Here is a 72,089-nt window from a genome sequence, read left to right as displayed (position 1 = left end):
AGAAGCCTTGGTGAGTTCCTGCAGTGCATCTTGTAGATGGTACACACTGCTGCCACTTTGCATCGCTGGTGAAGGGAGTGAATGTTTGTGGATTTGGTGTCAATCAAGCGAGTTGCTTTGTCCTGGATGGTGTCAAGTTTCTTGATTGTTGTTGGAGCTGCACTCATTCAGACAAGTGGAGGGTATTCCATCACACTCCTGACTTGTGCCTTGTAGATGGTGGACAAGCTTTGGAGGGTCAGGAGGTGAGTTATTGCCACAGGATTCCTAGCCCCTGACCTGCTCATGTAGTCACAGTATTTATATGGATAATTCCTTATTCTCACCTTTAAAATAAAATAAAATTTATAACAACAACAACTAAAATTTAGGTAGCTTCGCAGGAGCATAAAACAAAATGACACCAAACCACATAGGGAGATAATAGGTCAGACGTCCAAAAACTTGGTCAAAGAGGTGGGTTTTAAGCAGTGTTTTTAAGGAGGAAAGTGAGGTAGAGAGGCAGAGAGGTGTAGGGAGGATAATCCAGGGTTTAAGGCCGAGGCAACTGAAGTCCGGGTCACGAATGGTGGAGCGATATGTAAAATATATAATATTAAGGCAAAGGACTGATAGGGCATGAAATAGCCATTAGATACAGAGACTCCCAAGAGAATGTGTCACTCGGTATCAAGCATCCTCTTGCAGCTTTTGTATGTGTGATAGTGAAAATTTAAGATATGGGATTCTTTGTGTTCAGGCCTACACCTTCTTCAGTTCTTCCTTTCATATGCTGGATGGCTTGTTCCCAAACTTCTCACTTGTGCAGACAAAGAGCCAGTCTTTACTCTGAGCTCCACCATAATGAGGTAGTAATATGCAGTATACAGGCAGGTTGTGAATGCCAACCTGGGCCCCTCTAGTCTACAGTGCAGTCACACTCCAATGCACTGCATTGCCTCATGGAGGATCAATTTAGAAAATTAATAATATTCTAAACAAAAGTGGAAACTCTAGTCACATGCAGCTACCTTCAGGCTTAAGTGATGCCAGGAGCCTATGTTTTTCAAGGCATCCCCAGAGAATTATTTTTCACCAAAATTTTCCACAGTAATTTTCACAGAAAGTAACAGTCCTAGATTCATAGGAAGCTTTGAATAAACTAGAATATAGCAATCAGGTTCATATCTTTAGGAGTAAAAGCCACTCAACCTTTGAAATCCACTCCAGTACACTGTCTAACGGGAATAGGGAGAGGGGGAGTAAGGTGGGGTTGGGGAATGAAATTAATTTTTGGACAAAAAGTGCTGGAAATGCTCATCAGGTCCGACAGCAGCTGTGGAGAGTGGAATAGTGTTGACATCTCGAGTTGAATAAGAGTCATATTCAACTCGAAACGTTAACTCTGTTTTTCCCTCCACAGATGCTGCCAGGCCCGATGAGAATTTCCAGCATTTTCTGTTTTTATTTCAGATCTCGAGCACCCGCAGTATTTTGCTTCTAATTCTTGTAGAACCTGGCTGCTAGAATCACACAATTTCACCTGCATGTAAGGCACATTAATCTCAGCATTCTAAGAACATAACATTTATAGGACCATAAAAGATTTTTGCGGTCTCTCTGGAAAGACCAAAGATATATATATTTAAAAATCCCCTTCTCTACTCTCTGGCCTTGATCTTGCTTCATTAAAAGAGTAATCCACGTATAAAGCACTTTCCCAGAGATGGCTTTTTGTCCAGGAGAAATATTCCAACTTCCTCAGTCTCTTGTCTCTCAAGTGCCTAAACTCCAGCACTGATTTGGCCGTGTTCTTCAGTACTCTTTGCAATCACTTAATCCTACTTTCAAATTTTGGTTATTTTTGAAGCTGGATCTTTACACAAAGGGTGGTAGAAATCTGGAACGGCCTCCCCCCCAAAGCGCTATGGCTGCTGGCTCAATTGAATCTTTCGCGATGGAGGTGGACAGGTTTTTTTGTTAAGTAATGGTATTAAAGGATCTGGAGTATAGGTGGTTGAATGAGGTTCAGGCAGACCCACCATGATCTAATCGAATGGTGGAATACGCCTAAGGGGCTCAAAGGGCTAATCCTGTTCCTGTCTCCTTCTATTTCTTGAACCTGAGCCCTAGAAATTGCAAACAAACTCTTACCAGCCACAGTTACATTGTTTCGATGATTTTTAAAAATTCATTCATGGGATGTGAGCATCATTGGGAAGGCCAGCATTTGTTGCTTATTCCTAAATGCCCTTGAGAAGGTGGTGGTGAGCCGTCTCCTTGAACCACTGCATTGTATGTGGAGTAGGGGTACACCCACGGTGCTGTCAGGGAGGAATTTGCAGGATTTTGACCCAGTGATGATGAAGAAATGGTGATATAATTTCAGGTCAGGATGGTGTGTAGCTTGGAGGGAAACTTGCAACTGGTGGTGTTCCCATGAGTCTGTTGCCCTTGTCCTTGTAGGTGGCAGAGGTCATGGTGTCGTATCATACAACTCGCTTATTAGTTGTTCCAGGATAACCAATGGGAGGGTTTCATCCTGCAAAATGTGAAAGTTTGGTCCAATGAGGAATAAACCTGTGTGACACTCTGAGGGCAAACATTTTGGGAGGGCCAAAGGCTGTTTGTTATATGATCATTTTCATTGGGACTTACTTCTCTGTATTTGCACATAGATAGAAAAAAGTGAGATACTTTTCCTTTAACGTAACAGTTCAGAGACCCAGAAGAACTGTATATCATCTCTGTCATCCAAATGCTGGAACAGTATGTTAGTGTGTTCGAAGGTGATAAAGGTAGCCCTTTAAGTAAGGTTCTTGCAAAATTAAAACTGTATCTCATTAACCAAATAAAAAAAATACCCCACTAGCATCGAATTAATTTTATTTAAATGTTATGTGGGAGGAAATAATGATTCTATCAGGTTAATTGTAGAAGTTGCATAGTATTTCAGGAAGCATTTAACAGCTGCACTTACACTGTCCCAAGTTTCCCATTTTTGAACATCTGTAAAACGACCTTCTAGTCAATCCTGCCAGTCACATAACAATTGTGATACCTTCATAATTTATACACTCTCCAGTAAAATCCCAAGCAAGTTCGTGGGGAAAAGAATGTCGGGGAAATTTCTCTCTGATGCCTCCAGCCGATCAAAACTGGTCTAGGAGATCAGTCTGGCCATGAATTCTCTCTGGTGTCTACCTCTCGTACATGGTGATTTCTGATCCAGCTCTCGCTTGAAGGAATTCTGTGCACTGCCATCCACCTCGTGAGGCAGCAGCCTGCTCTAAAAACTCTACTATTCTCTGGGAATAGGAACACCTCCACTCAGCAGAAAACTATCACCTGGTGTACCTTTGAGCTGTACAGAGAAAAGAAGCCCCAGATTTAATTCCTGAGTTAGCTGTGGCTGGCCACAGCAGTGTTTGGGATGCTTTGACTTGTCTCAATGCCCTTTGGGCCCAGTGGAGGGCCAGAGGGGTTGTTGGGGGTGGGTGCCGGGGAATAAAATTCCGCCAACAATCCTGCTCATGACCACTATTCAGAGACACCTGCTGGAAAGTGTGGATGAGGACAGGGCATTGGAGATGGACCTTCCTGGCTGAATAGCCTGTGGACTTTCACCCATGAAGACCAGCCGCTTGGGCAACCAATCAGTGGAACCATGCCTCAGCACGTTCAAAAGAGATGGGGAGAAAATTGGCCAAAAGAAAAAAAAAAGATAAAGGCAACTTTACATGTACTGCATCAGGAAGATGAGGCATCAGTGAGTCACTGTTGGATTTTACAAGGTTGAATGAATGATACTGTTTCCTTATTCCCTGTTAAATGCCATCCATTTACCATTAAACTCTTATTTTATGCTTCTGGCAGGAGCTTCGAACAATAAACAAATTGCATAAAAGGCCAGTATTTAAAATGAGGCCAAAACTGAATAAGGAGTCAGTTGAATTTTTCACCTAAAACAGCTGGAAAAACACACAGTACACAGAAGTATTTATTTCGATTCCTGCGATGCCAAGCCTTCACTCCACCAACCTGAGACCCCTCTCCTGCCTCACTACACCGTGTCTCTAATTCAGGGCACCAACGAGCGGAAATTGTGCTGACAGTAGCTCCATCAAATATTTATTTTACAATCAGGACTGCAATGCTCATACTGCTTAGGCTCCATATAGAAGGACTTCTTATGTGGATGTAAGATTCTAAAGGGAGGTGCAAGTTCACTTTAGGTACTTTCTCCTCCTCAACAGTCATAGAGCCTCTCTGTTTTATTCTCTAGTCCATTAGCTACCTATAAAGACTGAAATGAACCTTACCTGTGGGAGGATGAGAGGCTCCTCCTTGGGGCCCTCTAGCCTGCAGACAGGCATTATAGGGGGAAGGAACCTAAGCGTGAATATTTTTCTTTAAAACTCTGATGCCAATGACTCAGATGGGTGATCCACTTCCCACTGATAGGGTGTCAGCCTACTTAGTAGCACTCTTGACTCTGAGGGAAGAATTTTTCGGTCCTGCCGGCAATGGTGAGCTTAGGGTAGGCAAGAGAACTTAATTTTGGCGTGAGGCCAAAAATCAGCTTCCCAATGGCAGGATGAACTTTTACAATAAAGTTCTTGGGACTTTTAAAGGTGGATTAAGGGCAGGTCGAGCTTCCCAGGAAGCCCTTTTGCGCATATTAGCATCTCGTGCATGCTCATTAAACGGCCACCTCGCTGGAATTAAGCTATTATTAGAACGTTCCTGGTGAGGTAGGCTTCTTCCACGATTAACAGTGATTTGCCGCTCCATTGTCCTCCTTAGGGTGGATCTATAAGTGCCAGCCTCTGCTTGAGAGCGGGTGGAGGCAGTGCAAGTTGCATGGAGGGTGACCAAGAAAGGGAGGAAGGGTTAGCGGGGAAGGGTGGAGCATTGGCCGGGCAAAGGTGGAAGGGACAGCGAAGGCTGTTTAGGTGTCCTTTAAATATGGCGCTTGGACCTTCGATCCCACAAGGTACCGGTGGGTCCAGCGACTCCCTGCCTGCTCCTGCCGGATGAATCGGTGAGTTCCTCACGTTTGCATATTTAATGAGCTGAACGGTGCAAGACTGTGTGTGGTCAGCCATTCCCACTTCCACACCAGCCGCTGAACTTGGACTCCAGAACAGAAGATTCCAGTTCAAGTCCCACTCCATGGACTTGAGCAGCACATCAAGGCTGTGCATTACTGAGGAAGTGCTGCATTGTTGGAGGTGCTGTCTTTCAGGCAAGATTGAAACTGAAGCCCATTCTGATGGACATAAAAGATTCCATGCCATTTATTTCAATGAAGAGCAGGGACATTTCCCTGATGCCTTTTCCAATATTTATCTCTCAATCAACATCCCTAAAACTGATTATCTGATCATTACTTCATTCCTGTTTGTGGGAGCTTGCTGTGTGCAAATTGGTTGTCATATTTCCAACATTAGAATAGGGATAACACTTCAAAACTACTTCATTGACTGTAAGGAGTTTGGTCACGAAAGGTGCTATATAAATGCAAGTCTTTTCTTTTCAGTGTGGAACTGAATTGCATGGAACAGAGTAATCTTAGGGTCAATCCTGATTCAGCATTGAGATGCCTGTTTTCAGTCAAAGTGACAGTGGAAATGCTACAATTGGCTCTGATGCTCCAGGATTAGGTAAAAAGGAAGAAAGACTTACATTTGTATAGCTCCTTTCACGATCACTGGAAATCTCAAAGCGCTTTACAGCCAGTGAAGTGTAGTCATTGTTGTAATGAGGAAATGCAGCAGCCAATACCTACATAGCAAACACCCACAAACAGTAATGTGATAATGACCAGATAATCTGTTTTTTGTCATGTTGATTGAGGGATAAAGATTGGATAAGTCCCCTGCTCTTCCTTAAAATAATGCCATGGGATCTTTTACATTCCCCAGAATAGGCAGAAGGAGCCTCAGTTTAATGGCTCATCTGAAAGATGGCACCTCTGATAATGCAACACTCCCTCAGTACTGCACTGGAGTGTCAACTTTGATTTTTGCATTCAAGCCAGGACCAGGGCTTGAACCCAGAACCTTGTGAGTCAGGGGCTTGACTGCTGCCAACTGAGCCACAGGTAGCAAAAAAAATCAGTTTAGGATCTTGCTCCTAATCACAGACCAGCGACTCCTGGCTGACGCCTGCATATGTAGAAATGGTACAGGGTCGAAAAGCCTGCTGAGCCTCATCAGCGAGTGCGAGCAAGTTGTTTTCAGAAGATGTCATCGCTGAAGACAAAGCCGCCCACATCAATACCTGCACAAGTGGCAACTCAAACAGGAATCACAAGATAGCATAGGCTGTGAGAATGTTGGGTTGAACCTCTACTCTCACTAGGTTGGTGGCGCCAGGGCAATTGCACCGCTCTAATTGCCACCTTGGTTAGTGATTAGCTAATTCACGTATGCTTTCCGGCAGGAATCACTGGAAAATGACAGGACTAGGAATGTTGACTGCTTCCCTCCCTTCCAGTGATCCTGGCAGCTGGGATCAGCTAACCCAGCACAAACTGGGATTTGAACCTTGGAGCGCCCATGCCACCCAGTACCAGACCAACTGGTGACATCACCCAGAGAGTACCAATGGTAACTCCATGTCCAATACTTTCAGTTCCGACTGTTGCAGTACACTGAAGCAATGGCCAACGTAAATAGACCTGAGACTAGCAAATTTTAGTAACTCTACAATGTACACACTGCCAGAAATAGGAATTTCAATTTTTTTTTGGAAAATATTGTTTTTTTTAATCAGTTACAGGATGTGGGCTTCGCTGGCTAGGCCAGCATTTATTGCCCATCCCTAATTGCCCCTGAGAAGGTGGTGGTGAGCCACCTTCTTGAACCGCTGCAGTCCATGTGGTGTAGGTACACCCACAGTGCTGTTAGGGAGGGAGTTCCAAGATTTTGACCCAGCGACAGTGAAGGAACAGAAATATATTTCCAGGTCAGGAAGGTGAGTGGCATTGCAAACTGAAGGCAATTTATCATCAGGGATAAAATTCCAAGGGGTTTGGATAGTAATATTTCAAAGTTTGCCATACTATGATATCTAAAAATTGAGACAAATATTTGTCATTATTTTTCTTTTGCTAGGCATGGACATCATAGTAAAACAACAACAACTATTTGCATTTATTTGGGACCTTTAACATCGCAAAACATCCCACGGCACTTCACAGGAATGCTATTCAACAAAATTTGACACTGAGCCACATAAGGAGGCATTAGGACAGATGACCAAATGCGGAGAGGTTTAGAGAGTGAATTTCAGAGTTTGCAGCCTTGGCCGCTGACAGTCGGGCTGCCAATGATGGAGCAATGAAAATAAGGGATGCACAAAGGTCGGAATTGGAGAGATCTCACAGGGTTGGAGGAGGTTGGATAGGGAGGGGCAAGGCGATGGGGGAATTTGAAAACAAGGATGAGGATTTTAAAATTGAGCCATTGCGGGACCAGGAGCCAATGTAAGTCAACAAGCACAGGAGTGATGGGTGAATGGGCTTTGGTGCAAGTTAGGATATGACCAACAGGAAAATATAGTCAACACAACAATTTTAATCTGCAAGAATATTAGCAATTTGCCACAAAATGATAAGAATGAAATTCCATAGTTTTCTGGTTGTCCATTATCGGACCCCAAATAAATATATTTATCAGACCAACTGAGACTCCTACCTGAGTTTCAAACAGTTCGTTCCTTCCTCTCCTGATCTTGCTCCCTCTTGCTGGGGTCTTGGATTTCAAAGGCACATGGAACCACCTGGTGGGCAAGGCTTTCTTTCAAATGAGGCATTAAACTGGGGCCTTGTCTGCTCTCACCAGCAGACATAAAAGATAGAGCAGGGGGGGTTATTCGCAGTGTTCTGGGAAATATTAATCCCTCAATCAACATCACAAGAGCGGATTATCTAGTCAGTATCACGTTGCTGTTTGTGGGAGTTTGCTGTGCGCAAATTGGCTGCTGTGTTTTCTGCATTATAAACATTACAACAATGGCTGCACTTCAAAAAGTGCTTCATTGACTGTAAAGCACTTTGGGATGTCCTGTGGTCACGAAAAGAAATACAAGCTCCTTCTTCTTTCTGAAGGATATCGTAGCCCTGGCTGAATCTGATACCAAACACATCGGCCGGGATTCTCCAGCCCCGTCATGTTGGGACCCACTGAGGGAGATTCGGCAGCCCAGCCAAGAATCCATTGACTTTCGGCGAGACCGGACGATCCCTGCAGCGGGCGGGGACTGAAAACCCCGCCCATAAGGGGTCGTTTCAAATTTTGGCAGTCACATAAAATGGGCAATATCGGATTGACAGCTGATTGGACATCCTGACCAATTTGCCTCTTTATTGAAGCGAACAGATAGGAAAATCGATCGTCATGTTACGATGTGCATTTGATCCGATATCGCCTGTTCTACTGAAAGTTAAAGTTGCACTGGCAGATCTTCTAGCAGGGTAACTGCACATGATCGGAAGCAGGAACTGGGGCAAATCATATTTCTTCCTCCTCCCCGGCCCACAGATGATGAGGCGCACTCTGTAGAATTACTACTGCTTTATCAGTTGAGATCTGCTAACTCAGCACTGAATCATCTGGTCCATGTATATACTTACTGAGCCACGTGGGGGAGCCATTGCACTGCAGTCCTAATTCAGTCAGTAACTATAGCATCCTATCTTCAGATTGCCTGAAAATTGAAACATTTTAGTTTATGAAGACAAAGATTACATCATAATATTTTAAAGCATTATGGAAATTTAAGTAGTTATTTTGAATGGATTATTTATGAACAGGCCTCCTCTCCCTCCAGTTCCCTGGCCCTGACCGCCGCCTCTTCACCATGGACGTCCAATCCCTCTACACCTCCATACCCCACCGAGATGGTCTGATGGCTCTCCGCTTCTTCCTTGAACAAAGGCCCGAACAATCCCCACCCACCACCACTCTCCTCCCATCTGGCTGAACTTGCTCTATCACTGAACAATTTCTCCTTAAACTTGTCTCACTTCCTCCAAGTAAAAGGTGTGGCTATGGGTACCTGCATGGGCCCCAGTTATGCCTGTCTCTTTATGGGGTATGTGGAACACTCCTTGTTCCAGTCCTACTCAGGCGCCCTCCCACAACTCTTCTTTTTGTTACATCGATGACTGTTTCAGTGCCACTTTATGCTCTTGCGTGGACCAGAAAAATTTATCAATTTTGTTTCAAGTTTCCACCCCTCTCTCACCTTCACATGGTCCATCTCCAACACTTCCCTTCCCTTCCTTGACCTCTCAGTCTCAATTTCTGATGATAGACTGTCCACCAATATTCATTACAAGCCCACCGACTCCCACAGCTACCTTGAGTACAGCTCCTCACACCCTCTTTCCTGTAAGGACTCCATCCCATTCTCTCAGTTCCTTCGCCTCCGTCGCACCTGTTCTGATAATGCCACTTTCCAAAACAGTGCTTCTGACATGTCTTCTTCCTTGACCGAGGTTTCCCACCCACGGTGGTTGACAGGGCCCTCAACTGTGTCCGATCCACCTCCCGCACCTCTGCACTCACACCTTCCTCTCCCTCCCAGAACCATGATAGGGTCCCCCTTGTCCTCAATTTTCACCCCACCAGCCTCCACATTCAAAGGATCATCCTCCGCCATTTCCGCCAACTCCAGCATGATGCCACCACAAAACACATCTTCCCTTTACTCCCCCTATTGGCATTCCATAGGGACTGTTCACTCCGGGGCACCCTGGTCCACTCCCCCATCACCCCCAACACCTCAACCCCCTCCCACAGCACCTTCCCATGCAACCGCAGAAGGTGCAACACCTGCCCCTTTACTTCCCCCCTCCTCACCGTTCAAGGGCCCAAACACACCTTTCAAGTGAAGCAGCATTTCACTTGCACTTCCCTCAGTTTGGCCTACTGCATTCGTTGCTCCCAATGCGGTTTCCTCTATATTGGAGAGACCAAACGCAGACTGGGTGACCACTTTGCGGAACACCTTCGGTCTGTCCGCAAGCATGACCCAGACCTCCCTGTCGCTCGCCATTTCAACACTCCACCCTGCTCTCATGCCCACATGTCCATCCTTGGCCTGCTGCATTGTTCCAATGAAGCTCAACACAAACTGGAGGAACAGCACCTCATCTTCCGACTAGGCACTTTACAGCCTTCCAGACTGAATATTGACTTCAACAGCTTCAGGCCATGAACTCTCTCCTCCATCCCCACCTGCTTTTTGATCCCCCCTTTTCTCCATATTCATTTTTATTTTTTAATTTTTAATTTTTAAAATTTATTTAGATATATTTTTCCCACTTATTTTCATTATTTGTTATTTTTTTAATTTATTTCCATTTTTATTCATTATTTTATCCCCAGCTTTTAGCCTTATCGATCTTTTTTCCCACCACCATCCCCTCCCCCCACCCCACCCCCACTAGGGCCATCTGTCACTTTCCAGAGCGCTTACCCTGGTCCGGCCAATATCACATTCTGCTTTCCACTCTTAATGTCACCATTAGCACCTCCTTTAGCCAGCACCACCACTATTAACAACCCATTGACCTTTTGTTTATGACATCTTTCGCAATCTCTCTTTTGCCTCCACCTATCTCTGGCCTTCTATCCAGCTTCACCTGTTCCACCCCCCCCCCCTCCTTAAACAGTATATATTTCAGCACATTTCTACTTCCTTTTAGCTCTGAAGAAGAGTTAATATGGACTCACAATGTTAACTCTGTCTTTTGCCCCACAGATGCTCTCAGGCCTGCTGAGTTTTTCCAGCATTTTTTGTTTTTGTTTCAGATTTCCAGCATCCGCAGTATTTTGCCATAACCTCCTCTCTCTCCCTCTACTTTTAAACACTCCTTAAAACCTACCTCTTTTGGCTACCTGTCCTAATATCTCTTTATGTGGCTTGGTGTCGAATTTTATTTGAGAATCGATCCTATGAAGCGTTTTGGGACGTTTTACACCATAGGCGCTATATAAATGCAAGTTATTGTTTGCATTAGTGCTTTAGTCTGCATTAAGTGAATCCACTGGGGTGATTTGAGTTTGACTGTTGCAAATAAACGGTAGAGATGAAAAGCAAAACTGTAAAGGTTGAAAACCTGAAATCAAAACAGGAAGTAGTGAATTGTGCAGTGGCTCCATTAGCATCTGAAGAGCGAAGAGATTGATTAACGTGTGGGTTTAGAACTTTTGTCAAGGGGATGGGAGCCAAAGCTCTTTCTAAAGGGCTGGTTAAAAACAAAGAGAACGGAGAGCAGCAGGTCAAAAATCAAAGGTCAAATATGCTTACTACTTGCACAAGGAGCAACTGCTTGTGGCTTGGGAATAGAAAATGTAGAGAAGTGAAATGTGCTGGATAATGTAAAGGTCCTTTCAGTCAGGGAGCGAAAAGCAAGAAAAGAGACCAAAAAAAAGCTAGGAGCAAAACAGTCAAATTGAAATGTGAAGTGGAATCTGAGAAATTAACAACTGTACAGCCTTCATTTTTGCTTTGTTTGCCAATGTGCAGCACTTCACACAGAAACACCTGACATTTCAAACGTACGTATGTAGTTACGTGTTTTTTTTTAATTCATTCATGGAATGTGGGCTTCGCTGGCTGGGCCAGCATTTATTGCCCATCCCTAGTTGCCCTTGAGAAGGTGGTGGTGAGCTGCCTTCTTGAACCGCTGCAGTCCATGTGGTGTAGGTACACCCACAGTGCTGTTAGGGAGGGAGCGCCAGGATTTTGATCCAGCGACAGTGAAGGACAATCAGGATGGTGTGTGGCTTGGAGGGGAACTTTCAGATGGTGGTGTTCCCATGAGTCTGCTGCCCTGGTCCTTCTAAAGTGTTAGAGGTTGTGGGTTTGGAAGGTGTTGTCGAAGGAACCTTGGTGAGTTGCTGCAATGCATCTGGGAGGGAGTTCCAGGATTTTGACCCAGTAACAGTGAAGGAACAGCGATATATTTCCAAGTCAGGATAGTGACTGGCTTGGAGGGGAACTTCCAGGTGGTGGAGTTCTTGTGCGTCTGCTGCCCTTATCCTACTAGATAGTGGTGATCATGAGTTTGGAAGGTGCTGTCTAAGGAGGCTTGGTGCATCTTGTAGATGTTACACACAGCTGCCACTGTGTGTCAGTAGTGGAGAGAGTGAATGTTTGTGGATGTGGTGCCAATCAAGCGGGTTGCTTTGTCCTGGATGGTGTCAAACTTCTTGATTGTTGTTGGAGCTGCACTCAGTCAGACAAGTGGAGGGTATTCCATCACACTCCTGACTTGTGCCTTGTGGATGGTGGACAGGCTTTGGGGAGTCAGGAGGTGAGTTACTCGCCGCAGGATTCCTAACCTCTGACCTCCTTTTGTAGCCACAGTATTTATATGGCAGGTCCACTTTAGTTCCTGGTCAATGGTAACCCCCCAGGATGTTGAGAGTGGGGGACTCAGCAATGGTAATGCCAATGAATGTCATAGGACGATGGTTAGATTGTCTCTTGTTGGAGATGGTCATTGACCGGCAGTTGTGTAGCGTAAATGTTACTTGCCACTTGTCAACCCAAGCCTGGGTATTGCCCAGGTCTTGCTGCATTTGGCCATGGAAGTGAAGAATGTCACCCCTCTCTACATACCATGGGCAAATGGAGCTGATTCAGCTAATGGAAAAGGAGTTGCTTACACCATAGAGTATAAATCTACACATCAAACCTACCCCTTAAACTACCCCTACCATTCAGAACACCGACTTCAGTGAACCTATCCTTGGTGAGATTTTAGATCGAGATTGGACCAGCTTCCAGCTGACATTTTGAGGACATATTTGAGGGATGCAGCCCAGATGAATCGAGCACGAGTTCCAGGAATAACAAGGCTCCTTTTCTCCCCATTCTTTGATGAAAATTGCTCCAGACGAGAGACACTTCCCTTGCTGTGAAAGGCGTTATTGAAATTTTTTTGGAAATTATTAGACTTTGCTACGTATTTTGAAGGGAGCCAGACAGACCTTGGAGGAACAAACATCCCCACGGATACTGAAAGAATCTCCTATAAAATACTGCACAAACATACACCAGCAGTTACCCTATTTATCCCAGCACATATCGTTGTTCGGGCTGTTTTCTCTGGAAAGTTACTAATCTCTAAAATGTTCCTTGCACCATTCAGTGGTTTAGTGTTGACGGTGTGATCCAGCGTTCGAATTGATCGATGTGTCATGACTGTGGAAGTGGAGCTCAGAGGCAGCTGATTCAACCAACAAAGGAGTCGAACCCCCATTTTGTACTCATGGCAACTTTTTGTATAAAACTTAACTGGAGAAATTTCACCCACAAAAAAGGCAACAGTGAATTCTGAGAACACCTAATGATTTAATTGAAACCTAACTAATCAATATAATTGATTTCCAATATAACTGATCACCAGCGCTCTGCACTCCATCACGTTAATCAGTTGAGCAGGAAAGGGTTGCCTAATGGCTGCTTAACCTCTCCTCATCAATGTGCCACACAGCCTCCCCTTCCCAGCCTCCCCTTCCCAATGTGGCGTTCAGAACATATGTGCTTTAAATCTTCCTTTCAAATCCCCACTTTGTGAGCAGATTACTTGTGGCTAAAACAGTTAATTTGTTTCACAAGTAAAGAAGTGAAACAAGTAAATGGTTGCATATTTTCCTTACAGCCCTGAAGATATTGCTAGGACCCTTACCTAGACGGTAACTTTTCATGTATACTGTAGTATTCAATTGTTCTGTGTTTGACTATGTGAGTCTGGTAAATGATCTATGTTCACTGTGCTTGATTGATTAAGCCTGGGTGTGGATTCAGAGCAAAGTAAACAGACACCACAGAAGCCACTAGAAGCCGAGCTATAAGCAGGATGCAGACATTTTGTGATTACAGAGATATTTTAAAATTCTTGTAAATAAACATGTTACACAGTTGGATGAGATTTTCCGGTCCCACCCACTGTGAGACCAGAAATTCCCACCTAAAGTCAATGGACCTTTTGCTGGTCCGTTAAATTTTCCATCCCGACTGTGACTATTCCGGGACCGGAAAATTTAGGCCACAGAAATGTAATTTCTGCATTGCTCTGAGATATATAAAATATACAACATATATGCTTGACCAGTAAGCTTCAGCGGGGTATTTTGAGGAAAGAGGGCATCACAGCTGTGCCCCAACCCAAAGTCCATACCCAAGTCCACCTGTGTCATCGCAGTGAGCAAAAGCCCCTTTCTAGCCTAGAGTCTCAGAAGCCAATTGGAGCACCCTATCCCAGCTATGATCAGTTAACTCAATACCAATTTTGTCACTAAGCCCTGGGATTCTCCAAGTCTAGGTGACTTGAATCTAAAGCACGCAATGCTTTAAACAGCTCCGGCAAACCGAGATTACTGCTGACTAACGAGCATGAAAAGTTCTGATTTCTCTTCAAAAGCCATTTCACTTTGTTATTTCTCTCTACCTTCCAGGATCCTCCTTAAAACTCACTTCTACAAAACCTGTAATCTCCTAAATCTCACTTCCTGCTCAGTGTCCACATTTTTCTCCTTGTTAAATGCTTAAAACACTCTATCATGAAAATAAGTTTCTATTTATGTTGAGGTAGGCTTCACAGCTCATGCGTTCAGACACAAGTTGAGGCTCTCTCTCATACTGGCAAACACCCCTGATAATTCCTCAAGCCAACAGGGACCTCCTCCTTTGACATTCATCAGTGTTTTTTCTACAGGAATGGTGCTAACTCACTTTAACTTTTTCCCTTACAGGTAAATTATGACCACTCTGCTTTTAGTGTTTGTATGTTTGCGAGTGATCGCAGCGGCTATTTCTGTCGAAGTTTCTGGTAAGAAATTTTTCAAGATAAATTCATGATTATATATTACTATATCAATTATCAGGTTATTGTCTTGACTCAGTTTGTAACACACACGCCTGTGGCAACAGGTTTTAATAGTCTAGGATGCTCACTGACCACGAGTATGAGATCAGACAAGACCATCAGTGCAATAGGATTGTGGATCTCAAAAGCAATGGATCTCCTGGAGATTCGTCAAACTTCATGCTTGATCATTTAATGTTAGCAAGGAGATTAGTGTCTCATGAGCTTTAAGCTACCATTCAAGTTTAACTGGTGCTTGGATGCCCAACTGTGCATCAGATTCCCACAGCCAGGATTTTACAGCCCCTCTCTCCCGGCAGGATATTACGGTACCTTCGAACTGAATGGAGATTTAAATGGCTCGCCACATCCACCAGGGGGAGCCGCGCGTGGCAGGGCTGTAAAATCCTGGCCCATGTTCCCTGGCTGAAGAGCCAGCAGTATAACTTAGAATGCCATGAAGCATGCAGACCCAAGTAGGAGCTTGCCTCAAACCCGTATCAACAGTATAATGACACCCTGAGTAACTTGTTATTTCTGTTCCCAGTCATTGAAAAGTTTACGATGTACACAAAAATTGGGACATTCAATTATCCTAAGGCATCTGGCCCATTATTGGTGTAAGGATATTTCTTTCTTTTTTCCTGTATAATAGATAACGCTAAGGCACTGAGTGTGAAGATCGCTGTGCAGTCACCAGTAAAGGCTGTTCTTGCGAGCTCTGTGACTATCCCCTGCTACTTCATCGACTCCACACCACTCTCACCGGACACTCCCTTAGCAACTCTGCTGGCCCCAAGAATCAAATGGACCAAAATCACTGAAGGGGGGAAAGAGACGGTCATCGTGGTTGCCACTTCTGGAAAAGTTAAGATTAGCCAAGAGTACCAAGGACGAGCCAAGCTTCCAAGCTACCATGAAATCCCAAGTGACGCTACCTTGGAGTTGGATAAACTACAGTCAAGTGATTCAGGAATGTACCGCTGTGAGGTGACACATGGTATTGAGGACAGCCAGGACATTATAGAATTGGCTGTCAAAGGTAAATATTATGCTTTATTTTATTGCCGTTTTTCTTCTCTGTTTTTGGGAGAGTTATTTTTTAAATAGTAGTCAGGAATAGATTTACTTAGTATGTTTGTTGCTAACAAAAACATTTCCTTTTACCAATGGAGTAACATTGACATATTCCAATACCCACCAAATTGACTCCCAAAGCCCAAAGCCCACCCCCAATAGAGGAGTGTCATGATTGAAAACTAGAATACCCAAAAGTGGTGGTCCTTCCTCTTCCAAAGAGATTGTTGTGGCAATGTAGGGCCTTTGTCTGTAGTTGAAGTCAAATTGGGACTACAAATCCTTCAAGTCCACCCTCATGATGTGGGTGTGCAAAACTAAGGAAAAATTAACAAGTTGACAGCATTTGGTCAGCAGCAACAATGGCAATGTTTTGTGGCATCTATGGCAATTATAATGAGCCATCTAGATTTTCATATCACTCGCAGGGTCTACTCCATAAAAATAGTTATCCAGCCACAGCAGACTGAGCTATCGATGCCATTCTAACAAATGATTTACAACTATAAATTAAAACTATTTACAGCTATAAATGCCATAGGTTAAATCTAGAGGGCGTTTGTTACCTGCATTTTCTTTTCTGATTCCAGGTATTGTCTTCCACTACCGCGCAATTTCCAGCAGATACACCCTCAACTTCTACAAAGCCCAGCAGGCTTGTATTGACAACACTGCCACTATCGCAACCCCAGAACAACTGCAGGCAGCTTATGATGATGGATTTGATCAGTGTGATGCTGGATGGTTGGCCGATCAAACAGTGAGGTCTGGACCAATTCTACTCTTTGCCCGCAAATGTGTGTGGGATACCATTTTGGGATCATGGTGCATCAAGTCCCAAAACTAACAAGATCATAGAGCAAATTTTCCCAGGTCTCACTGAGTCCATTAATTTCTAAACTGCACCAGCTTTAATGAGACTCCACAAGTGGCATAGGGACTTGTATAAGTTATCCTAACATGTATTTGAATTATATTGCAGAAATAATGCTGTGTGGAAATTATTTTGCAGCATACAAGAGATGATCTAAAATATGCCAGGACACAATATGTCCTATTTTCTCCTGTCCCTGAGAGTAATGATTAATAATTAGATTTGGTTTTATAGGCATCAATAATTTTAATAGACCTTACGTAATAGCCTTCCCACTTGTGCCTAGATGGTGAATCTTGGCAGATAATTCAACCATGATGGGTCATTACAGCTGATCCTGATTCCATCCTCTCACACTTCAACATAAGTGGACTTTCCAGCAGGGGTCACTGGATGGTGATCAAGTGCAGCAACAATAGCTGATCCCCTGTTACCCACTCCTACCCCTGTTTCCCACCTATACATTGGTTAACTTGGCACAAGCTGGGTATCAAATGTGGAACCTTCCTGGTCTGTATGCTGGTTGGGGCAATTACCATTGATACATGAGAGCTCTACAAAAGCAGTGATAATATTTGGTGAGAAAATGCCACTTACATTAAAATTTGTACAAATATTTAATGCTAAAATTGAATATGCCCTATGTGTATTTCACTGGGCTTCTCAGCAACAGCAAATACTTCTGTCAGCTGGCATCCAATGTTAATGGGAAGAGCCATTAAAATGGGGTCTGCCTGGTACAATGGACTTAGGGCATCAGCTTTTCATTTCTGCAACCTTGGTTCAAATCCAGCCATGGCTGATGGGATGCCAATTCTATTCGTGTGTTGACTGTATGGCTTCTGTGTGAAATGGGATTGGACAGTCTCTGCTGAAGTAGGAATCCAGGTAATCCCCTTTCATATGCTTCACGGAGCCAATATTTATTATGGTAGGTGATAGCCTATCCCACAGGTTGGCTGTGTGAACTTTGTGCAAGTCCAAAATATAAAACAAGCCAGAAGATTGAGGATGTTGGTCTGGGCCCAGGCAGTTCCTGTTTTGTTCATTTTAGAACTTGTACAGTGAATACCAATATTTATAGTGAACAAATAAGACACTGCTAACACTATTCCTGACAAATATTTCCAAAATTCTATTCTTAGGTACCCAATTCACAAACCACGAGTGGGATGCTATGGTAATTTGGATGAATACCCAGGTGTCAGATCCTATGGTGTTAGAGATACAAATGAAACCTATGATGTTTATTGTTTTGAAAAAGAATTGCAAGGTAAGAAATGTGTTCTTTCCTGGAATATCCTGAGGCCCACAATGTAGGATGCAAAGTTGAAAATAATATGAAAGAACATAAGGTGAAAGTAGCCAAATGATACCCAAGTTCAGTCTCCTCCAGTGATTTCCCAATGTCAACTCCAATATGGACCTGCATCATGTTAATGAAGTTGACCACACAAAGCAAGAGGGGTTAGCATAATTGGAGTGCCAGGTGACAACACATCGTCTGGCATTGCTTTGTTAGAAGTCCATAGGCACACTATGTAGAGTGGGTTTGGAGACAGAGCGTTTCTTCCAGTAACGTTACTGGTATACATGCAGGGAATGTTCAGATTATTATATAGAATATATAATATAAAATAAAAACAAAGTGCTGGAAATACTCAGCAGGTCTAGCAGCACTGTGGAGAGAGAAAGAGAGCCAAATATGGCTCTTCTTCGGAACTCATTATTATAGGTGACAAACAGACAAGTCCTTTCCAAGAGCAATTAGGGATGGACAATAAAGCAAATTAAAAATAACACCATAATTGAAATCTAGGCTCTTGTCCTAAAAGCAGACCTCTTAAATCTTTTAGATCCTCTAATTGGGAAGCAGATAAACTTCTCTGCAGTGTATAGGATACCACATTTAGGATTGGCAAAGCTAAAGGAAATCAAAAATTTAGATTCAGTTCTGGGTCAAAAGAGCTCCACACACACACACACACACAATGAACTAATGTGCAGACAGGAGAACTGGGGCATTTTGAGAAGTTTCAGAAAGGCAATGGATAAGTGCTGGACATCTGAAAGGATTTATGATCATTACATTTTATAAATAAATATTGATAGAAGGAGGTGGATATGGGGGTGGGCATACATTATGGACCAATTATCTTCTCTGAGCTAATATCTTACTCAAGCAGAAGGGAGTACAGTTAGTATCTCCTCAATAGTGAAGAGGAATCCTTTTAGCATTACAGTTCTGTGGAAGAGCAAATGGATGTTATCCTTGTGTGTGGAATATGCATAGAACATTATAACTGTAGCGTGTCTCATCCCCAGTCCTCTCATCTCAAGGGGGAAAAGCAGTATTATGAGCAAGATTGTGTTGTATTTAACATAATAGTGTTGGACACTTTTCAAAATCTAATTACATAGGTGGATTTTAACGGTCAGATTATGCCACTACCAATTATAACCAAACTTGATTGTAATTTTCAAAACTATTGATTACCTCCGTGATTCAGATTCCGAAGCCACTAGTTTAAAATTAGGTATTTAAGAATAGGGCAGTCAGTGAAACATTTTCACCCAATGGATAATAGAAGTAGCCATTGGATGTCATCCTAGGGAGGGAAAAGATTGAAAACAAGTTAGCTGGGTTAATCCATGTGAAACGGTCGGTGCTTTGGACCTAATGGATTTCCCTGTTCTGTTATGATTTTTCAAATGTAACATTTTAGTGGAAATAATTTGCTAGAATTTGAGATAGACTTAATTCATCAACTTCATTCCCCTTGTCTGTAGGTAATGTCTTCTACATAACTACCATTGGAAGATATGCGTTTAAGGAAGCGATGGAAGCTTGTCTTGACCAAGGTGCCCAGTTAGCCACCACAGGACAATTATACATGGCATGGAAAGATGGCATGGATCAGTGCAATACTGGCTGGCTTGCTGATGCCAGTGTTAGATATCCAATTTCGAAGCGAAGACCCAACTGTGGTGGCAACCTACTAGGTGTAAGAACTGTGTACCGGTACCACAACCAAACTGGTTACCCTGATCCTAGCAGTCGACATGATGCCTACTGCTTCAGTGGTAAGCGATTAAGAATTTCCGGTTTGCTTGGACTTATAAACGCTGGTTATTACTATTGTAACGAAGGGGTTCCGAAGCTGATACAAATAAATTGTTAATTCTGGTGAAGAGTTCAAATACTACAGGATACAAGTTTAATAAAACATAGACAGCTAGGAGCAAGAAAGGAAGCCAAGAGAAAGTGTTCAACTCAATGAGTGTTAAGGTGCAGAGAAGGTAATTGAAACAGACGGTACAAAGCGATTGATGAATCTGAAGACAGAAGAGATTGAGAAGTATGGTGCATATGACAGGCTTATAAAGCTTAACAGTATTATCTGGTGACTAAAGCTTACTTTAATTTTTTTTAAAAGTTTCTTTAGCTCTGATTATTTGCCCAAGCCACAATATAGAGAAGGGTTTCCAATCACCTTCACAAAATAGTAATTTCAACAAAGGAATGATAAAGAGAAGCAGGTTCTTCTGGAAGAGTCTTGAAATTACTTTTGCTGCCAATTTCACTTCAGGAATCTGGGTTTGAATCCGGCCTAAGCAAAGGCAGTCCCTTGTGCGTGCATGTGTGTGTTGCACCCTATCAGCACCAGAGCTAAATAATAGTATAGGCAGCTGCCTCAGCACCTATGATGCTCATCCTTTTACGTAGTCCCCCAGTTTTCATATGTAAGGGATCCAATGCCTGCTTCATAGCCTGTGCACTAAATGAGCGATGACTGGGGTTCTATACTGAGTGCTGCAGCCATCTGTAAGAAAGATTAAACACATTCCAGTGGAGCCAGAAGGAACAGGGCTGCTTTGCTCATCTCCAGAGCACTGCCAAGGGCAAATTTCAGCCCTCCCAGTTAGCTCCATGCACACCATCTGTTATGTACCCAAAAACAAGCAAACCCCATTTCTATGCATAGTGGTGCTAACAAACCCTGACTGATAAGCCCGAATGGATTGTGATACTTATACTAACATGCTTTATTTAGCGTAGGCCTCTTAGCCTAAAAGGTTGCATGAGTGTAAAAAGTAGAGGCTGAGAGGACTCTTCCACACATAATTCAATGGTGTTACTCTATGCAAAGTGAAATACAATAGGGGTCCTCCCTAAAGTGTTCCCTTCACTGGTAATCTTTTCAACATGTTTCTTTTCCGACAGCAGGGGCTGATATAGAAGCATTCACAGAGACCCCGTTAACCTACCCAGCCACGGAGCCAGAAGAGTTCTTTACTGATGAAGGAAGTGCCTTTACTGTTCAAACTATTACTGAAAGAGTAGAGCAATTCTTCACAAAAGCCACCCCAGAGAGAGAAGCAATAGGAGACATTGTTACACTTAGTCCTTTTACTCCAGTAACTCTTTCATTCACTGAGGAAGCTCGTGAGGTGACCAGGTTTCCAGAGGTTCTCACCCCAGAGATTGGCAGCGCTCCAACTTCTGAGGAACCTGTTCCATCCATTAGTGAGGAAATTATTGTTCCTAAATTTACAGAACTACCTGAAAACATTACAGCTAGTGAAGAATTAACCACCCCTGGAATCATCTTGGCAGTTACTGCGGCGACCTCTCAAGCAGAAGTCGTGGTCTCTGAAGTAACAACTGTTGAGGTGTCTGTACCTGTCGAAGAACTAACAGCTACTGCAAGACTTGAAGAAATCACAGTGACTCCACGTGAGGCTCTAGCCACCATTGACAAGGTTGTTATTGCGGCAACAGCAGCTCCAGATATACATGCAACAATGCCTGAGGAGCTAACAACAGCTCCACGAGAGACAGGCACGCCTGTCACAGAGGCCAGCACCCAAATATTGATTGAAGAGGAGGGAAGTGCAACATTAGAACCAATAATTCCTGTCAGCCCAATCACTCCAACTGGTAAGTTAATATAGTTATCACAGTAAGTGTACAACAGTAGATTTGCCATCAGATGGTGCTATTAAACAGGGAACAGTAGGGTCCAGAAGAGGGTATGGGAACCTAATGGCTATGGTAATGGAGTAGCAGCTTGGAGGGTGAGCTCTAGCCCTGCTGGGGCAAGTTATGAAATTTAATTCAATAAATCTGGTTATTTGTAGTTTGCATCAGGTGGAACTTAATGGATTCATTAAGGTCATTCAGAGGAAGGGACCGTCCACCTCTACCTGACCGACATACATGTGACTCCAGTCCCACATGAGGTAGTTTGTTCTTAATGCCCCTAGAGCAGCTAGGAATTGGTAATAATTATTGGCTTGCCATTGCCACCCTCAGGTCAAGAACATTTAAGCTTCCTGATCATGTATAAAGGGAAAGTCTACTGAGTTACTCCCTGGAACATAATATTTTTCAGATATTTAAGAAAAAAATCTATATATTTTTGAATTTTCTGTTAGAATATAAAAAAGGCAACCAAGACTATTCTTGATGGAACTACTTAATTGGGGAACGAGAGGTCATTATGTCTGTAAACTGACATTCAATATTTTTGATGATAAAGCCTATTAAGAATGTATAAGAGGAAATTGCAATGACTCAAAAACATAACAATCTCCAGGAGGTTGTTCTAGTGGGTTGATGCCTTTTGGTGTATTTTAATACAGTTGTAGGGATTGGGGAAAGTCAGCAAGGCAGATGCAGACCTGATACTCCCTATGTCTACGTGTCCAAAAGTCTCTAATGCTATTAAGTTCCACAGGTTGAGTGAAATACGATCCAACAAAGAGGCCTCTATGTATCAACTGGTATCTCTTCAATTGCAGGATGTTCTATATCATGGTCTTTTGTAATTGAAGCAGGTATTGCAAAATTCAGCTGGGATATTCAATGTCCTGAGATAATTGACAGATCTTGTTTTTACTCCCTCCGTTTCCTTCTATTTATTTCCTCTGCAATTATAGTCACCCTTTTGGTGTTTACATCTCTTTTTTCATCTCTTACATCTCTTTCAGAATTTCCTCTTATTCCCCTTCAGTTCATTTATCCTCTGGCCTTTATCATTACTATGCTGAAATTAAGACTCAGGTAGTCCTCTGCTCTCACTCATTCTTTCCCAGGGACTTGAACAAGGACTTTGAACCCTTGATCATCACTTGCTCCTGCCATCTATATCCTTCTAAACTGAACTTTAGGCCACATCAACATGCTTTAAATACACCTCAGCTTCCCTCCTGCTGTTTTACTTGGTGAGGTGCTCCCCTATGTACCTTTCCCCTTCGCTTAACTTCTCAATAAAAACAATAATATACATCAGGACATTTCCTAATTTCATTGATTAGAAAAGGTACATCATAACCTCATTGAGCTTTCCGTATGGAAGGTGACCATTCAGCCCATGGGTCAATGCTAGCTCTACGTTGGAAGTATCTACTCTAATTCCACTTCTCAGCTTTTCCTTGCACTCTATACTTTCTTTTTCGAGTGTTTATCTAATTTCCTCTTAAATATCGTGATTGACCACGCTTCAACAATTGCTTGTTATAACACAGCCAATAATCTAATAAACTTGTATATGATCAATTTTTTGAGCGTAAAAGGGGGAAAAAATCATAGTATTAACCCTGAATTTATGCTCCCAATTCTTGTTACCAATTCATCGACCAGTGATCTTTGCTGAAAAGCTCTTTCAAAACTTTGAGTAGTCTGTTGGATCGTTCTCTAACCTTCTCATCTCCAATCAGTATAGCCCTAGTTCAAAGCTCAGTCCTGCTTTGGCCCTTGTATCTCTGTCAGTGATTAGCAAAGCAAACCTCATAAGACTAAAAAATCTTGACACTATAATGGAGCCAATGTTCATAGTGCCAAGCCAGCTACAGGTACAGAGGGCTGGATAATTAAAGGACTAACCTTCAAACTTGCTAATCAATGACTTAAATACTGCTAAAAATGTTTAAGCCTGAATCCAACCATGTCCCTGTGCCTATTCAGACAGGTCAGAGTGATAATAAACTGATTCCACTATTTGATCTCATTTATTCAAAAAGAATAAATTTAATCCTGGAGATCCCAGGCAGAATTAGATCCTGGAAGAATCCAGTTCATGCTCTTACTCATTGTCACATCTCGGAATGTGCATGAATTTCTTTTCACTGAGTACATTCTTGGTTGCTTCGTATGATGCTCACTTCTCCTGTATAACTGACAGATTTATGAGAGCCCAAAAAGATCAGAGTGGAATACCAAAGCTATTTTATACTCTTCCTATACAAAGTGCAGCAAAGCTTTCTTATAGCTGTGTCCCTGGGAGTCAAGTATCATGGTAAAGAATGCATGGTGAGGGGGTCCCTTTTGCTGGGAACCATAGTTCATCTGCTCTCTATACTACTAAAAAACCAGTGTGCATTATATGGTAGGGGTAATGGTTTAACAGTGAGGTTGCACCCATTGTATGTAGCATGTTTTATTTGACTCGACTCAGTTACCTGCATATGTGTTCCTCAACAGGGATCGTTTTCCATTACCGTGCTATTTCGAGCAGGTACACTCTTAACTTCACCGAGGCCCAAATTGCCTGTTTAGAAAATAGTGCCGTCATCGCCACCCCTGAGCAACTCCAAGCAGCTTATGAGCATGGATACAACCAGTGCGATGCAGGCTGGCTCTCTGACCAGACTGTCAGGTAAACCATGCACTAAATCCCTTTGCTCCAAACGATATGTTGTATACCAAGTATTTACAGCACAGAAAACGAGCCACCAGGTCCATGCTGGACATTAGCCTCCTCCATCTAACCCAATCAGAATCTCCTTCTATTCCTTGTCTCTCATACGCTTATTAACCTACCCTTTGGAAGCACCTATAGTAGTCACGTCAGCGACTCTCTGTGGAAGTGGGTTCCACCTTCTAACCACTCTCTGGGTAAGGAAGTTACTCCTGAATTACCTAATGGATTTATCAGTGATTATCTTATATTTATGCCTGTTGTTCTGGCCTCACCTGTAAATAAAAATATCTGAAAATTATAATCTACATAGTGAACACAATTGTAGACATTCCCTTATCTATTAGTTTAATGGTGAAATTAATCCATGTGTTAGTGCTGCCATTAAACAGTGCACAAATCGTATAAAATAATTGCAATGAATAATATTGTAACATTTTGAACAGGAAGAGGTCATTCAGCCCCTAGAATTGGTTCTTCTATTTAATTGAATGATGGCTGATTTGCACCTCAGCACCATTTTCCCACCATTGCTCTATATCCCTTGTTACCCTTGACTTACTTAACAAAAATCTATCGATCTCAGTTTTGGAAGCTTCCACTGTGGCAACATCTGCAGCCTTTTGTGGGAGAGCTTTCCAAATTTCTGCTTCCCTTTGTGTGAAGATGTGTTTAAGGGATTCCACTCCTGAATTGCTACTGTAAAAAGGAAACAATGAATCAAAAATCTTTAACATCCCTATGACAGTCTGTCCTGTGACATCGTCTTTCAGATGAGATGCTAACTCGAGGCCTTGTTTGCCCTCTCAGGTGGACATAAAAGATCCCATGGCATAATTTTGCTAAAAAGCAGGGGAGCTCCCCTTGGTGTCCTGTCCAATATTTATCCTTCAACCAACATTACTGAAAAGATTTGATTATCTGTTCATTATCAGATTTCTGGGAGCTGGCTATGTGCAAATTGGCTGCCACATTTGTAAATTTAACAGTGATCATACCAAAATAAAGTATATAATTGGCTGTAAAATACTTTGGGACATCCTGAGGTTGTGAAAGGCATTGTATCTTTCTTTCTTTCCTTCTGAGAATGCTGATCCTAAGTTAAAATTTGTCTTTCCGCAAGTCCCTGAAATTATCCACAGTTCCCACAGTTAAAACAATAGCACAGATTCTTCACTGTGAACAGTGGTTGTACAGTGCACAGGGCTTCATGCAGCCCCCAGCTACCCACCTCCCCAAAGTTCCTGCCAGCAACTCATTTATACTGCGTCAGTCAATTGATTTGCCAGCGGTATGTTAGGTTGCAGATGGGGGATCTAATTCTACACGTTTCACTCTGAAATATCGTTGCAGGGTTTTCAGCTCTGAAAATGATCTATTGAAACATGTCGACAGCCCTGATAGTAAAGGGCAGCAAAAGAAAATAGCATTTTTGATTTTGGTTAAAAAGCAACAAATTTTGAGAAATAGACATAAAGCACATTTTTATTTTTTAGCATCTCTCCAGTTGTCTTGCTTCCCCAAAGATATTGACTTCTTTTGTGGATTAATGTTCAAGGGAGCAAGATGTCCTGAGGTGAATCACCAAGTGGCCACTCTTAATGAAGAGGCTCTTCTTAGGCAGTCCCTAGGGATCGAGGATGACTTGCTTCTATTCCAGTTTGATAAGTTCCGAAAATGCTGATAAGTCCAATGCTCGATCTGCAGACTCTGCCCCGTGCGGGGCAGTTGGTGCTTGGAGAGTGAGGTAGATGGGTTATTTGGAGCTTGTGCTTTTCCCTCTGAAGCCTGGGCTTTGCCTCTGCACGTTCCCGTTGATGTGTTGGGTGTCTTCCAGAATGAGCCTTTGGCGATTTTGGTCGCTCACAAGTCCGGGTCTCCCATGAGTCGGGAGGTGGGGGAGGGAAATGTTGACCTCTTCAGGGATGCTTTGATGCCTAATGCAGGGATGCCTAAAGTATTCCCACTCTCTCATCCACAATAAGAGTTTTGCCCCTCGGTTGGAGGCAAAATTTGAAGGAGTACAAAAATGTAATTTTGTAGCTATTTTACATCCGAAACTTCTTTTTGATTAGGTATCCAATGGTGAACCCTAGAGAACGTTGTTTTGGTGACAAAGATGGCTTCCCTGGTGTAAGAAGTTATGGTGTCCGCAAACCCGAGGAAACCTATGATGTTTACTGCTACATTGACTGTCTCAATGGTAGAGTACCTAAATATGGCCAGGAACCATAGTTTTGTCCCTAAGTCTCTTTACCTCTCTAATCTCTCTCTTCCTTTTTAGCCATTCTAAAATCTACCACTTCATGTCCTTACAAGACTTGGGGTGGGATTTTCCAGTCCCGCTGAAAGTCAATGGACTTCTCGCTGGGCCGAATCTCCTGCAGCGGGTCCCACCATGACAGAGCCGCAAAATCCCGGCCTCGGTCTCAAATTGATTAATGCTCCTGTGAAATGCCTTGGGACTCTTTAACCACATTAATGACATTATGTGAATGCAAGTTGCTCGGGAACTAAATTGTGCAGCGATATTTGACAAACTGCAATCCAGGTCTTAAAAGAACACATCTATTCTATCAGCTTCATTGTATTCGAGTCATTATCTTGTGGTAGATGCACTCAGCTTGAAATTCAAAAGGGGAATGAGCCGGGTGTCCTTGTTTGCTGAAGGTGGAGCGAGGGGCAGCAGTGTGTACATTAGAGTCATTCTGATCGGAAGTGTGTCTGGTGTCCTTTGTTTGCATATGTGGGAGAAGCCTATGGCTGAGGAAATCACCTATGGGCTGCAGCTGTGTTGGGCCAAATGGCCATTCTCCTTCCAAGCTTTACATTTCCCTCCCTTTGAGTACCAAGAAATCAAACGCAGGCCAACAGTGCTGGAAATCACTAAGGTTGAAAAAAGAATAGACAAGATGAAGTATATCTCAACTAAGGTTCAGGTAACACCAAGGTTATATTTGAAAAAGGCCATAGATTGTAAGAGCTAAGGAAGATGAGGAGATAGAGCTTCACAGTTTTGAGGTCTGTGGAAGAAGAGTTAGAGTGGAAGACAGTTAATGAGTCTTGATTTCAACTCAGTGAGGATATAAAGAGAAGAATATTATAGGATGGCAGATTTAGAATTTAGGATGTATGAAAGAGGAAAGTTAAAGAGGTAATGCTCATATTTTTATCATTACACTAGAGACAAGAAATGTTGTAACATCATAGGGTAGCGGCTAATGATGAGAAGCTGGCAGGATGTAATGTTATATCTTCAATGGCTGCTTTCCCTCAGCAAGCAGAGTCAATAAAAACAGAAAGTGCGGGAAAAACTTGGCAGGTCTGGCAGCATATGTGGAGAGAGAAACAGAGCTAATATTTCAAGCCCAGTATGACTCTTCTTCAGAATTGAGGAGAGGTAGAGATGTGATGGGTTTTGTGCTGTTGAGGAAAGGGGGAGGGGGTCAGGTGGAGCAAAAAGAAAGGCCAGGGATAGGTTAGAGAATGGGGGAGATTAAATGTCAAAGATGCCATGTAACAAAAGACAAAGAGAGTATTAGTAAAGGAACAAAGCTTTGGTTCAGAGTAGGTGTTAATAGCAGAATAAAGGTCAGTGTTGTCTGAAAGCAAAACATGAGAACAAGATACAGACTGGCAGTGGTGAGGAGAGAAAAATACAAAATGGAGGACAGAGCTCATGATCTGAAATTGTTGAACTCGATGTTAAGTCCGGAAGGCTGTTAAGTGTCTAATCGGAAGATGAGGTGCTGTTCTGCCAGCTTGTGTTGGGCTTCACTGGACCATTGCAGCAGACTGAGGACAGAAATGTGAGCATGAGAGCAAGGTGATGAATTGAAATGACAAAGGGTTAAGTTGTGTTTCTCACAACTGAGGGAACTGATAATTGTAATCTTGTCTTGGAGGGCAGAATGTTGGAGCTGTGCAATGGTTGGCAGAGAATTGGAACCTGGATATTTAAAATGTACAACGGGGTCATTTAACAATAGATAGGCAGGATAAGTTGCCTACCATACTATTACAAAGCACCAAAATTTAAAATATTCTCTATGAAGATATGAATGAAATAAATTGTAAATAAGTTGGTAGGAAACCATAGTTAATGATATTAAAAAGGGACGATATCATAATTTTCCACAATTCTACATTGAAAAATGGCACTGAAATCTTTATGCCTGCTATCCATAAATGTGTAACAATTTTCAAAGACTAGAAGAAGTGTCCATGCATTCCTTGTAAAATATGATATTACTAAGCTGGCTTCATTGTGCTTATTTCTGTACTCTTACAGGGAAGGTATTCCATGCAACTGTGGCAGATAAGTTTACCTATGATGAAGCAGTTGACTATTGCCTAAGCCACAACGCTAAGATAGCCACAACTGGCCAACTGCATGCAGCCTGGAAACAGGGCATGGACAAGTGTCGAGCAGGCTGGCTATCAGATGGCAGCGTTAGATACCCAATCCAAAATCCCAGACCATACTGTGGCAGTGGGCGAGCTGGAGTGAGAACAGTGTACCTGAACTCAGATCAGACTGGATACCCTAATCCTGAGTCACGCCATGACGTCTATTGCTTTAGAGGTGAGCAAGAAATAATATCTTTTCCTTTTATTTTTTGAGATTCCCCCAATACAAAACTGGTGAGGCAATGCAAAGGGTTTGTACATTTGGATCTCTCCCGGACTAATTGAAAGTTTCCCCTCACTGCTCTCCTTAATGGTCCAACATAAAATTACTTCCAATAGTTTGAACCCATTTCCTCATGAATATGATTCCACAAAATAAAGCAGCCCTTGGATATAAAAGTGGCAGTATGATCCAGAGGACTTGATTTTCAATCCTGGTCAGGGACCCAACACACAGATCATTTTCAAGCCCAACACTGTGCCACTGACGCAACGCTATTTTCAAATGGAAAACCATTACTTGGACAGGAGTCAAGGTCGATGCCCAATTAGTGGCACTGGGCATGGCATGGAGGTGGGAATTGGTTCTAGATTGCAATGCTCCAAGGCAGATGGTAGACATGACAGGGCTTGCAGAATAGAGTAAGTAGGAGATCAGAGGGCCGTCAGCCTTGAGGTGCAAACAAGTGGCCAAACAGTCAATCAGAAGGTACTTGATGCCCTCTGTTTGAATCACCTTATTTTTTCATTGCTTTTATTCCTACGCCACATAATGACTCCCCCACATTGCTCCCAACAGCTGAACACTTAACATGACCGGACTGTTCACTTTTCCTGGCTTCCATGCCCTCCCCAGCCTGTTAGCCAGCTCTTCCAGGAGCTTATCAGGCCGTTAATTGGAGGCGAGGGGTTGGCAGCTCTTCTACCCCTCTTTGCACCCCCCCCCACCACAAACCACCACACTCACTTTGATATAGTGCATTCCAGAGATTTCACAAGATTGGCACACCATCCAGGAGTGCTATTTCAAAGTGCACCCGCACCCAACCTTGCCACCTCACTCTCCCTCCCGCTCCTCCATGCGCAATTGAAAATCAAGCCCAAAGAATCTATAAGGGTGATTACTGTGGAAAATGAAGAATTGCAGCAATGGTGTGGCGGGGGCAGAACTTTAATCATAGCATGCTGTTCCAGGCAGCGGAACAGGAATTGAGTGCTACTTCCTCTCTCTTGCCTTTTGCTGGTTCCCATGCGATTACAATTAAAATTGAAAGTCCCGGTGGCGTGCACAGGAGACACTATGATCACACGGTGGGAGAAGTGGTGAAACACGCCATTAGCCAACAATGCAACAGGTACGGGCGAGCTAAAAAAGAGCCTCCTGGAGAAACAGGGAGGTTCTTCATCATGCCCACAACTTTCCTGCCCAACTCTATTACCGTTAGCATAAAAATTATTGAGAGGACAAAGATGGCACGGGTGTTTTCCCATTTTAAATTTCACTTGTAAATGTTTTCATCACATTGGCTTCCCTTTATTGGTGATTGTCATTATTTGTTGAGGCTAGCCAGAGACCAACTGTGCTGGCATGCCTGATGGTTGGCACACATTGATGGTTACAGGGAAGTTAAGGGACATTTCTTCATTGTGGAAGAAACAATGTTGTGTTTTTGCATTCACTCTTTATTGAATGTTCATGTTAGTGTCCAGTGTTGTACTCGCCACTCTATAGGACATGGCTGAACTTACAGGCTCAGATGGCCCCCCTCCCATTGTAAAGGACATTGTCCGAGATCACTCTCAGCGGGGATAATTGAAATGTTGTAGGTGAACTCAAAGCCCTTAAGACTCTGCTAACCAGCACCCTGAGATGGACCCACATGTGGACAGCAATAACACCACCTTTTAGGCTCCTCATTTTCTTACCTTGACTGACTGTTGCCACCACCCCAAAGATGCCAGATTCTCCCCACTTCACTCCTCCATGACCCCAACCCCACCCTCTGTCCACATTTGAATCCCTCTTCCACTCCTCCAGGCCCCTGACCTCACTCCCCACCCTCCCCCTCACCACTGACTCACCCTTGCCAGCCCCTATGCAAGCCGTCATTCTCCTGCTGCCCTCCCTCGTGTTGCAGAGTTCAACAAGTAAAGCCACTAACCTCAGACATAACTGCACAAAGCTGACTGTTGCACACTCCCTACAAATGAACGTGAACCAGGTGTCATGAGATTCTCCTACACGGCTGAATTTATCTTGAAGGTCGGACATAATTACAAAAAGTTTTATTATAATGAGTATTCATGGCAAGCAAATGTATTACAAGTAGGAACCTGCCACAGGACAGCATGAGGCGTGACCTACCACAATCACGCCACTGAGTTCATCTCTCACTTTGAACCCGCCGTCAGGAAACCCCAAAATTTCCTCTCCCGTCTAATTAAATCACCCTGCCTGCCATGTTTCCCGCTCTTCCAGGCCCCGTTAAATCCCTCCACAATGACTGTGGTCTTCCCAGTTGAAGGAGATTTCTGCTTGTCCAGTATTGAATATCAGACAAGCAACCTGACAATTGAGAGATGGTGGATGTTTGGAGAGAGGTGGCCATGAGGTAAAACTGGGTGTCATCAGCGTCCGTGTGAAAACTGATGCTGTGTTATTAGAAGATGCTGCCAAGAAGCAGCATGTAAATGAGAAATAAGAGAGGGCCAAGAATAGATCCTCACTCTAACGCCATTAAATAGGTGCAGTAATAATAAAATGTAGCTTTTGGTATTTTTCTTTAAATGAGAAAGTTGAGGGGGGCATCATGTAAGCCAGTTTTATTCTAAATTATAAAGCCCAAGTGAAAGGTCAAGACCTATTGTGTAGGACACCTTAGGGTTGAAAAAAGCACGCCAGAGGGAAGTAAATTAGGGAGTAGTATTCAGCTAAAGTTTGTGATTTTAAATAAATGCACCAGGAATTTCTGTTAGGTTTCTCCCAATCTCCACATATAATTTTGGTGGAAAAATGCTTTAAGCAGCCTTTTCCACAATTTCACTGCAGTTGCAGTATGGGATTGGGAAAAACCCATTGAATTTCTCCACCATGATATCAAACGTTTTCTTGGAAAGTGATAGGGACATGGTGCTAACTGACAAACTCCCAGGGGGTACTTTTCACAGTAACATTAAATGCACTTTGTGATGGAACACTCTCCACTTGCCTGGATGAGTGCAGCTCCAACAACACTCAAGAAGCTCGACACCATCCAGGACAGAGTATCCCGCTTGACTGGCACCACATCCACTGCCTTAAACAATCACTCCCTCCACCACTGATGCACAGTGGAAGCAGTGTGTACCATATACAAGATGCACTGCACCAAATCACTGAGACTCCTTCGACAGCACTTTCCAAACCCACAACCTCTAACACTTAGAAGGGCCAGGGCAGCAGCCACATGGGAACACCACCGCCTCAAAGTTCCCCTCCAAGCCAAACACCATCCTGACTGTCCTTCACTGACGCTGGATCAAAATCCTGGAGCTCCCTCCCTAACAGCACTGTGGGTGTACCTACACCACATGGACTGGAGCAGTTCAAGAAGGCAGCTCACCACCACCTTGAGGGCAATTAGGGATGGGAAATAAACGCTATCCTTGCAAGTGATGCCCACCACAGTGAAAGAATAAAAAGTATTCTTAGTATTAATTATCTTTTTTTTACCTTTTTTTTAGAAGCCATTGTTCCTGTGGTCACTGGAGAGCCAGAGGTTGAGAAACTGACAGTACCTGTGATCCTAGTGGACAGAGTCTCACCAACTGCTGATGTTGAGCTTCATGTAGGAAAGACAGTGAGCCCAGAGGAAGCTGAACAGGGCAGGACTGAGACCTTTGTTGTGGAGACCACAGGGCAGCCCACTATTACATTTGGTTTGATTGATGAAACTATTGCAACCCACGTGGCACCAAAGGTAGACCTATTGCCACCTGAATGGACTACAGTATCCCTGGTTTCTGAGCCTACCATTGAAGCCATCCCAGATAAATCTCTCACAACTGAAGAGGCTGAGAAATTGTTTGTGACAGTAACACCCACAACAGAGCCTGGTGAGCACTAGATTTAATTATTTGGAAGTAATAAGCAAGAAGCTACTATTGATTGAGTATTACAAACTAATGCTGTATATTAGAGGAACCGACCCTTGTCTCAATGGTCTCTTTGATTTATATATTTCCAATCCTATCCCTGAAGTGGCTGATTTCTACTACATTAAGATAGAGAGCCTTCTGTTCTCTTGTCTAAGAGACAATTCTTCATTAATGAGCTTACGGAATGATAAGAGGGGTAGGGTAGGTAATGAAATCGGCCTTCAACTTTTTTCGTATCATTCAGCACAATAGACTGTCCGCTTTATAGAATGCCAATATCTTCAATTGACTCCAAAAGTCAATGCCTTCACTGTCTATCATGGGGGTGGATTCACTCTCAGCCATTTCCCACTTAGCTTCTAAGACCCGGGCATTAGATGATTATTTGAATAGAAACAACATGCAGGGGTATGAGGAAAAGGCAGGGCAATGGCACTAAGCCATAATGCTCATTAGGGGAGCCGGTGCAGACGTGATGGGCTGAATGGCAGTCTCCTGTGCCGTTAGGATTCTGTGATTCTGTATTGGCAGGTCTGTCAGGGAGGGGAGCATCACAATTTTGCGAAATCCTGTCAGTGGTTTTATGTTGTAAATACCCACTCAGACATATCTTTGGTTTGATGATTCAGAACAATTAGACACACTCTATTCCATGTTTTCTTTTAACAAATGCAATCAGCTGAATGGTTGATGCGCATGAATATCCATTGAGAGTGCAAAGTTGAAGTCCATGTCCAGGGAAAGTGGTGGAATGGACAGCATGCGCAGTAGCTTCAAGAAGATTTTATTTTGAAAAAATTACTTTGTCAAAGAAATTAAGAACGAGGATGCACAGTTTCAGAGGTGAACAATCTGGTGTATTTTGAAATGTAGGAGACTCCGGTGTTCTATGTGTAGTGTAAGCTTCATGTAATTTTCCCTGAATTAATTAAAAAAGTTGTTTGCATTTTCTCCCAGGGTTTGCTGATGTAACATCTCTGCCAGAAATTGATAGAAGTGGAGAACCTTCTGGAGAACCCGTTGTTAGTGGAGAACCTTCTGGAGAACCCGTTGTTAGTGGAGAACCTTCTGGAGAACCCGTTGTTAGTGGAGAACCTTCTGGAGAACCCGTTGTTAGTGGAGAACCTTCTGGAGAACCCGTTGTTAGTGGAGAACCTTCTGGAGAACCCGTTGTTAGTGGAGAACCTTCTGGAGAACCCGTTGTTAGTGGAGAACCTTCTGGAGAACCTGTTGTTAGTGGAGAACCTTCTGGAGAACCTGTTGTTAGTGGAGAACCTTCAGGAGAAGATTTTATCAGTGGAGAACCTTCTGGAGAACCTGTTGTTAGTGGAGAACCTTCAGGAGAAGATTTTATCAGTGGAGAACCTTCTGGAGAACCTGTTGTTAGTGGAGAACCTTCAGGAGAAGATTTTATCAGTGGAGAACCTTCTGGAGAACCTGTTGTTAGTGGAGAACCTTCTGGAGAACCTATTATCAGTGGAGAACCTTCTGGAGAACCTATTATCAGTGGAGAACCTTCAGGAGAGCCTGTTATTAGTGGAGAACCTTCTGGAGAACCCCTTGTTAGTGGAGAACCTTCTGGAGAACCTATTATTAGTGGAGAACCTTTTGTTATTGGAGAACCTTCTGGAGAACCTGTTATTAGTGGAGAACCTTCTGGAGAACCCCTTGTTAGTGGAGAACCTTCTGGAGAACCCCTTGTTAGCGGAGAACCTTCTGGAGAACTTATTATTAGTGGAGAACCTTTTGTTAGTGGAGAACCTTCTGGAGAACCTGTTATTAGTGGAGAACCTTCTGGAGAACCTTTTGTTAGTGGAGAACCTTCTGGAGAACCTGTTATTAGTGGAGAACCTTCTGGAGAGCCCCTTGTTAGTGGAGAACCTTCTGGAGAACCTTTTGTAATTGGAGAACCTTCTAGAGAGCCTCTTGGTAGTGGAGAATCTTCTGGAGAACCTTTTGTTAGTGGAGAACCTTCTGGAGAACCTGTTGTGAGTGGAGAACCTTCTGGAGAACCCCTTGTTAGTGGAGAACCTTCTGGAGAACCTTTTGTTATTGGAGAAGCTTCTGGAGAACCTCATGTTAGTGGAGAACCTTCTGGAGAACCTGTTATTAGTGGAGAACCTTCTGGAGAACCTGTTATTAGTGGAGAACCTTCTGGAGAGTACCTTGTTAGTGGAGAACCTTCTGGAGAACCTTTTGTTATTGGAGAACCTTCTGGAGAACCTCTTGTTAGTGGAGAACCTTCTGGAGAACCCCTTGTTAGTGGAGAACCTTCAGGAGAACCTTTTCCTAGTGGAGAACCTTCTGGAGAGCCTGTTATTAGTGGAGAACCTTCTGGAGAACCTTTTGTTATTGCAGAACATTCTGGAGAACCTCTTGTTAGTGGAGAACCTTCTGAAGAACCTCTTGTTAGTGGAGAACCTTCGGGAGAACCTCTTGTTAGTGGAGAACTTTCTGGAGAACCTCTTGTTATTGGAGAACCTTCTGGAGAACCTCTTGTTAGTGGAGAACCTTCTGGAGAACCTCTTGTTATTGGGGAACCTTCTGGAGAACCTGTTGTTAGCGGAGAACCTTCTGGAGAACCTCTTGTTAGCGGAGAACCTTCTGGAGAACCTCTTGTTAGTGGAGAGCCTGGCATACCAAAAATCAGTGCAGAACCAACTAAAATACAGGTAATCCTGATTACTCCCGAAGATAAAGAATATCCATCAATTCCGTCTATTTTTGTAGAAGCAGGTGAAGGACCCATTGAAGAACAAATTTCAGGGATTCCAATTTCTAGTGGGGATTTGGAAGCCATTGGAAAACCATATGACAGTAGTGGAGAACCTTCTGGAGTTCCCCAAATTGTTAGTGTGACTTCCAGAATTATTGACATAAGTAAGGAAACTTCTGGCATTCCTGAAGGTAGTGGAGAACCTTCGGGTGTTGCAGAAGTTACTGAAGAACCTTCAGGAGTTCATGAAGTTAGCGGAGATCTTTCAGGAGTGCATCAAATTAGTAAAGTACTGTCTGGTGCTCCTGAAGTTAGTGGCGAACTTCCTGTGACACTTTTACCTCTAACTCTGAATGTTTCTGGAGATGTTCCATTACCTGATGTGGTAGTAAGCACTGGACCAACAGATCTTGAGATAACCTGGGTGGAAACCAAAATACCTGAGGAAGCTGAACGTGAAGGTGATGAGGTTTCTTCAGTGTCCATAGACAGTGCAACATCCAGCAGAACAGAAATGTCAATTGTGCCCAAGAGAGTAGGGGTGCTAAAGGTTACTCCTGCTGCCCCAATAGCACTTACAACTGTTCCACCTCAAATCTCGCCAGAAGTTGTGACAATTGTGGCTGAACCGGTGATGGCAGAAGGTACTAAATGTTTTGATTCAAATTATCTTCCTCACTTGGAGTAGGTTCTGTATTAAGTGGTGTTCCAGCAGCATAATGGAAAACTGGGCCAAAAGCCACTGGGATTGTATAATTTATCACTTACTAGCGGACCACCCGTGGCAGTGCTCATGGTAAGTCAGATGAAATGTTGTTTTACAATGACCGGAGCCTTATACCTTGTAATGTGCTATTCTGTACTCAAATGGACAAATGTTTAAAGTAGCTTGAGCTTTTGAAGCCACAAAACCTGATTGCTGTAAACAAATCCACCTCCAGGTCAGTCGGCGAGTCAGAGTTTAATTGTTATTCTCTAATATCTGTTAAAATACAGCGTATGTTTTCAGTTATCCTCACTTTGCCTATTGCTCAACCCAAGGGCGGGGGGAGAGAGAGATGTGTTTATTATTAAGTGTGGTTACCTTTCTCGTCTGACAAGGGGGCATCCTGTCATTACCTAACAATCTGTCTGATTAGTGCCCCAGCAAAAGTACTGACATTCAGAAAGAAAGCTTATTCAGATTGGGCCAAGTAAGGTCTCCTGGTAGGCATTCATTGGAATTAGATGCTAAATTTTCGCCATAGAATTGGGAAACAGAAGCAGCGTCTGTATTTTGGGTCAGAAACCCACCTCCAGTGGGAAACTGACTGACGTTCAGATTTTCATGAGGTTGAGCCCTTAGTTGATAGGGAGACTGTTTTCCCTCTCTACTGCCCCCGTCTTGTCAGTGGCTGCTGTGCCTGTTCAAAGCTTGGGCACTGAGTGCTCACTCTCCATGCCAACTCTGCAGCATCAAGGACACTCCCCCTTACTCCTCTGCTGCACTGGCCCTCTTATGGAGCCAGGGTGATGCCCAGGGACAGCTAAGACAGGCTCACAATTCTGCTCCTGCTTCCTTTCAGATCAATTGCTTTTGAAGGTGCTGATGACCTGACCACCCCTTTAAAAACCAGAAGTCCAACTCTTTTAAAGCTCTTATTGAACTTTTTAACTATCTGAATTGGAGGGAGAGCAGGATCCCTGTCCCACCCTCCCCCACACTGCTCATTATTGCCAACTGACATGCTGCCCAGCGCCATTATTTTCAGCTCCCCCACCCGACCCCCACCCACACACTCACTTCCGCTCCTGTCTTCAGGGGCCTCGAAAATTCAGCCCAAGTTATTGTAATAAGGAATCAGATGTTTAGTCACCAAAAATATTTATGGTGCGTCTTTATTCTGGGCTACTTAATGAGATTACATGACCTCGATGCCCTATATCCTCTAATACGATGTAAAGCAGCTGCAGGAAGATTTGGACAGACTTAGTGAGTGGGCAAGAACATGGCAGATGGAATATAATGTGGAAAAATGTGAGGTTATCCACTTTTGTAGAAGGAACAGATGTGCAGAGTATTTGCTAAATGATAAGAGATTAGAAAGTGTAGACGTACAAAGGGACCTGGGTTTCCTTGTCTATAAGTCACTGAAGGCTAACATGCAGGTGCAGCAAGCAATTAGGAAGGCTAATGTAATGTTAGCCTGTATCGCAAGAGGATTTGAGTACAGGAGTAATGAAGTCTTGCTTCAATATTATGGAAGATTGATTAGACTGCACCTGAAGCACTGTGTGCAGTTTTGGTCACCTTACCTCAGAAAGGATATTATTACATAGAGGGAGTGCAATGAAGGTTCACCAGACTTGTTCCCAGGATGGCAGGACTGTCTTGTGAAGAGAGATTGGGCAAACTGGGCCTTTATTCTCTAGAGTTTCGAAGAATGAGAAGTAATCTCATTGAAACCTACAAAATACTCAAAGAAATAGACAGGGTAGATGCAGGTAAGATGTTTCTGCTGGTTGGGGTGTCTAGAACCAGGGGACACAATTTCAAAATAAGGGAGAAGCCACTTAGGACCGAGATTAGGAGAAATTTCTTTACTCAGAGGGTTGTGAACCTTTGGAATTCTCTACCCCAGAGGGCTTGGGAAGCTCAGTCATTAAGTATGTTTAAGGTAGAGAGTGATAGATTTCTAATTAATAATAACATAAAGGGTTATGGGGATGGTGTGGGTAAAAGGTATTGTAGTGTTCGATCAGCCATGATCACATTGAATGGCGGAGCAGGCTCAATGGGCTGAATGGCCTTCTCCTGTTCCAATGTTCCTAATATGCATTTATGGTCCAGGGTGACTGAAGGGAAAACAAAGAACAAAAAGGAAAATGCACTCCTTTCTGCTCCTTGAAATTTTTCTCCTTGTTGACCCCTTGCAACTAGGCAAAAAAACAGACCTTCATCGCATCAGAGTCAGACCCGACAGGTGAAAGGGACAGTATCTTAACCCACCCAGGTCTGCCCTGACATATATTGAAACTTTTTTTTATTCTTTCACGGGATGTGGGCGTCGCTGGCTAGGCCAGCATTTATTGCCCATCCCTTACTGCCCTTGAGAGGTTAATTAACTAGAGATCGAGCACTACATTTTTGGGGGTAAGGGGGGCACGGAGGAATCCCTTAAACACTGAAATATCTTTAGGAATATGTGAAAAGGTGAAGTGTTCAAAATTGTGCCAATGTTTACCCGAAATCGTTACACTATCGTGCAGTGATGAAATCTAAGCCTATATCACTAAAGATAATTCAGTGTCTAATGTCATTCCTCCACACACCCACTTTACCCCCAAGGAGTCTAATTATCTGTTTTTTTTCACTAAATTTAGTGTGAATCAGGCAATAATGATTTGGTTACTGGACTAAAGAGAGAGTGAGGTGAAATCCCACAAATTTTAACATTTTAATTCAGTTTTTTTTAAAATGTGGAAATAAAAAAGTGGTGTCAGTAAAAGTGACATTGTCAGAATGCTGTTAAAAACGTAACTGGTTCACTAATGTCCGTTAGGCCCAGCCACCCTTACCCAACCTAGTTTATGGGCTAGATTCATGGAATTGGTGCCCATTCTGTTCTCTGGTTGGAGACCCATTGAGAAACCCATATCGCTTCTGAGGGGGAGGCCTGACCAGAGGAAGTGTCTGTCAGGACCCCGGAAGTGGAAATCCCACCCGCTGAGTGCTGACTGCCAAGCAGGGGCCAGCAGCTCTCCATTACAGGTAACAGCACCAGGAGCAATGGCTGCTGCCTGTACTGCATCCAGGGAGAGGCCTAAGGTCACTGCGGGACCCAGACCACAGGTGAATGAGAGCCAGATGTGGGTCGGATGTCAGGTGCTGATCGGGCACTACATGCAGTTGGATTTGCCTGGTGGCCCTCTGGAGGAACGGGAAAGCTGTGCCAATCATATGTAATCCCTGAGCCACCACTAAGTTTCAGGGATAATCAGTGTCAATTGGCCCAATAATGAGCCTAATTGACAACCCACCATGAGTGGACGAGTTACCCCCACCCCCACCCCCACCCCCCCGGGCTCCTTCCCACCTCCATTTAATCACGAGAGGTTTTCCTGCTACAGAGAGACTGACGTGGGGCCTCTCCCATGATTAACTGAGCCTGGCGGCCATGTCTCCTGCCACAACGGCAGCATTAAATCCAGCGCTAAATGTGAATTCAGTCACACGCCAATGTGGTTGATCCTGAGCTGCTTCCTGAAGTGGTGGAGCAAGCCTTTCAGTTGTACCATCACTTCCTCAGGGCAACTGCATGGGCAACAAATCTTGCCAGAGATGCCAACATCCTGAGCATGAATTTTAAGAATTGACATGGTGTATATTTTCTAACCAGCTTCCTTGCCAACGCCCAAGCCAGTTGTGCTAAATTTCTCCATTTGGCTTTGTTTAATATTAAAAAAAAACTGGCAATAAAAAGCAGGAAAAGGGATTTAATGTGAGCTTTTGCAAAATCAGTGAGGGAGTACATCTCAGTGTGTATTTGTGAGTCAATCCTGTCATTGGTCCAATACCTGGACCTTGGTTAAACCAGCCAGAGTATTGTGTGCAGTGCTGCCCAGTGTATTCTAAAAGGGATAGAGGCACTGAAGAGGGTGCAGACAAGATTTGCAAGGATAGTACCAGGAATGGGTGAGTATACATATCAGGAAAGGAGGTACAGGCTGGGGTCTTTTCTGTTGAGAAAAGAAGGCTGAGGGGTGAGCTAACAAAGGTCTTTAAAATTATGAAAGGTTTTGATCAAGTGGATACAGAAGAATGTTCTGACTTGTGGGGAAGAGCACAACTGGAGGCCACTGATATAAGGTACAAGATAGTCAACAAGAAATCCAATAGGGAATTCAGAAGAAACTTCTTTGAGTGATGAGAATGGGGAACTCGCTTTCACAGGTAATGGTTGAAGCAAATAGTATAGATGCATTTAAGGGGAAGCTAGACACACATATGAGGGAGTGTAGAATAGAAAGTTACAATGGTGAGAAGTTGGGAGGAAGGTTAAGTGGAGCATAAACTCTGGCATGGACTGTTTGGGCTGGTTGTTTCTGTGCCGTATATCCTATGTAATCCTATGTAATCTATATTCCAGAGGGAACAAGCTGTAGATCCAACCCTACAACTCGAACATGCAAGGTGGATTTGAAGCAAAGTGCACAGATGTTTTGTAATGACTGCAAATGATAAATATTCAAATGAAGAATTTTCTAAAATGTGCATGAATTTAAAAGGATTTTTTTTTCTAATGCTTCAGGAGTCATTGATCTTACCAATTTGGGCCAAGGGAATAATTAAGTCATCTTCATTAGATTACTATGGATGACCTGTTTAAATCATACACAACAAAGGAATTAGTCATGGGTGTGTTTTAATTGGACTAATTCCTAGTACTTTAGGTGCCTCGTTGCTACCTGCATCAAACATTGAATAACTGCATCACTCTGTGATTTTACTGGTTTTTCCACAGTTGTTCCTGGTCCATGTCAAGACAATATCTGTGGTAGTGGAACATGTACACTGAGAGATGGCAGTTTTGTTTGTGAATGCCCAGCTGGATTCACAGGAGAACGTTGTGAAATAGGTACGTGAGTCAATTACTATTTTATACAGCCAACCTAGCAATCTTTCTAATCCAATGAAAGATGGCTCTTCAGTGATTGGGCCATCACTATCTTTGGATTTAACCTGCATTCTTCCCAAACGTAGGCCAGGATTTTCTGTGCCCGCCGGAATCGGGCATGCTCGGTGGCATGAGCGGACAATACGGAGAGAAGGCCAAAAGTCAGTTTCACGACACCATGAAACCAGTTTGCGATCGTCCACTCTACCAGTTGATGGAGGGCCTCATTTCCCACCATCGGACATGGGGAACCTCATTGTAATACATCAGCATAAGCCTAACCCACTGGACTCATTCCCCCTGTGCTGGATCACCCACCCATGTCAGCGGGAAAACACGGCAATGTGTTTCACAACTGGACATAAGCGACGTGCACCTGGTGAGCTGCACCTCGCTTGGGACTTCAAGGCTTGTTTGCCTACCTTGCTTCGCACAACACTCGCAGTTATCAGCGCCAGGCTTCACAGGCAGCACCACGTCACTTTTACCAGGGCTCATGGGTAGGTCTCTACCTACCAGATCAGCCATACGTAGGTGGCTTTTCAATGGCTGCAGGGAGAAGGCTGTACTGGGGAAGGGGGATATCCCAGGGTGTGTGTGGGGACACATGTTGATCTGTGCAAGTAGCCTCAAGATGGTGAGGGCTGAGGAGGCAGTCTCCAGAGGAGATGAGGTGAGATGGAGATGTGAGGGTGCGTGTGAGAGAGTAGGTGGTGATGTCCCTTGAGCTGGCAGTGAGTGAGATGCCAGTGAATGTGTGATGGCCTCGTGAGTGTGTGAGTTTAGAGCGATGAGATGGTTGCCTTACCCTGCCGGCAAGGATTAGATCATTCATCCTCTATCTGCATTGGATGGCCAACCTCTTCTGTGCAGCATTGGCACTGATCACCACTGCCACCGCCGCTCATGCTGCATTGGTGATGCCGCTGCCCAGCCTGTGGCCAGAGCAAGTGTAGAGGACATCGTGGTGGGCCTCCATGGTGACCAGATGGCATTCCAGTGATGCGTCATTAAACCTGGGGGCTGCAGGCTTTTTGCCTCACGTGGACATCCCTGCAGTAGTCGTAGGCTGGCAGCGCTGAGATGTGTGTGCGCAGTTGGACTTTAAATATGGCGCCTGGCGTGATGAGATGACGAGGTGATTGCGGGCGGGCGAATGAGGGCCCGCCTGCCATGGAAACCGCGTGTTTCCCGGGAGTGCATAAGTAATGTGGCAGGTTTGGGACAATATGGCGTGAAAACCCGCCATTGTGGCCAGTGGGTAAAACACTTTGTGCAAATATGGGATGATTCTGCCCGTAGTGTCGTGTTCAGTATTGTAAATGCAGCTGCAGCACAATGATCGCCTTCAATTATAATGATTGCTTCAGCTTCAGGATAGAGTGCAGTTAATGCAGTATATCTTCAACACATCAGCAACATGGGTAGGCCACACTTAGTATCTAGTTCCAGTCACCAAGACACAAGGAGACATTCCAACCATGGAGCCAGTGCATAGAGGGTTGATAGTTTCAGAGGACTGAGTTTGGAGAAACTTGGGCTTTTAAACTGTGAAAGGAAGCAATTTGGAGGTGATCTTACTGAGAGATATGCAACAGCAAATGGTGTTAGAAACAGTAAACCCAGAACATAATTTCAAACTAAACCATGACAGAGATAAACGGTTTCAAACGAGTGAACAGGCATCAGTCCTTCTACACAGGGTGAGCAGAGTAATGGGGCAAGAGCCTAGAGATATTGTTTAAGAAACAGTTCGATGTTGTGTTCTTCCTGGAGCTGGGAGGGGCTGAATGGCCTCCCATCTGTTATTTATCTTGCAAATGGGTTGACATTCAAACGTTCCAGCCTCAATTTCTGTGAAAAATTGTCAGTTCCTCTCTTGGCCACAAGATGGTGGCGCAGTACAATCAACTATCATTCAACATCAAGGCACTGCAGTTTGTTGCTGTGCTGTCCAACACTTGGCAGTTAGTTAAAAGCAAAAAACTGCAGATGCTGGAAATCCAAAACAAAAACAAAAATACCTGGAAAAACTCAGCAGGTCTGACAGCACCTGCAGAGAGGAACACAGTTAACGTTTCGAGTCTGTGTGAGTCTGTTGAAGATTCATACGGACTCAAAACGTTAGCTGCGTTCCTCTCCGCAGATGCTGTCAGACCTGCTGAATTTTTCCAGGTATTTTTGTTTTTGACTTGGCAGTTAGTGTCTTCCAGAGGGATTGGGGGCCCCATTGAAAGTATTGACAAGTATATTCCTGGGGAATCCTGGGTTTCAAATACTAGCATACTCGTAGGGACCCCATAAAATTTCTGACATAACTCTGGATACCCTCTGCAACTATCACAAAATTGTAAGAAAAGCATGCAAAGACTGACATTCTCTTGTCCTTTTTTTAAAAAACAAGACTCAGCTTCCACTACCCAAAGCAAAACTGTGTTGCCATTGAAGAGCAGGCTTTTCTTTTCAAAGTTCGTAGCAACAAGATTTATGGGTTAATAAATCGACAAACACTGAAAATATACATAGAACAGAGAATTCTTGAGGCACGGCGTTTGCATTATGTGCTGTACATAGGCCCAGATGACCACAAGCGAGATGACCCTGACCCCAATTTCTAAACTCCTGGTTTAGTTCTCAACACTTCCCGTGTTACAAATATAGAGTGGGAGATTGAGCAAGACAGGAGGAAGTAAAGTGATCGTTAGCAAATAAAAATGAAAATTAAGTAAATACGCCGATCATTATTTTGTGTTTGTGTATTTCTGTTTAAAGAGGGGACCGTTTTGACTGGTGAGTCTAAGAATACATCATGTTTGATTCAATAGGCTGATCTGTGGATGGATTTAAAGGGGCAGTCTTTTCATGAGAAATATTTACTGAAGTTTTACCATTGTACTCTTCTCATGGCTTAACGTGTAAGTGAGAGATGAGTTAATTGTGCATTCCAAGCAATTTGTGCCCTATTCATATCATCAATCCAACTTTAAGAGGCATTACTGCCCCAGGATCCTATTACTATAGAAAGGCCCCATTCACATCACAAGGCCAACTCTGCAGCATTGGCGAATGCTCTGGTGCTGCTCTTTCTCCCCCTTCCCCCAGCACCCCCTCCCCCCAACCCCAATATCTCCTCATTGGCTGCAGAAGATACCAGAAAGAGCAATAAATGAAAACAACTTGGGCTGGCCTGTAGTGAGGGGAAGAAAACAGCTCAGTCTGTCAGCAGACAAATGACATGGCAAATGCTGTTTCTGCTTTACCAGTCACAGTACAGTATTAGTGGTCATCTCATTTATGGCGTCACTTCTGTACAAGTTGATGAAGGTGCAGCAAGATAATGAGGACAGTACATCTGGAGTAAATTGTAGCCAGTCAGGTACGTGAGCTGATTGTCCTATTTTGATGGCAGAAGCATTCCATCACAGCAGGAGTCAGTGGCTTCCACGTGGGACAAACTGGATGGACTGGAGAATCTTTTTGTATCAAGAGCTGCACAGTTAAGGCACAATTTACTCCAGTGGATTTTGCAGAAGCATTGGCTACCCAAGAATTAATTTTCTCATGCTAAATGGCGGGGGAGTTATCTCACGAATTGTTCCGGTTAAAGGCAATTACAAATGATAAGTAATTTTATTCCCACGAAGAATTGGAAGGTCCATTACAACATGTCTTCGCCATCCTGTAACTGAGTGTGGGCCATTGGGAACTGGATAGCTCAGGGTGACAAAGCACCAAAGATGTGATTTGAGGTTCCAAAGGTTCAAATCCCAGTTGGATTTTACAAATAAGTTCCACGTATGCAAGGAGCTGATCCAACAGGACCTTGTCATCCTCGCCAATACGTTTAAAGATACAGCAGCATTCAGCTGCATACAACAGGTCCAAAATGATGGAAGCACATCCTGCAATGAGGTTAGGGATGCAGTAGAATGGCTATCCCAGCACTGGTTAAACAACAGATCAAATCTTGATTGGAAAAACCTAACGTCGGCAATTTATCTCCATTGTATTCGCAAGTTGTTTGTGGTTACAGAATCTAAGATGGAAGTAAATCAAATGGAAACTAGTTTAGAAATGGATGCAAGATATTTTATCCTATTCCAGCAATAATATTTTAAATAGACTGAAATATTCCAGTTTTTGTGGTATCGATGTTCACTGGTAGCCTGTGCGTAGTGCTTCAGTTCCCGTTTCAGTTGAATTATTCTGGATAGATCCATCCAAAGCTCAGCAATGAAATTTGAATATGAATTTTGCAGCCTTCAATTTCTTTACAAAACAAATGCTGCAAATTGAGATCCCAACTCACCTGTCCATAGATGCATTGATAGAATTATTTGCATCAAAGACCTTAATGTCAGCTGACCTTTACCATGGCATGGATACTAAGAGTTTAAGTAACTTTTGGAATGTCTTCAGATTTTCTGAAGGGTGCACATGAGCAACAAGATTGATTCATGAGCTATTACCTTCGTGATGCTGCATTTGGCAATTTCTTGTTTGACATGATGGGCTGAATAGCCTCCTTCTGTGCTGTAACCATTCTATAAGTTAGAGAACGTGGGAACAAAAAAAATGCCATCATCATTCCCCAACTTGATGCACACGAGCAATGCAATGATGTGATGTGTGCAAATTGGTTGCAGTGTTTCTCACATTACAATAGTGCCTGCATTTCAAAAATAATAGTCGTTTGGTAGCACAGAACCTGAGTATTGCTGAAAAAAAGAGACATACTGTCAAATCTTTTCATCTTGCACTTGTCAGGACTGTTTGCAAGAATACCAATAGTAAAGGGAACAACAATTTATACTGCATGAAAAGAGAGTGCTGATTGGTTGGCAAGTGGTCTCTTATTGATAGATGTATTTATTATTTATTAAATATGTATTAAATATTTATTAGCATGTCTCTTTCTTTCAGCTATATTTCGAAAGTACTTATTGGCTGTAAAGGGCTTTGGGACATCCTGAGTCTGGAAAGGTGCTATACAAATGCAAGCCTTTCTTTCTTTTGCCAAACCCTTTGTTTCATGAAGGTGAAGACCCTTTAACACATGCCAGCTTGGAAAAGGGCAGTCAAATGCATTCATTCCCGAGGCTGGGTTGGAGATTGGAGCTGTATCCCCTGCCTGGCTGTTTTCAGATAAAATTAGGGTCGCTCACTTTGCTAAATGTTTCTTGCGTTTCATTATGAAAATGTTTTTTGCTCCTCAACAGTCGGTTTACAGGATGAGAAACAAAGGTTTTGACAAAGAACGCAGGTTCAGACTGCGACTGTGCACAATACCTTTTGGCTTAGGCTTCCATGATGCCATCACCATAGTGTAACATGATGAACAGAACTCCACTATTACATGGCCAAAAGTGTATTGCAAGTAGAGCAATTTGACTCTTCACCTAGTTCCATTAATGAAGAAGAACATACTGTTGTGATATTTATGAAAATAACTGTTTTACTAGTCACTATATGTTGCCTAACCAGATGACTTTGTTTCATTGCATCTTTCCAAAACCTTTGTATCCAACCTTGAAAGTTGACCTATAGTCTGTTGGTGAAATGAATTTGTTTCAAAAAAATGTTGCTATGCTACGGGCTAAAGTCAGCTGCTGCCTCACCCCCAGTGCCATCAGTCTTAAAGTCTGAGCACTGCAGTTGCCATTTTGATTGCTAAATTTGCTCTTAGTCCAATTCTTCTCCATTTCTAAACTCTCTTGCAAACAGTAACAGTCTGCTCTTAGTAGATACTAATGAAAGGGGAACACTCATACACTTTTCTGCTGGCCTCCATCTTGAACCATGTGTTATGGTGCTGCTAAAGAGATGCATGTTGTGTATATAGCTTCAAAGGATTTAGGCAAAGCAACAGCTAAAAGTTATTTAGTTCCCAGGTGAGGTTTTGCAATGGGAAATATATATTCATAGGCAGGTGTTCACACAACTAATCCCAATTAATTTCAACAATTTTCCTCCAGTGAAATGCCTTTTGCCTTTGCTCCTGCCAGTCTGGATTTGGGGAAGGGGTCAATTCTATAAATGGCAGCTGATACCTTTTCCCAATGAATTTGGGCAGTTATAGCGAGCGTGTTATTCTGGAGTTGTTTGAAGAGACTCATCAGGCCTTATTCTAAAGATCAGGCCTTTCAAAAAGACTTTATTGTGAAATGGGTTTTCCATTAAACTGTGGATGTTGATACCCTCAATGAGGATGCCTCAGCATAGACCTAAAACGTTGAATTACCACATAAATTGAAACCAGGAGGAATGATAATTGCTTGAATTGTTCATGGAAATTTAATCTGCATAGTGAAACTGTAAACATTGTCTTGTTTGCATTATCACCACCTAAGGTGGTCAGAATAGGTTTTTGCCCAAGGTTAGTCAGCTAACCACAATAATGGCCAGAAATTGAGCACAGCCCCATCATATGTTATTAATCAGTAACTGGTGTCCAACAGTTTATCCAATTCACTGTTTATATAAACAAAAAATTCAAAGCCTTATATAGAAAAACATTTTTATGAGTCTGTTTTCCTGAAGCTAAGACTCCCTCCTTAACCTCGCTTCACACAAGATCCAACAGACGTTCTGGGTCTGTGTTCAGACTGATGGAGTGAAAGTTTCCCTTCTGTACTGGCCCCTAGTACTAATTGACAGTCCCATTCAGAGAGGCCGCTGTTTGGCTCAGGTGAGAAATGGAAAATGTCAAACTGGTGCCGCCGGGGATATTCCTCTGCGACTGGTGATGAGGCACATTTTTGAGGCATGGTTGAGGGGTTTTACTCTGCATCTACCAAAGTTATAGCTGATAAAGGAGCGCTTAATGCTGACAATGTGTGACCAAAACAGAGATTCATACAGTAAGGAAGGAGGCCATTTGGCCCATTGTGCCTATGCTGGCTTTCTGTGAGAGCTAACAATCAGTCCCATACCCACATATTCCATTCCCCCGTCACAATCTTTCATCTTGATCGGCTCAAAAGCTGAAGAAATCTGAGAAATGCAAATGCATTGAGTTAAAATTTCAAAGGTCCTGGCACTAGCTATTCCAGTAAAACCCAGTTAGAAACTAGTTTGAACAGATTGTTCTAAAGTGATCGCTGTCCAAGCTGACTGAATTAGCTATCGTATTAGCAGTTAGTTGTCACATTAGCAGAAGGGAGTCTAAGCAGAAGACTAGTCAAGCCAGCTGAATAACTTGCCAGTTAGAATTAATTCAAGGTGGAAAATATCGATGAGAAAGACTGGAGCCTTGTTCTCAGTTGGGTTTGTAGGCAAAACTTTCCATCTCTGACCACTTGGCATCGGAAATCATGTGCCTGTTTCACATACCCATTTGCCAAGAAAAAGAAAGCCAGGTGAAAGAACATAGACATGGCAGGGAGACAGAGGGCGAGACGAGAAAGATTTTGAGGATCCATTAAATATAGCAAAGGAAGATCTATGGAAGAAATGAATTATAGCTGAAAGCGATGGCCGACCTGTGCAGAGGTTCCCTCAAAGCAACTAGCAGGTATTAGCTTCCAATTGCTCAGCATGTTTCTCAAAGGTAATTGCAGCGATATAATTAAACATCACAGCAAATGGATGTCTTCAGAATAAGTGCAGAGGGGAACCCTCTTTCTCTCCCTCCCCACCCTGTAAAACAATTCCCTGCTTGAAATCCTAATGGCAGAACTTGATTTCTTGCAGACATTGACGAGTGCCACTCGAGCCCTTGTCTGAATGGAGCTACCTGTATCGATGGCATCGACTCTTTCAAATGCTTGTGCCTACCCAGCTATGGAGGGGACCTCTGTGAAGTTGGTACGAGAATGTGGCTTCAGCTAATTTTACTAACAGCTTACAAAGACTAGCCCAATTTCAGGGTGGGCAACTTGTTCTGGGTTTCACTTACATTGTATTCTTTTCTTCTAACTAATCTTCTCCTTTATTCTTAGGGATTCAATGGTGATTTTCTTTTTCTGATAGTTTGTGCACAACAGTGGTAATATTTACTGCTCTGGGAGGATCAGGTGGCACTGTTTATTGTGTAGAAGCAATCCACTCCGTACCACGAAGATCCAGCCCGGGCAAAAAGATAGTCCAATAATTGAGTCATTTCGCAGCAAAACTTTATTCTATCCAAACAAGAAACATCACTCTAATTATTGTCACTCAAGGCGCAAATTTGTAAAATGCGGGACTCCACACAGTGAGAAATATGGACAAAGCAAGGATTGCTCAATTCTTCAGTAGTCACCCAACTTCAAGGTTAAACCCGACGAATTAGTGAAGATGTTTTGTTTGACCCCCTTCCCGATTCATGTATGAGCTAAATTGTGGCAATCTTATCAGTAAATTTGTCCCAACAGGTGACTTTTTTTTAACTGGAATGGCCTCTAAGGAAATCAGTTATTCTACTTTATGACTTGAATCTCCCCTCTACTTGGTTCTGTACTTCATTTGCCCCCTTCTCTTCTGAAGATGCTGAATCATGGGGCGGAGTTTTACGGCCCCGTTGAGGCAGGGGTGGGTCTGTAAAATGCGGCAAGCCGTTCAAAAGTTCATTTACTTTGACAGGACCGTAAAATCCCACTGGCATAAAATTCCTGCCATGCTGAGGTAGAGCCCTATTGGTCCTTCCACCCCTCAGTTGTCACAAGTGGCCATTTTTCATGCTTGATTTTCTTCTTGTCTATTCTGCCCAGGTGCACTTAGGCCAATTTTAACACCCACCATCCCCATTGGGGTCCTAGATTAGATCAACATAGACAGCATAAAGCAGCAAATCAACCCTGCAACCTTCCCATTCTTTGTGGCTGCACCTCAGACTTCATGTGCATTCACCCATTAAGGCATAGGGAAGCTATGTGCATTTCTGATCTACCTAAATCAAAAGTTTCTTTATCCTCTTTGTAGAACAAAGCCATAGATGGCCCAAATATATATCCACAAAAACATTGGGTTATATATTAGACACCCATAAAATCATCTTTCAATAGGTCCAACAACTCTATAACAATCTACCTTAAGGAAGGCTAAGATTGCTTATAGGCTACTAATGAAACATGACATATTGTCCAGTGTTCCATTGGTCATCATCAGTTCAACTTCTGAGCCAGATTCCTCCACCTCTTCAAATAAAGTAAAAACCTTAAACGTTCATTGTGCTCAATGATTTATTATGTTATTCAGATATTCCTGCAGTAAAGCTGCATGGAATACAGGGTGTGTGGGTATGAGGTAACAACTGTTTGATAGGTATGATCCCATGACTGTTTGTTTTATTTATTTGAAAGGAAAGGTTTCTACAACCTTTCCTTCATTTAACTCATCAGTGCTTACTCTGGATCAGGAAAGGGTGATCCCATGATTCGTGACAGTCACACTTGGTGGTGGTTCAGGTTTGATAAATAGAAGTTGTGCTTCTCTGAAAGCTGACCAGCCATTGGCTGGTCAATTGCCCTTTAAGATGGCACTTTCAGTTCATGGGCATGAGCACATTGAACATCTCATCTAAAAACCAATAAAACTTTGAGGAAACTTCAACACTGGTTGAAGATAGGGTTAAAGTTTATGAAGGCCTTGCCGGGATTTAGTGGCTCCAGCAATGAACATTTGTAGGTTACCACAAAGACAAGTTGGGCCTCATCTAGGGCAGCATTTGGATCTGACATTTGGTCTCTAGAACCTTGTGTGAGAGGGAGAAGATTTTCCCACAAAAGCTACTTACATATGAGCATACAAAATAGAAGCAAATGTAGGCCATTCGGCCCCGTGAGCCTGCCCGCCGTTCAATAAAATCATGGCTGATCTGTTTGTGTTTTGAATCCCATATTCCCATCTACCCCTGATAACCTTTGATTCCCTTGCCTAACAAGAATCTATCTACCTCTGCCTTAAAATATTCAGTGACCCCGCCTCCACCACCTCCTGAGGGAGAGAGTTCCAAAGTCGCACAACCCACTGAGAGAAAAAATGTTCTCCTCATCTCTGTCCTAAAAGGGCAACGCTTAATTTTCAAACAGTGTCCCCTAGTTCTCACCCGCAAGAGGAAACATCCTTTCCACGTCCACCTTGTCAAAACCATTCAGAATTTTATATACTTCAATCAAGTCATCCCTCATTTTTCTAAACTCCAGTGGAAGTGAGCCCAGTCTGTCCAACCTTTCCTCATAATGCAACCCACTCATTCCAGATATCAATCTAGTAAACATCCTCCAACACATTTACATCCTTCCTTAAATAGGGAAAGCTAAACTGCACACACTATTCCAGATGTGGTCTCACCAGTGCCCTGAATAACTGAAGCATAACACCCTCACTTTTATGTTCAATTTCTCTCATAGTAAAGGATAGCACTCTATTCGCTTTCTTAATTACTTGCTGTACCTGCATACTAACTTTTTGTGACCCATGCACTAGAACACCTAGATCCCTTTGCACTTCAGAATTTTGCAGTCATTCTCCATTTATGTAATACTCTGCTTCTTTATTCTTCCTGCCAAAATGAATAACTTTACACTTTCCCACATAATACTCCATCTGCCAGATTTTTCCCCACTCACTCAACCTATCTATATCTGTCTGCAACCTCCTTATGTCCTCTTCACAACATACTTTCCTACCTATCTTTATGTCATCTGAAAAATTAGCTACCATGCCTTCGCTCCCTTTATCTAAGTCATTGATATAATTTATGAAATGTTGAGGCCCCAGCACACCCCTACAGGACTCCACTCGTCACATCCTGCCCATCAGAAGAAGACCCATTTATGCAGACTCTCTGTTTTTTGCCAGCCAGCCAATCTTCTATCCACGCTAATATGTTACCCCCTACACCTTGAGTTTTTATTTTGCAGTAACCTTTGATGTGGCGACTTATCAAATGCCTTCAGAAAATCCAAGTACTGTACATCTACAGACTCCCTTTTATTTGCAGCCCGTGTTACTTCTTCAAATAACTCCAATAAATTCCCTTTCAGAAAACCATGTTGACTCTTCCCAATTACCTTGAGTTTTTCTAAGTGCCTCAATGATCAATTCTAACACCTTCCTCACGACAGACATCAAGCTAACTGGCCTTACTTACTGGCCTGCTTACTACTATCCAGTGGTCCTATATTGGACAATGTTTTATCTGAAAGCTGTGATGACCCCTCATCAAATAATGCTCACATAATGAACAATAGCCACCTGAGTGTCATGGATCAGTGACTATGGAAGAGTAGGGAAAGATAAGACAGTAGAAATGATTCAATAAATGTTAGTGTAATAATTGTACCCAACTGCATGTTCATTGTCACCTTTGATGTTCCAAAGTCCCCATTCATTCTACATAAGATATAGTGGCTTGTATGATGGGGTTTCTTCCTAGTAATGCTCCTTTAATTCAACTCTGAGTTTATGCATGCATAATGCAAGATAGGATCCTTATTGTTCCCTTAATTCAACAATCTGAGCCCATAATGAATGCTATAGTGACCAGGAACCCCCACACAGGCCAAGAAGCTCTGAGGTTAGATATGTGAATAATATAAAGGCCAATTTTACAGTCAACAACCATAAACCCTACACTGAGTAATGTTGGTATGAGGTGTTAACTTAAAATCTCCTTCCTCATTCAACACCAACCATTCAAATTGGTCCCTTCTTCAATTTGGTAAAAGCTGTGTGTGAGCAAACTATTGTAGATCACCTAAATCTTTACAAAACTACTCAAAAGTCAAATCTTTGTAACAGTTTTCTCATTTCCCTTCTCATATTCTTTGTAAAACTTGTTGGCAAAATTTTCATCATGATTCAATGGCACTAACACAGTTTCACCATTGTTAACGTCATCTTAAGCCGTGTATTGGTGCCTTCTCCTCCAGCACAGTCCATGGCAAAGAGATCCTGGGTACTCTTGCTATGCAGGTAGGAGCAAGGTTGTCAGATTTGTGATTTAGTCACTTCTTGTGTACAGCCTCCCTCACTTTTACACCAACAAGCCAAATTGCTTTTTGTGAATAATCCCAGCTGTGAATTGGTGCTGGACTATTGTGAAGGTAGAAAGTTATCATTGTTTCCGAACACATTAATGGACACCTATTCCATTTATGACAAGAATCTTGATGAGCAGGGGTTTATCTTCCAATGCCCATTTTGCCGACAGTAGTACTATGTTTATAAGCATTAGGCTTCAACAACTTAGTCTCTGTGCAACAGTCTAATTCCTACTGACAGCAACTCCAACTTACCTAGCCAGTCATAATCAGATTCATAACAAAAATAAAAATACCTGGAAAAACTCAGCAGGTCTGACAGCATCTGTGGAGAGGAACACAGTTAACATTTCGAGTCCGTATGACTCTTCAACAGAACTAAGGAACTTAGTTGCTTTTATAATCAGATTCATATTTGGCCCTTCAAGATCCCATTCGTCCTTGCCAGCCTTGATGCTATCCACCTATTGACACTTTTCTGTTCAGGACATCCAATATACCATCCCACCAGCTCACTATTAGTCTCTCACGTGGTCTAAATAGCAAGTACGACCCAACAAAGCATTAGTGCAACCATTATGTTAAAATATGCCAGTTAACGGCAACTAGTGCTGGAGGACTGAAGAAGCAAAGATCAATTCCTCTCTTCCCCCTTTTAATGTTTCAACCAGGGCCATGTCAAGGTGAAAATTCTGCCTCTAATCTTTGTAGATTTGCCTGAAGTTTGTAACTGGCAATTTGCAGTAAGTTAACTGAGTATTTGTACCTTCTGTAGGTTTGATTTTTCCTCACAGTTTTGCAATGGGTTCCATCGTTGATATTTTCTTTTGGTAATTTGTTGAATATGTTCTGGGTTAATTGGGTGCTGGCTTGTATACTGACTATAACACTTATGCATAATTGTCTGGGCAATATAAAGACAGCATTGTAAAGCATTAAAAGCCTGTTTGCTTCTGCAGGTTTTTCCAGTGTGAGTTGCGATTACAATGGCGGGAAAGAACTCAATTTTACACAGTTCAAGGGAGCGAATGAAAATTCACCAAACCTCAGATTAGCGTGACCTGAATCATGGCCTCCAGTTAGGAAATGGAATTGCCCTGTGACTAAACTTCATGCAGTCACGGTGTAGTCGACACTACCAGAAGCAAGGCATTGTAGAAAAAGATGTCCGTTAATGTTCACAGTGGTTTATAAATTTTTCAGTGGTTGTGGGATTTGAGGTGATTTCTTTTGGAGATCGTATGTGCCTTATTAAACAAATTGCAATCATGTTTATGATTATGAGGTACAAAACCAAATTCCTATACAGCGATGTTCCAGAGAGGTGCTGAGCTCCAGAAATGAGCTATTGTAATGCAATCTCTAACAATTCAAATTTCTTTTCTGTAGATGTGGAAAAGTGCGAAGATGGTTGGGCTAAGTTTCAGGGTCACTGCTACAAGCACTTTGTTGACCGACAGACATGGGAAGCTGCAGAGCACCAGTGCAGGGAACACAAAGCTCACTTGGCCAGCATTGTCACTCCAGAGGAACAAGAGTTTGTTAACAGTGAGTGTTTGAGGCAATAATAAGGACCATTTGTTACTTCATATTCCATTTATGTCACTTTGATGACTGCAATCTTGATCCAACTTCATCCATTGCCATTTTTGGCCTTACCTCTCTGACCTCAATGGAATGCTCACATTTCCCTTATTGAGAAACATGCTTCCAAGAAGCCCAGGATCCTCTTTTCATACAAATCACTCAATTACATCAACAATTCCCTATGTGGGATTGTAAAAGAGTTGAAATCTTCTCCCATTATATGTACAGGCTGTTCAAATGCAATCATATTCCTGGACTGGACACAAGGAAAAAAATTCATTCACCTCTTTTGTCTTCAATCCTCTTCTCTGTCTTTGCCAAGCCTTTTTGTCTCCAATTTTATCAATGTTATGATGGTCAGTGTTCCTCCTGGTGAGTGCAGCCTGCTTGAAAGGAGCAGGTGTCTTGGATGTATACCCCTCACAAAGCCTTCGACCTCATGTCCTTGGGTCCATTGTACATTAATCAATAGAGATTGACTGGTATGATTTGTCAACAAATTCATTATCATTGCATCATGTGGCTACCAGGATGGTAGAAGGCCAACAGTTCAGTTCAAGGACAATTAGGGATGCGCAACAAATGCTGGTCACAATGCCCACAATCCCACAAAAGAGTAAAGAAAAAGAAACTAGATGAACCATTGCGTTTTCTCATCTAACTATCCCTATATTCCTCCTCTCCCATTATCATTTCCAATTCCTACTGTGCAAATACACCATACAACAAATTCTTCCTCCTTCCTGCATTGAATTAAAGGCTCATTGCACTTATTCCTCTTTTCACTGATTTTTCTCAATCCCTCAAATGTTGGAACTCTTCATATTCCCCCAGGCTTCCCTTTGCGTTACAATCTACAGGCTTTTAAAATTTAGCATCACCTAACCACTGTTGCTTAATATTTTCGCTTCTTCCCTCCTGCTCTTATGAACTTTTGTGATGTCCTGTTCAACGGCCCTGACCCTTCCCCAGATTTTTTTCAATCCAAAAATATCTCGAGCGATTGGACTCTCCAGCTATGGCTGTGTAAGGGTTAAAATTCTGCCTCTAAAACTGACATGAGATATCAGTGCATGGCTTGTTTCATTTGACAATGAAAGTAAACTCTGAAATTGATATTGTTGCCATCTTTGTGTGCCCAGATCATGCCCAGGATTATCAATGGATTGGACTGAACGACAAGACAATAGAGGGTGATTTCCATTGGTCTGATGAAAGCCCATTGGTGAGTTTTGACCCGAGGCTTCCTGTTCTCTTTGCAGCGGTTACCATTTTTTTCAAAAGCAAATGAATTTATCTGAAAATAGTGCAGGAGAATACAAATCCCTGTCAATGGGGAATGAAAAGCAAGACTTGGCACTGGATGATTAAAAATCAGTTATTCGTTTAGTGACCAAACTCCATGTAAGATCAGAGAGGAGAAAGGCCAGAAGGAAAGAATATTTTAACCATTGTCTTTTCCCCATTCTCTCGCACTCCGTTTCAGAGCAACATTGGGACATTGCTTGCAGAGTAGATTACCAACCAATCTTCCCCACGGAATACAGTTTTGCTTATATATTTTGAATGCACACTGAGGTTCTAAGGGAGTAGTTTTTCTTCCAAGTACTTGCACTTTTTAAAATATGAGCAAATTGCCACATCATCTGATGTAAAAGGAAAATACTGCGGATGCTGGAAATCTGAAACAATCCATATCATCTGATATTTCTTTGTATTATTGTTGTCACTGGACCATTGAATACAGTCTTGTCTGTGCTTTTCCTCTCCAATCGTGTAAATGGTGAACGTTCTAAGGAAGATCTACAGAAGGCATTGGAACTCCAAACCAGTCTGTAGTTCCATTTCCCCATCTGCGCTGGAGTGACTTTCAAGTCGGTTTGAAATCATTCTCCCCCATTTGTAAAGGAGATGCCCCAGGATGCACAGAGGTTGCTTGCCATAATTGAACATCACCAGAGCAGTGTGATGGAGAGACTCTACACAAGGGTGTCTAGGCTGACAATCAAATTGAAGCATTTGAAATGTTAATTCATTTTTTTCAGGTGTTGAAAGACCAGGCTGTATTTCCAGCATGTTATCTTTCCATTTTGGGTTTCCAACATTTGTAGTTTCTTTTTTATTTCGACGCCATAGTGCAGACAAAAGGTGGTTTTGGGTTAGTGGTTTTCAAGATGGGATGTATCCTTTTATTTCTCCCTTCAAATAGTTGTACGAGAATTGGCGACCCAATCAACCCGACAGTTTCTTCAATACTGGCGAAGATTGCATTGTCATGATATGGCATGAAAACGGTCAATGGAATGATGTCCCATGTAATTACCATCTGCCTTTCACCTGCAAGAAGGGGACAGGTAAGCTTGGATATTCCTGTGCAGTGACACCTCTATCCCAGAGCCCTCTAATAAAACAAACAGTTGCCGCACCCCATCACCAGACATAAAGCAGAACTGTGTAAAGCAGGCTAACAGATTTCGAATTCATTTATTCATACAAGGGAAGCCAATTGGTCATCTAGCTCATCTCGCCATAGGAATGATCAGCAAGAACACAAGAATTAGGAGCAGGAGTAGGCTATTCGGCCCCTCAAGCCTGCTTCATTATTCGGTAAAATCAGGCTGATTGTGGCCTCAACTCCACTACTCCACTTTCTGTGTGCCTCCATAATCTTTGACTCCCCTGTCGATCAGTAATCTATCTAACTCAGCCTTGAATATATTCAATGACACAACCACCCCTGGCTCTCTGGGGAAGAGGATTCCACAGGCTGACGGCCCTCTGAGAGAAAAGAAATTATCCTCACCTCAGTCTTAAATGGGAGACCCCTAATTTTTAAACTGTGTCCCCTAGTTCTAGACTCCCCCATTAGGGGAAACATCCTCTCAGCATCCACCCTGTCAAGTCTCCTCAGGATCTTATATGTTTCATTAAGATCACCTCTCATTTTTCTAACCTCCAGTGGGGGGAGGTCCAACCTGTTCAACCTTTCCACATACATTAACCCCTTTATCCCAAGAATGAGTCAAATCAGGAATCCTTCTCCACAGTGTCTATCTGCCTCCTATCTACAAGTCCATGCCAGGTTGATTCTGGTGTGTGATAGCTCAACCCTTAGTGCTGCAGAGTTGGACTAATAAGTTAGAGAGAGGATTGCACTCTATGAAGACTAACTAACAAACAAAGAGCCATGGCAAATCTATACAGTGGTTTGAAAGTTGGGCATCGTGACCTTTACTCTTGGCTACCAGGTCATTACCATTGCGTGGGGGATACCTGTACAGACCTGAGAGGGATAAAATAACATTGGGTTATCATGAACATTATCCAACCTGTGACTCTAGGGCAAAAGGAGCCTGGGGTCCATTATAATCTCAAAGGTTCATGAACTGTAATGGAACCTGTTCAATTTGGAGCAGGAGAAAAGATGGGGATGGCCACATTTAATAACGCAGGGCGCAGTGGGATGGACCTGATCCCCCTTTATCACTCCTCACATTATTTTTGAGATTATTGGGAAGAAGTAAAGTATAGAAGGAATTTAGATGCTTTTCAGAAACTCCACACTTGACACAGAGGGTGGAATTTAATGCCATCCCCAAGGAGTGTCTGATGGTGGGACGGTAACAGCTGGGGATCTCGCCATCTTCCTACCTCTGCCCCAATTAAGTCTGGAGTGGGAAGGTTTGTGGACGGCAGTTAATGCTAACTTAATGGCCTCATCCCACCGACGCTGGTATTCAGCCAGCGGTGGGCGGAGGGCCCACCGTGCAGGAATCCCAAATATCCCACCAGAACCCCCATCCCACAATCACTTACCTGTGGCCTGGGCCTCAGATGGGTGAATTGCCAGCAGCTGCCACCCCTCCCCCGATGGCAATGCCAAGCAATGCGCAGCTGCTGGCCAGCAGTTTTCGGGAGGAGGTGGGGGGGTGCGAGATTTCTGCCTCTGGCGTCCTTGATCCTGGGGAAGGCCCACCCAATCCCAGTTAATTGTCTGATTGACGCTCAATTCAGCAGGCCTTCCTGAAAGTAGGCGATGCGAGGCTCTCCCCAGCTCTCCAGCCAATGGGCAAGACCCCTGATGCCTCCATTAAATACCACCCAGAGTCTCACTCAACAGGGTCATGAATCAAAGACTTAATTGCAACTGATACACAGCACTCTCACTTTTCTAGTCAGCTTCTGAGGGCAAATGGAAGACACAGAACGATATCCTTTCACAAAGACAAAGCCTTGAGTTGGAAGGGATTCTTTCAAGTGAATAGGAATTAACTAAATGTATGGGTCTCTATTCATGAAGTAGATCAGGCAATTTCTTGTTAAAAGGTGCCAAAATTCTCTTATTGAAAAATTTATTTTTATATAACACTTCATCCCACATCAGGAGCACGTCACATATTTTGAATTATTTCAAAAATCAAAAATCGTTGTCAGCCAGGTTGATACAAGAGCCATTTTGCAGTCAGCAAGACTCTGCAATCAGCAGTGAGGTGATTGACCAATTGATCAATGCTCTTTTTGTGGTGTTAATTGAGGGAGGAATGTTTGACGAGACACCAGAGCATCTCCTTGTCCTTCTTTAAATAGAGGTGTGGGACCTTTAACATCCAACTGGTTCAATTTCTCTACCAAAGGATGATACTTTGACAATGCAGCACCCTCTCAGTAATGCACGAAGAGTGCTCGCAGAGGCAAGATTGATACCAACTAAGTCTAGTTGGATTCAGTTAACCCAAATTCCAGTAAAGTATCAACCACTTGTGATATTCTAACTGACAGATTACTTTTGTTTTTTTTTCTTCAGTTGCTTGTGGTCAACCCCCGGTAGTAGAACATGCCAAAGCTTTTGGGAAAAAGAGGGAACGTTTTGAAATTAATTCCTTGGTGCGTTATCAGTGTAAAGATGGCTACTTACAGCGCCATTTTCCCAACATCAAATGTAAGCCAGATGGGCAGTGGGAGCAGCCAAGGATAATGTGCATAGACAGTAAGTAGAAATTCATGCTGGTCTTGTATTTTTAAATGGAATTTTTTCTTCCCTTCCCACATGCCTGCAATTATTTTTGATCTCACCATCACAATAAATCTGGCAAATTCAGTGTGAACCAGCTCACTGCTGGAATGCAAGACTTGTAGGGTTCATGTCTGTGAAGGATGAGATCAAACAGCCTGAAGGGCCTTCTTCATCGGACCTGATCTAACGATCTTGCCGGCCTCCTTAATCTAGGAGAGTGGAAAATGCTGGCTGAATTCTACTTCTTTGTATCATTAAGTGATGGAGGCGTGCATGTTTCTGGGGTCATATAACATCACTCAGGAACACCAATCTGACCTGATGTACCTGTCCTTTCCAATATATTGGATATACACTTGTAGTGCTGTGGACCATCCAAGCTGCTCAAGATTCTGAATGAGATGGGTAATCACAGGAGAATATCTGAAAAACCTCACTTTTCTAAAAATATGCAGGCAACAATGCCCAGCAGCACCGTTTTATCACAGCCACTTCAGTGAAGTGGGAGGGGCAGCTAGCACTTGTGGAATCACGCTGTGCCATGGATTAAAGTCTCAGGTGAAGCAGAGAGAAACTGAGGAATGTTATCTTAAAAATAATTAAAATTATAAAAATCATCTATTTATAACCGGCTGGTTCTCCTTTTGAAAATGGTTGCCTTTTCCTGAAATTAAGGTAACATCTGTAACATAAGTTGAACGGTGTTGTCAAAGATTTAGCTTGAATTGGCCTCTTTAATTCTGTCACAGCATTTAAGAGGTTAAAAACAAAAATCAACCTCAGGAATCACAGTCCAGTTTAACCCAAATCATTGTTACAACACTTATTCAGTTGGTTTCGCCTGGTTTCCCTGAGGAAGGAGCATGTCAATCAATTCAAATACAAACATGCTTATCTGCTTTACAGCTGTTTGAATTTAACAGATGGCTGAGTCCTGGAAACTGTTATGGAATTAAAGAGCCACTATGTAAAAAAAATTACAACATAGTTTTAGCACACAGTTGAAAACAATTACTTCCTGCTATCTGAGAAATAAACAAAGTTTGACAATTGCTTTAAAAGAAAAGCTTCACTATTAATTGGCTGTCCTACCCAAAATAATATATTTTTTAACGTTACTCTGCCAGTTTCCACATTGTGGTGGAGGCATGGAATAAAACCAGTAGCTGAAACAACCTGAAAATTAATACTTCATTATTCCAGGTGCATTATGATACTTCTCCATTTGCACTGATATCCAGATAATAATTCCAAGGGTGTCAGCAGCTAAGGCTGAAACACAGAGGCCAAAAAATATTTATGTCTAGGTAAATAAACCGAACCAAACCAAACAGCCAAGAGTTTCTGATTTGGATGCAAACAGCAATCTACATGTAAATTACCCCTAAGCTAATTTGCATATTGCCAACGTAAAATTTGCCGCAAATCAGCACAATTGGGCATTGCTTTGGAACATGATTTTTAAAAATCTTTTGCGTTAAAATATTACCTTGGTATATTTAAGATTGGCAACTTGGTGCATCTTTATTAATACCAGCTGAACATGGGATTAGCACAAAAAATAAGCATTTTTAATCTGAGCACCTAGTTCCCCCCCCCCACCCCCACCACCTTTGAGGAACTCAATTTTAAATAACTGAAAATGATCTTAAAACTGTTACTGTACCAGTTACACTAAGCCATTTCTGAAGAGCCAGATCACCTACACACTGCTATGCCTGCTTCAGATGGGCAAGCATTGGTCCTTCCCTCTATGTGAGATGATGGACATGCAACAAATCTATTGGCAATGGGGTAACTTCATATGGTGCTCTTTGCTGATGGCTGAAGAGACTGTCAGAGGCAGGTTCCACCACAATGCCACATGTGAGGTAGTTATCAGGTGTCATTTAAATGTTGTTTAGACGTTGACGCCTCTTGTCAAGCAGCCACTGACCTCTTATGATAAGTATTTGGAACCAAAACACCAGCCCAAGGTTCCACTTCAAGGATGCTTGCAAGCGAGATATGAAGGCCTTGAATATCCATTTTCAACCGTGGGAGACATTAACAACAGGGGGAAATGGCTGTATTACTTGTGGGCCAGTGTGCGCCACAATGGAGATCAGTTTCTTAGTAAATTCAAAAGATGAAAGCTTTAAAAATATAGCTATTAGTGGCCCTGTGTCTCAAAAAAAAAACGTATAATTTTAAAGACCTCCTTGAAGGCCTGAAAATGGCCACAATTAGCGGAAGTTAGCAACGGTGATTAATCCGATCTGGCAGAGTGACCAGTTTTGTAGGCAGGGCCAGTTTGTACCGTGATGTTTTTAAACTAGTTAAAGGATCGTACAAAATCCATTTGCTTCAAGCATAATTGTGCTTGAAATTCCTTGATTCTTTTGGCACCGATTTGGCTGATTTTAGGCAAACTGCACTCAAGCGGAAATTCCTGCCCAATATCAAATTTGCAATTCCGGAGATAAAGCTCACAAGACAAATCTTCGGTGGAAGCTGTACTTGTGTGGCATAAAGGAAGCCCTTACAAAAATACTTAACTGACTTTCTATTTCCTTTTACAGCTGCCACATATAACCAAAGGCCTCAGAAGAGGGTTGATACAAGTAGGCCGCATCCTCAATCTGAATCGAATGCTTCATACAACTCTGACCCTTAAGAGAAAATAAAAGGATATAATTCTATTCCAGAACATTTATAATAAGATAATTTTATCAGCTAAGAGAGTTGTTTTCCCAGCCAATATATAAAACACCAAAGCAGCCCTAGATCCAATGTCTTTTTTTTTTCTCGATTTCAAATCAAGCATTATCACTGAGGTTGAACTCTTTGGGAGGAGATCCCGAGGATTTTATTTTTCAGACAACTATACTGCATAAGAAAAATTAGATCAACTTAACAGCTAGACAGTACCGGGAAAGATGCAGCAACGTGGTTTAAAACAATGTTGCAATCTCAAACGCCAACAAAATCATTCACAAATGCAACGCACTCACAGATTATTTTTAAGTTTTAAAAAAAAATGGTTTCTTTTCTGTGAACTCAAAAGCAATAGAACAACAGTCCTGATGCTAATCAACTGGGACCATGCAGTGCATGGTGTACTGGGTGTCTTTTATATGTTGAGGTGCATAGTAGAAATTGGAGTGCTAACCCATTATCAAATGCAGCAGCCACGTCCTCCAAATAGGGAGAGCATGTTGCACAATAATCCTGAGTTGCATAACTGTTGATCTCGAAAACGAGCAAAGAAAAAAATAGTGGATTTGATTATTTCGACAAAGAAATGTGTGGGGGGGGGGCAATTGCTTTGACAAATACCTCCTTGAACATGTAAAATAAAATATGAACCGTTATGTTTTATCCTGAGTAAAAGAAAAACAGTAACAGCTTTAAGAATATTTCAGACAATTGTGAGTGTGTGTGTGTGTGTGTGTGCGTGTGTGTGTGTGTGTGAGCGAGTGTGCTCGTTTTAATTAAACTGTGAATGTTTGAGAGATAAACTGTGTGGACAGGTAACAGAAAGGAAGCTTTGCTTTTGTTAAATTTTAGTTAAACATAAATCAAGGACTGGAACGTGTAAACATATTTTAAAACTTGTGGAAACCGATTATAAAATTGACATTCCTTTCCTGCATCATAGCGTATAATTTACTTCTGAATCTTAAACTCGCAGAGAATTTCTTTCCTTTTTAAAGGGAAATAACCTCCAATAGCAGCTGTGGAACTGTGGGTTTCCCCTGTCCTTTTTGTTTTGGAAAGGAAGCTATAACCTTTCCATAAAGCTACAGAACATTTATTGTGTTTGTTGTTTGGTTAGACGCTGCCTTTCTGTTTCTTGCATCTGGTTTTTTAAAAATCCCAACCCAGGCTAATGGGATGAATGTCTCGATTCCCCGCCAGTCTCAGAAGCCTTGAACAAAATGAGTTTGGGACGTGGCAGTCCAGTTCCCTGTCACCATGAGCCCCATAACACCAAAATTAGCCCTAATTTTGCAATCCGAGAGAGGTCATGAGATAGCTGATGTGCGAAACAGACTAATGCAGTCAGGGGCACAGCTCTGAACCGAGGTGACAATTCTGGGGCAAGGTAGAAGTAACAGGCTGTGCTACACCTGATGTGCGAGTGCTTGACACAGGCACAGAATGCCTGAAATAGGAAAGACAAGATTCTGAATCACAGCACTGATGTCACCTTTCTTAATAAACACCCAAAAATACAAAATAAATGGACCATAATATGTATGTAAGGCTCACCGTGAAGATATAGCTTCCTTCTCAGAATGTTAGTTTTGAATGTAACCTCTGTACCACTCTGAATATCAGCTTCGCCCTAACTGATTGCTTACAAGATTTCATTGATGCTACAACTGCAGGATCAGTGCAAAGTGGTTTAGCTTCAAACCAGTGCTAAATGCAGAGTCAGCGTGTGATTCCCCAACCCAGAGAAGTTCACTCCAGTTTGTTGCAGAGTGACGTTGGGCTCTCACTCCAGATTCGTACTACAATTTCTTGGTGTTGGTGTGGATTCCAAGCCCTTTGTGCTGACACCCAACTTGTACAGTAAGTGCAGCCTTAGAAGTCAGTGGTGAAATTTAATCCCCATTCAAATTATAGTCAGACCACAGCTGACTTCTTATCTGGAAGGCCTGTGGTGCTGTGATCAGTTGCTGGATCAACCTGGCATACAGCAGAAAAGTCTCTCTTCACCAGTACAGACAAACCCAGATTAAAATTAGAAAATAAGGAACAAGTAAGGGACCATAGGCTAGTCAGTGCTCGTTCCTGATTCAGTTAACACCTTAAGGAGGGGAGAACAAGAAGTAAGGTGAAGAAGATTTAAAAATAATATAATGAATTACCACAATCATAGGGGGATGGCTATTTTTTGCCCTGCAGTTTTGCTTGCTAGGCTATTTTGCAAAGTAAAGCATCTACATTAACCCTTCATTCTGAAAAAATTTACATTCTCCAACTCTGTTCCCATCCCCGATTTTGCCTACAGTTTTTTGAATAGACTTTATTTTCCCCAAGTCTGAGCGTAACACTCCTCTTCAATCTCAGCTCAGCCCCATCTTGTGACGTCTCTGACATCACCTCAAACACTGAACAAAAACCCAGATGGACATCATAGAGATGTAGTTAGAGTCTTCTGCTGACTACGGAGGCCAATACCACCTTACCGAAGCCTCACCAGCAATGCTAATCTGCATTATATATGACCCATTGTTTAAGCTGTCACCAGGTGCAGTAAGGTGTACTCATGGATAGCGCTCCAAACACAGAGAAACTTCCTTTTGGCAGTTATTTCATCCTTATAAGGACAACCCACTTAAAGGAGCATTCCATGTCAATCGTTGTTCTCTGAACTTGAATGTTTTTACAGAGGAATAATTCAAGTTACCAACTACCCAGCCCCTGCTCAACCACCAGTAGTCTGGGGTAGGTAGATGTATCAAGTTTGTTTACATATAATAAAACCCTAATGTAATATTGTGCTATGGATTCCATCAGTCCGTTTAGCACCTGTAACTTTGTGGTAGGGAGGGAGCCGTATTCAAACAATCTTATGAATATTAATTAAAGATTTATTACACCAATTACAAATTCATAAAAGTTGCTTTCAAGATGAATTAGATCTTTCCTTTGACAAATGCTGTGAGAAAAATGGGTAAGTGCAGATTATTATAAATCGTTTTTGTAAACTCTGAGCAAGCCAGAATTGAGCGCTTTTAAATCTTTGTAGTTGGAGCATTGTATTTGCTGGTAAGAGGAATTGGTTGTACACCCTGCATGTGAGGATTTGTACCAAACTATGTATGTGTTTTGCCATTTTGTAATGTTTGTTTTTTTAAAAAAACATAAGCCCAGAAATGTAGGTGTTAATTTAAGCACGGCTATGTATTAATTATGAGGAAACCAATCTATTTCTGCATACATTGAATTGTGTACAATAAACTGTATCCCATGTTACTCCTGCTCTCAACTAACCCAGTGACTTTACAAAATTCTTAGAGCTTGGCTGGAGACAGAAAGAGAGAATGTGTGTATTGTGTCCGTGTGTGTTATGTGAGTGTCTCAAAACAATGGCTTCAATAACCATTCATTTTGTCCTTGCATTTCAAAACAGTGAAAAAATGTTTCTATTGAGCCATGTGTGTGTGTGTGTATGTGTGTGTGTGTGTGTGTGTGTAAATAAATTCACTCTGCCACAGAGATGAAAGCTCTGACAGCATAGCCATACATGTTCTGATTTTTGTTTACCTGCACCATGTGTTAATTTAAGCCTTGTGACACTGCTGACCCCTCTTCTAATTGTATGACTGTGTTCGACCTGAGCCATAGAACAGGGGCAAAAAGAAGTAACTATGTGCCTATGAATCTCTTTGAATTATTTCACTTTTTTATATCCTCATTAAATTTCAGATTTTGTGCATATGAACATGAATTTAAAGTTAATAAATCTCACAGGTTGTTGGTCATTTGGCTTTTTTAACCAGCGATTGTGCTACAAAAACTAAATACTTTTCAATAACTAAATATTTACCAGCAAGACTTGGAGAAGTCTTTTTAGAAACATAAGACCATAAGAAGTAAGAGCAGAAATGCCCCTCTGCCCTCCTATAGGTTCATGGATCTCTACCTCAACTCCATTTTCTCGCCATAATGTCCTTCTACTATTGCGATTAGTTAAGTTTTCAATGAAGCTACATGGAAACTTAAGGATATTAATCAGATGTCAATTGCAGAGTTTTTTTTTAAAAGCTTAAGTTAAGGTTGTCTGGGAACTGCACTCAACAGCAAACTATTGCGATGAAATTCTCTTCTATCTGGTAGTTTTACAAAAATCATTTTGGAAAATCACAATACAGTTCCTTTGGGGAACAAGCTCACGCCACATTATTGGCTAATCTCATTCAGAGTAAGCGCAAGGGAATGAACGTGGTAAGTGTTCTTAAGAGATTGAGATTGGCACTTACTGGGCCAGCAAGAGATTTTAGTCTTATCTCTGGCTACAACTAATATGGACATGCTTGATGTTGATACTAACATCCATTACCTTATTGAGTGGAAAAATGGCATAGGCTTATTAGGTTCCTAAATATCATTTGAAAAAGTGTTCATCCAAATATGGACAAAAACACCTCGAAGTAGCTTTGCAAATCAAGTAGATGGAGCTCCAGCTTCATCTATTCCAACACAAAATCTGATAGTTCAGTGTTGCTTTGTACTGCCATTATCTTTGTTCCACAGGCAATCAGGAAACTACAGAAAATTATAGATCAGGTTACTTTCTACGGTGCATCAGGAGTGACTGTGTTAACAGCATAGATTATCTGAACCACCCCCTTGCATTAGAATCATTGCTGATACTTAGCGTTGCCAATGGGTGCAGCTCCATTGCAATATTGGACCAAAATGGTGAAAAGTAATTGGTTCAAAAGCAGTGTGCTCCAAAACAATTCCCCCATGTTCAGTTTTCTTTTTTAAGATTGACTGGAGCAAGGCCAAACAACATTGGGTGGAATTTTCTGTGCCTGCTGGCGTCAGGTGTGCTCAGCGGCATGAGTGGACAATATGTCGAGTAGGCCAAAAATTGGTTTCACGTTGTGAAACCAGTTTGCAATTGTCTGCTCAACCCGTCGATGGCGGGTCGCGTTTCCCGCCATCGGACATCGGGAACCTCATTGTAATACATCAGCGTATCATTATAAGGCCAGCCCACCAGACTTATCCCCCCACCAACACTGAATCGTCCGCCCACATCAGTGTGATTGCACGCCGATGTGTTTCACAACTGCACATAAGTGACATGCACCTGGTGATCTGCACTTCACTCAGGACTTCAAGGTTTGTTTGCCCACCTTGCTTCGGGCAGCACTCGCAGTCATCAGCGCCAGGCTTCACAGGCAGCACCACAGCACTTTTAGTGGGGGGGTCTCATGGGCAGGTCTCTACCTACCTGACCAGCCATAATTTGGGGGTGGCTTTGTACGGTTGCAGGGCCAGGACTTGATTGGGCAGGGGGGAAACGTAGCCTCAGTCAGGGGAAGAGGCTGTAGGGTGAGGGCTGTACTGGGGAAGGGGGGCATCCCAGGGTGTGTGTGGGGGCACAAGTTGACCTATGATAGCCGCCTCAAGATGGTGAGGACTGAGGACGCAGTCTCCAGAGGAGATGAGGCCAGATGGAGATGTAAGGGTGTGTGTGAGAGAGTGAGTGGTGGTGTCCTTGACCCGGCAGTAAGCGAGATGCCAGTGAATATGTGATGGGCTTGAGTGTGTGAGTTTAGAGTGATGAGATTGTTGCCTGACGCTGGTAGCATGGATGAGATCATTCATCCTCTATCCGCATTGGATGGCTGACCTCTTCTGTGCAGCATTGGCACCGATCGCCACTGCATTCGCGTACCAAGCCGGAGTGGTGATTTTGCTGCCCCTCCTGCGGCCAGATCGAGGGTAGAGGACATCAGCGTGCTCTAGGCCAAATTCTAATAGGGAAAGGGGGGGGCGGAGATCGCAGTGAGAAGTCAGACACTTTAAAAAAGGCTGCCCTGGGGTGTTAATACGCTGGGGGAGGCCTTATCAAGGTGATTGTGGGACATCTACCCCTCCGGGAAAGTAAGTCCCACCCTCGAGCAGTCAATCAATTAGATTGGCTAGCAGCTGAGTAGCCCCAACAGCACCAGAACTCAGTAGTGGCCACTGCTGGGATTAGAAAGGAGTCACGAGAAGGGAGACAACATTAAGGTGAGTTCAAGATTTTTGGTTGGGGAAGGATCAGGGCCCTAAGTGGGGGTTGCAGGGGGTGGGGTTTTGGAGGCCAGGGGGTGGGGATGAGACACATATTGCGATGACCCAATTGGCACACGGCACCCCCACCCCCCAAAAAGGAGGTACCCCCTCTTCCTTCCCACCTTTTCACCTGAGATAGTGAAATAGTGGGCTGGCCTCCTTAGTTCTGCCTTCTTCAGCCACATGTATTATTGCAGCAGGGCTGGAAATAGGCCCTTAATTGGCCAGCTAAAGGCCTCAAATGGCCTAAGAGTGGGTGGGTTGGCAGTTGCCTTACCCACCCACCTAATTATTGGGGTAGTTTGAGGGTGGGCGGGAAGTCAAAGGGCTAGTCACCCATCCTGTTTTATGTACCCGCCCACATGCTAATACATAAAATACCCCACCCCCTACCTTAGCCCATTTTGTAGATTTACTTAATCAATACCTATGCCTCTTTTATTGGGGAGAGTGACATGTTCCAGCCCTGCTCACAACTGTGAATCATGCTTTGGGCCAGCTTGATCTGACTTTGCTTCCATTTTGATTACGCGAGATGTGTCCAAACTATAGCCCAAAAGTTCCCTACAACTATGACCTCTTTGTGTTTTATTTCCTATTTACCAGTTTGTTCTGTTTGAATTTTATGAGCCTAGGGTTTTGGAAAAACCTGTTATTAATGCTGTTGCCTCATGAGTGCATAATCAGAATGCCAAACTTCTATTGCACACAACTGTGCAGCCACCGAGAAAAATAATTAGACAATCCTGATTTATGCTTTAACTTATTTGAATTAGCCACGAGGGAAGGGCACTGATAAACCATACAAGTGGGACTAAGTTGTGTTTCTGAAGTGACGGCTTGGGAGATACAGTTAGAAAGTAGGTAGATTGGACTGATCTATGAGAAATAAGATCTATGAGATTTTCCCTTCACCAATTCCTAACAATATTTCTTATCTAATATGTACTCTATAAAACATGCTTCCCTCATGCCAGTCTACAAATAGATTGTTCTAGTAAAATCATGGTAATCATTATGCCTTTTACAAACCATTCCCTATGTCAGTGGGTTCACAGGGATGTCAGACAATGTGCTTGTCAAATGGGGAGATGAAGAATACTAACATTCACTATATACATAATGAAATGAGTCTAGATAATATTTATATCAATTAATCAGGTGATGTATTAATACCCTCAGTCACGCAGTCACGTCTTTGACGGTAAGTTATTTTTTGTTCACAATGGAATAAGCTAAGACAGAGGCTCCAGTTCCAAATTTGTCACTTGCCATGTTGACACTACTAGTTATTCACCAGGCATCCTGTAGGCCGTGTCGCCAATCCATCCTGGACATTGGTACCTTTTCAATACAGCAAAGCTTCCTCGACCATTTTTCTATTTGTATTAGTTTAATTGGTTCTGGGAGAGCAATGTCTGTGCATCCATCTCCCACTTTTTACATTCAGGTTTGGAGACCAACCTCTGTCAGCGGGCTGCGCTCCACAGAAATGAGCACTTGGGACTGGCTCATCGCATTTATATTACCAAAACTGGTTCACTTATCCTCGAAACATCATTGACCCATCAGTGGTTCTATGATGCTGTTGGGATAAGAGAACTGGGTGCAGCAAATGGAGGAAAATCTGCTGCCTCACAGCCACACAGCTTAAAAAAACCTTAGATACTAGCTGTTTGATTATATACTGATAGATTTCAATGATAGTGGTAATGGATGTTTTTCATTACTTTTATATGATCTTTTAAGGACAGGTAAATTCCTACACAATGCATGTATTGGTTTGCACTGTTACTCAGTGTGGGTGGATGTTAGCACTCCAGTTTTTATTATAGACCTCACCTCCACTGTATCGCCTTTAAATAAAACCATTTTGCTCTTCATGGTTGTAATAAATCCAGCACCATTTGAACTGTCAATTGAAATCTCCCTAAGAATGCAGGCAAGCCTTCCCTGTTTCTGAATGATGGGCTTTCAGACATGAGGTAACGCTCCTGGGATCATACAGAACGTTATTTTGTGCACCTAACTTCCCGTAGTCTAATGCCACCCTGCAATTGAGAAAACATATGGCCTTCTCCAGGGCTGTACAAGTACTTACAGTGAACCAAACACCACGATGGTCCACTGACAACTGTCTCCTTGAAGGAGATGTTTACATGATTTTCCTACATAAACATGGGTGAAACTAAATCGAACCCTCATCCTGTCCATTCTGATAAACGTCACTGTCCCACTGCCTATGCCAATTTGACAATGGTACCAAATATAATGGGAAAAATGGACCATTTATCACCAAGGTATTAAATGTGTTCTCTGTACATAGGCCGGGGCTTCTAGTCATAAAGACAGTTATTGTGCACATGACCTGAAAGCACATTGACAATTCTGCAGGATTAAACTGGTTTAAAACCAAACTGGTTTAAAAGAACCTCTTCATGAATCAGAGCAGTTTATAATTAAGCTTTCCTTTCTCCCGGAGAACCGTGACTCTGGCCAGGGAAGATAGGAAATAATTCTACAGAAATTTGAACCACATTTGGTCGAAAATGCTGCTGAATTATCCAGCAGCTCTCCATCAGCCTGGGCAAGTAAAATGGCTGCTCAGTTAACTCCGACTTTCGATTTGACTTCCCTTGATTGGACAATTGGTGCCAAGGTCTCAGTCCATTTCAATGGCTTAAACTGGATTACAGAGCACAACTGTGACTAATGCCTCCACTAGCAACTGAGAGAATTATTTCATTGTCCTGAATGAACCAGCCTCCATTGTGGATTTGGAAATAAAAACAGTAAATGCTAGAAATATTCAGCAAGCCAGGGAGCATAGGTGGGGAGAAAAACTGAGTTAACATTTCAGGTGGTTGAACTTTCATCAAAACTGGATAGGATTCTGGGGTACAAAGGTGTTGGAAGGTAAACAGGAGCTATGTATTAAACAGGTCAAAATAGTTGCATGCAAACAGATCAGGCTTCAGAATGTTCACTTCAATAAATTGTTTGGGGAAAGTGTTGACCTGTGCAATTTGATAGTGATGTTCTAATTTATAGATCCAAATTAAGAAGCACATACAAAAAAGAAATAACTGGTTCTAAGACATTATGTCCTCCCGAAAAATAAAATTGATTCTATTAGAAAGAAAATGTAGTTCTCCAAAGAACGCAGTAAAGCATGGAGCAAAGGAACATTATTCATCCAATCAAGCAAACTCCTTCAACAGCCCACGTACAACACACCTTACCACCCAATTAATCTCCTAAAGGAAACTTTTGCATAAGTACTTCC

The 72,089-nt window shown here is 42.7% G+C and overlaps 1 protein-coding gene across 1 annotated transcript; it reads left to right on the top strand.

Moving 5' to 3' along the window:
- The first annotated feature begins 14,763 nt into the window (after positions 1-14,763).
- On the top strand, positions 14,764-65,983 carry LOC144668233 (brevican core protein-like). Its single transcript, XM_078530009.1, has 12 exons — positions 14,764-14,836; positions 15,528-15,914; positions 16,540-16,714; positions 17,969-18,096; positions 19,614-19,904; positions 41,294-41,407; positions 49,139-49,252; positions 54,802-54,960; positions 56,142-56,224; positions 57,209-57,353; positions 59,804-59,986; positions 62,575-65,983. Exons 1-12 carry the CDS (start codon positions 14,767-14,769, stop codon positions 62,667-62,669), a joined length of 1,944 nt encoding a protein of 647 aa, XP_078386135.1. The 5' UTR covers positions 14,764-14,766; the 3' UTR covers positions 62,670-65,983.
- The last annotated feature ends 6,106 nt before the right edge of the window (positions 65,984-72,089 follow it).

This window comes from Cetorhinus maximus, chromosome 26, assembly GCF_964194155.1.
Source record: "Cetorhinus maximus chromosome 26, sCetMax3.hap1.1, whole genome shotgun sequence".
Taxonomy (NCBI): domain Eukaryota; kingdom Metazoa; phylum Chordata; class Chondrichthyes; order Lamniformes; family Cetorhinidae; genus Cetorhinus; species Cetorhinus maximus.
Note: the sequence above shows the minus strand (reverse complement) of the source record. Positions and strands in the feature narration are given on the sequence as shown.

Coding starts and splice junctions, on each gene's coding strand:
- LOC144668233 (XM_078530009.1), top strand. CDS start 14,767: ATGACCACTCTGCTTTTAGTGTTTGTATGTTTGCGAGTGATCGCAGCG. Junction 57,354..59,803: donor CACCTGCAAGAAGGGGACAG/GTAAGCTTGGAT, acceptor TTTTTTCTTCAG/TTGCTTGTGGTCAACCCCCG. Junction 59,987..62,574: donor AAGGATAATGTGCATAGACA/GTAAGTAGAAAT, acceptor TTCCTTTTACAG/CTGCCACATATAACCAAAGG.